General features: G+C 51.1%; 7 protein-coding genes across 7 annotated transcripts; 2 read left to right on the plus strand and 5 right to left on the minus strand.

The window, feature by feature from the left end:
• Positions 1-6,461: 6,461 nt before the first annotated feature.
• LOC100899958 (carboxypeptidase B) lies at positions 6,462-8,056 on the minus strand. The gene is made up of 2 exons (XM_003739812.1): positions 7,501-8,056; positions 6,462-7,357 (listed from the first exon to the last, which is right to left on the minus strand). The coding sequence occupies exons 1-2, from the start codon at positions 8,054-8,056 to the stop codon at positions 6,462-6,464; spliced, it is 1,452 nt and encodes a 483-aa protein (XP_003739860.1).
• Positions 8,057-8,555: 499 nt separating this feature from the next.
• LOC114827994 (uncharacterized) lies at positions 8,556-9,641 on the plus strand. The gene is made up of 2 exons (XM_029110478.1): positions 8,556-9,173; positions 9,346-9,641. The coding sequence occupies exons 1-2, from the start codon at positions 8,600-8,602 to the stop codon at positions 9,639-9,641; spliced, it is 870 nt and encodes a 289-aa protein (XP_028966311.1). The 5' UTR covers positions 8,556-8,599.
• A 3,205-nt stretch (positions 9,642-12,846) lies between these two features.
• Positions 12,847-13,980, minus strand: LOC114827995 (uncharacterized). Its single transcript, XM_029110479.1, has 3 exons — positions 13,941-13,980; positions 13,534-13,805; positions 12,847-13,443 (listed from the first exon to the last, which is right to left on the minus strand). The coding sequence occupies exons 1-3, from the start codon at positions 13,978-13,980 to the stop codon at positions 12,847-12,849; spliced, it is 909 nt and encodes a 302-aa protein (XP_028966312.1).
• A 2,292-nt stretch (positions 13,981-16,272) lies between these two features.
• On the plus strand, positions 16,273-28,446 carry LOC100900246 (ovostatin). Its single transcript, XM_029110480.1, is given in 25 exon segments — positions 16,273-16,335; positions 16,494-16,561; positions 17,940-18,174; positions 18,293-18,434; positions 18,525-18,731; positions 18,845-18,988; positions 18,991-19,148; positions 19,232-19,459; positions 19,581-19,784; positions 19,877-20,071; positions 20,250-20,450; positions 20,616-20,881; positions 21,064-21,187; positions 21,341-21,434; positions 24,452-24,575; positions 24,682-24,910; positions 25,039-25,297; positions 25,404-25,951; positions 26,043-26,280; positions 26,376-26,567; positions 26,740-26,945; positions 27,055-27,167; positions 27,264-27,426; positions 27,516-27,618; positions 28,268-28,446. Coding segments are annotated over 25 exon segments (4,566 nt in total). The 3' UTR covers positions 28,330-28,446.
• A 4,367-nt stretch (positions 28,447-32,813) lies between these two features.
• On the minus strand, positions 32,814-33,393 carry LOC100900388 (uncharacterized). Its single transcript, XM_003739815.1, has 2 exons — positions 33,073-33,393; positions 32,814-32,984 (listed from the first exon to the last, which is right to left on the minus strand). The coding sequence occupies exons 1-2, from the start codon at positions 33,334-33,336 to the stop codon at positions 32,814-32,816; spliced, it is 435 nt and encodes a 144-aa protein (XP_003739863.1). The 5' UTR covers positions 33,337-33,393.
• An 18,693-nt stretch (positions 33,394-52,086) lies between these two features.
• LOC100900530 (peroxidasin homolog) lies at positions 52,087-55,341 on the minus strand. The gene is made up of 10 exons (XM_029110481.1): positions 55,055-55,341; positions 54,751-54,980; positions 54,389-54,577; positions 53,983-54,231; positions 53,663-53,870; positions 53,119-53,570; positions 52,807-53,059; positions 52,502-52,662; positions 52,274-52,379; positions 52,087-52,186 (listed from the first exon to the last, which is right to left on the minus strand). The coding sequence occupies exons 1-10, from the start codon at positions 55,339-55,341 to the stop codon at positions 52,114-52,116; spliced, it is 2,208 nt and encodes a 735-aa protein (XP_028966314.1). The 3' UTR covers positions 52,087-52,113.
• Positions 55,342-56,120: 779 nt separating this feature from the next.
• On the minus strand, positions 56,121-57,943 carry LOC100900814 (photoreceptor-specific nuclear receptor-like). The gene is made up of 6 exons (XM_018638107.1): positions 57,858-57,943; positions 57,591-57,761; positions 57,407-57,488; positions 56,833-56,923; positions 56,443-56,730; positions 56,121-56,342 (listed from the first exon to the last, which is right to left on the minus strand). Exons 1-6 carry the CDS (start codon positions 57,904-57,906, stop codon positions 56,121-56,123), a joined length of 903 nt encoding a protein of 300 aa, XP_018493623.1. The 5' UTR covers positions 57,907-57,943.
• Positions 57,944-69,356: the final 11,413 nt, after the last annotated feature.

The raw sequence follows: 69,356 nt of genomic DNA on the forward strand, positions 1-69,356 counted from the left end.
GATGTTCCCTCGCATTAGAGCATTCCATCACCGGAGCTCTCTGAACGGATTGTCGGACGGAGACGAGCGCGCAAACTTTAATTCCCTTCCTCACGCAACAGACCAACTTGTGCGGGAGGGAGCATGACAACGGTCATCGAACTTTATAGATACTAGTTCACACTGCCGAGATCGCAACGATCTTCGATTCAGACAGCGTGATGCTCGGAGACTATTCTCGATGCTCTTTCGATCAAGCATTGGAAACGAGGGGACGGACTCTGTTCAGCGAGGAGATTGTCCGAGAATCTCGATGCGAACAAAACTGTCTTTTGATCCCTGGGCACGCCATGTGATTAGTCCTCGTGCTCGCTAAGTTACTCAGTGTTTCGTCGAGCACTCTTGACCAGCTCTTCCCTCGTTGTGACGCAAATAGATGGGTGCGTTTGCACGTCCGTACATCCAGAAGACTTTTTTGCTGTCGAGTCTTCTGAGCGAATGAGGGTTTTGCTTCCACACGATTATCAGAATCTCTTGAGTGTTCGAGAGATTTGCGCGACTAAGCTTATCGTTTTTTCCTTTCTTTTTCAATTTTAGTCGTCCGGGAAAACTTCCACAAAAGCCCGACGAAAAATTCCCGAACCCCGCCGATGAACAAAGGGAGTTTTCACTCGCCCTCGACTCTTGCTAGCGAGCGCTAGTTCGTGCTCTCGGCTTCCAGGTGCTTTGTCACAAGAGAAGAGAGAGCTCTTGGGATCTGCATGTTCTGCGCAGCCGAGCTGGGCCACGTACGTATCCTCGGCAAAACGACTCGCTACTTCGAAGTTTACATGGTCCGTAGGGTGCATGGCCCCTTCGAGAGCACTTCTGTTGTAACAAAGAATTTCCTGCTCTTTCGGTCGGGCAGGCCCTCTGAATATGAGAATCCTTTATCCCGTACATCGTATCCTTCCTCATCAGAACTCAGCTATCCATGCGCGCATGCCGAATCTGGTACATGGGCTGTAGCGGATCTCATGGGGAATACGCATCGCCTCTATCAGCCCTACGACTGGTGAGCTGCTTCTCATTCGAAATAGAACAAAAAGCAATCCGTAGTTCTTGGTATATCGAAAACCACCGGGATAGCCGCTCGAGTCGGATCGGAAAGCAGTCAGAAGGCCCCAAGAAATACGTCGATCGGGTCCACGTCCTTTTCGTTCCTCATGTGCACAAGTACCTGCCTTCATTTGCTGGTATGAGAGCTGCAACAAGTCGAGCGGAGCTAAATATAGATCCGAAGCCGAACATCAACCATCTTTCCCGTCGTTCTTTCCTTCGGACGAAGGATGAGGACAAGAGAGGAGGACCGTCAGGGCGGCGGCAACGCTACTAACGAGATATGGACTTAATCCCATATTTTCTTTAGGAGCAAAAGTATAACGACTGGCAGGAGAGGAGTGGTCGAGGACTCTTTTTTGGGAAGCGGACCGTCTCCCGGTGACAAACACAGTTTCTTTTTCAACGAGGGAGTGAGATTCCACACGTCCGACACGAGGGCATTCGATAATGATGTGGCGAGACGCATCGAATCTTCAAGAAATTCGGGCTCAAGATAAGGCAATCTGCGGCTGCTCCGGGAAGGATCTCTGAGGATGCACGAAATAGCTGCGGTCATTCGTCAGTTTCCTTGAACAGCTCCACCGAGCGACACTTTGATATTTGTTGCTCCAGCCGGAAATTCGGAATGATATCCTCGCTCGAGATATAGGGAGTACATACGTACTGACTCGAAGCCTGTATCCCCGATTTCTGCGGGTTAGAATGAGATCGTATCAAGTCTTGAGGAAAGGAACTCCGTCCCTCGTGAAAAGGACATATTTCAGAGGATCGATTCCGCAGTCTCATTGACAGCGTTTGGTCTCGACCAAGTCAATGGCTTTTGCCCCCCAAGGAAAAATTCTGAATCCGCAACCGAAATTATCCGTAGCAAACGCTCATGTGCTATTCCTAGATTTACGAAAACACTGCGATCAGGGGACATCAGCGTCGATTGACTTCACGCTTCTGAGGAAAATTCCTCGCCAGGGCCACGCCGGCTTCAACATGAGATCGTTCCGCATCGAAGGACTGCACGAAGGGTGTGTGCGCCGCGTCGAAGAATTTTCGATGAATCCCAAATGAAAGGGCACAGATTCGAACGTCGACACGAGCCTCCTTGTGATGGGTGTCCATAAGTGAACAACTATTGGAGCGCTCTCACTTTATCTGAACCATTTGATTCAGGGAAGCTTCATTCCCCCGGATGTCCGAGGCTGTGGAATGAAACTGCTTACTCTCCTAGAGCCCCGGATTCTGCGCTCCATTCTTCCATCACGCCCTTGCATTTCGACAAGGTGACGATGCATTTTGCCGCACGTGTCGTCCGTTCAGAGGAGCTGTCTATCAGTATTGGCGTTTAGTTTTTTCGTGAAGGGGGGCTAGATCGGGTCTTCGGATTGGGCCGGAATCCAATATGGCGATACTCACCTATACCACAACATTGCGAAGAGATCATTGGGGCATGAACAGCGGCCCTTTTAGCCCCTTCCCCTGCGTACGCCCCTGCCTGCCCCCCTCTCCAATATATTGTTGACTGCGTGGCGGATCACAAGAAGAAAGGTTTCTCCACATTCGAAATGGCGCTCGGAGGCCGAAATATTTTCTGTGTTTTCCTTCAGTTAGGAAATGAGCTCTTCGACGCGTGTTGACAAATTTCACTCGGCAACGGCGGAAGTTCGCGCCCAGCAGATTTTCTGGGCTAGCTCTTAAGCAATTATTGCCACATTTGATGCGGCTCCGCTTATCTGAGTGAATGGTGGCGCCGCCCGGATGGCACAAGAAAAAAACGGCTGGGCTTCCGCTTCAAGCAGGTACGGACCGGAACCTGACGGCCGATGGGACAGAGAGGACACAAATTGAGCTTCAGGTTGAATAATTGATTCGACGCCTCTTTTCCAAGAGCCTCAAGATCGATTGTCGAAAGGATGGTGAAGCGCGGGCTCGTTCGCACTGATTACGTCCGCTCCATAACGAAATTTTTCTGCGAGCTCCCCAGACAGCTGTTGCTTGCCTTGCTTGATCGGGATTTATTCCGCGCGATCGTTCCCTCGAGGTCATACACGTTTCTCAAGCTGCCCGGAAAATCGATGTCCCTTTTCGTTGCCAGTGCCACTTCGCGGGCGATCATCCGACTTATCGAATCGCTCGGGTTCGAGCAGCCATCGAGTTGTACTTACTTATCAGGGAAGCGAGAAAATTCCCCCAGAAATTCTTCCCGCAAGGAACGCGGTAGTGAACAACCCCCTTCCCAGAGGCGCACTGATCGAACATCTGCCGTATCCTGACATCTCCCTTGAAGGTTCAAGAGCCAGCTGCTTTTGTGCATGATGGAAAACCATAAAGTTATACTCCTGAACGGGGTTTAGCTATGACAAACAGCACTCGCAAAGATCGCAGATGTCCGTCATTTAGCATGGGGATGTTCGATTCTAGCGAGTTGACAGACGTGGAACAAGTGAGCGACAGCAAGCATTCACTGCCGCAGAACACGTATTCTCAGTCACGGTGCTGAGCCAGCAATGTTTGCACAGGATGGTTTGACGATCGGTGCTGACTGAGGTCTACTAGCTTTGAAAACATTCCAAGATCGACGTGATCTACAATCATATTGTACGCGGCACGCTGCTCTCTCAGTCAGTGTTTCCCGGAGAATTCATCGAGGCTCCCGAGAATCCTCGGATGATCGAAACTAGTTGCTCGATTCGTTTTCTTTTCTTTCTCATCGAGTGCCTCTCTCCGAGCGGACGAGTAGCCCCGGGGCATCTTCTGACGTCATCGATTCCAGAAAAGGTTGCGAAAACGTCTTGTTAGATCAGAAGTCGATCGGATCTCCGCATTATTCCCATGGATCGCGTTATCGACTCGTACTGGAATCTTGTTTTCTTCTCTATCTACCACCTCAGTCCTCTTCCGCGACAGGCACCGGAGAGATCATTGCTCGAGTCAATCAAGCGTGATGATCCATGGCTTTGATATTTGCCGTTGCTGCATAGCAAACATTATTTCGCCTCATTCTGATATGCGGAAATATCTCCGCGAGCCCCACCATCCCGAACGGGACATCGCTGTCAGATCTCGTGGGAATTCTTACAGGAGAGAGTGGTGGGTGAGAAACAGTGAGCTGTCTGAGTTTCCGCCTAGCTCGTTCGAGACCACTTGTTGCATCCCACCAGATATCAGAGACGAGGATTTCGATCGCTGATTTTTTTCTCCGATCCAATACTCAATTTATTGCAGAGATCGCAATCCTCCAAAAACCTGGGCTACCACAGTCCGCAGAGATCCGGAAGATCTTTTTTTTCTCGAAAGGAGGAAAACCGCATATCTCGAAAACTCGCTACTCGGATCGTTCAGGTTTACCACGGTCGGGAACGGGTTTCCTCCTCATGCGGGCGTCAATAATGCGCAACTTTCTGTCCGCGGAATCACTGTACCGAGTGTGCGCGTCTCAAGGGAACGTTTGTCCTTTCGTCGACTCACCTTGCTTGCCGCCTTTCATGATGGGGATCTAGACACCGTGCCAGACTGCGGCTTTGGAGCTCACAACGCGGAAGTTAAAGCTCCGTCTGAGTGACTGCTCGCTCCGCTCTCCAGGCTTGGAACTCGACGTAGAGTAGTTTAAGTGTCTTGTCACGTTTTGTTGCTTCAGCTCCAGCTCTCCCAGCTCACAGTAAATAAAGGACGGCGGTAATCTCGAACAGGCCGACCGCCAGCTCGTCAGACAGCCACCTTAGATAGTCGGTGTTTTGTAGACCGACCCGCGCGGAACGAATGCGACCCGCGCCGCTCAGAGAGGAATGCGCGCGCATGGAAAGGACACTAGCTGACTGGGGAAGAGTTCAGCGAACGTCGTCGTTGCCACCGTCGCGGTAGTTTTCGCGCGGCGGTCCAGCCGGAGCCGCGGTGTTGCTCGCGCTGGAAGTCGCAGATCGGCAGACCAAACGATCGACAAACAACAGGTGGCTCCTCTCTTCACCGCTGCACAGCGTCGCGGTCTCAATCGGTACAACGAGGAGACTCCAAGAGGATGGTCGCAGCACTGCATCGATGGAACGTGGACAAACATGCATGCCGATTGGGTCGGAAGACGGCGGATCGGGTCGACGTCTTACAGATTAACTAAGAAGCGATCAGGCGAACCGTCGTCCTTATTACGGAGATGAGGCGCTCTCTTCCACGCTGAGAACTTATCGGGGAACGACCTCGACACTGCTGCGACTCGAACCTCAGTTCGGTCTTCACCAAGCCTCAAATCGTCATGAACACGAATGTGTGCAATGATTGGAGGGTATAAGATTCGAATCGCCGCCGACCAATTCGATAAGGCGAGAAATCTGACCTTTGAGCTAAATCTGAGAATAGCAAAATATGCTGCCCGTCCAATTAAGACTGAAGCTTAGTTTCCCTCCGATGGATACCGCGGGCTCGATTTCACCGATGCGAGAACACTTCAAGTCCCGTCAGAGCTCATACCTAGAAACTCCTCGCGTCCTGAGAAGGCATTGGTCGCGGACAATGGCCGGATTCTTGAGAGCACTCGGGGGAAGCGTCCGTTGACCTATCTCCATGGTCATTACAATAAATCAGAATGTCGCCGACTATACGAAGCTCGGAGGAGCTGCGAGTAAACATCCACGGCGGCATGTGGGAGCGTCACTCCGAGGCTTAGCATACAATCAGCCAGGTCGGAACAAATCCCTATCAGTTCAGTCGAAACTTTCGGCTCCGAACATAATCAAGCTCCGAAGGCGAGGTCGCGACCGTTGCTCTGAGATTTTCTCTTCCGAGCATCCGTCAGCGCCTCCGCGAATAAACCTAGAGCCCGTGGCTGCTGTTCATTGGAAGAACACCCGAGTGTACCGAATAATGACGGCCTTGGTCACACGACCGCGAGCCGAACTTCTGTTGTGGTGCAGTCCCAACAGGAAGGGTCCTTAATAGGAAACGATTGCGATCCTCTTGTGTGGGATCGAGGCAACAAGTAGTAGCCTTCGGTTGTGACAACTGGTTCCTCTTGCTGGAAAACGGGAAACCCGGTTGCCTTCACAGCACCCAGCTCCTGCCATGTGTTCCCCGGAGCTACTCAGCGTCACCGACGACAGCTTCCAGCAGAGCGCTCTATTGAAATCTGAGTTCCCCGATAATGGCTCGAAGAACTCTTGGCAGACTTGTGATTGGTGCGGATCCTGCCCATCGATTGTAAGCGTTAGCCGTGAGAAATTCCCTTCCCTTCGCAATCGGACTCACATCGCGTCGCTCCTCTATTTGAGCGAGGATTTCTACGCAGGAAGCGGCGGTCGGAGGCATTAAATTATAATTTAATATCGTTTCTCTTTCCAAGAATAAATATTCCACCGTACATTTCCACGGAACAAAAGCCAGTTGTGCGCAGCAGCTCGATCTCAGCCCCAGATGGGCGGCCACTGGGGCACGGGAGGGGGCTGCGGAGTTTGCGAGCCCCCCGTACCTCCGCGAGGGAAACTATTTTCATTGAAGATGGTTCTGCCGGTTTCTTTCCTGGAGATCTCATTCACCATGGATGCCGTAGCTCGATACCACTCCTCACCGACCGCTTGAATCTGACTGGCTGGCAGGAGGAATCCAAAACGACCTTTGTCGCGGAGTTCGATGGCGAATGCGTATTTGATGTTCGCGCCTTCGTGAGCCCAATCGGCGGCCCCACCAGCTGCCGGCGAGAGCAGCTGGGTCACAGTGCCAACTTGGTAATGCAGGCCGCTGTAGGCGCTGATTGCACGCTGTCCCGCCTGGGCTACTTGCAGCTGGTCGTTGTAGTGTGCGCTCTGGATTCTCGGCCCCGCGCCGTAGGGCAACATGATCAACTGACTGTACGAGTGAATCGTTTGGAACATCTTTATGCGTCCTGTAAGAGATTGCACTCCACTTCTGACCGCCTGGGACTCCAGTTCGGAGAATGGCCCCGGTCCTCGGTAAATGTCCGAGCACACGTCTCCGCTAGTTCCAGGACCACCAAACGCGTATCCAAAGTTCCGATTCGGGTCCACACCCTGACAGCTGTAGCCCTGGAATCGGACCCGGTTCTTGCGCCACATCCGATCCCCAGACCAAGTCCGCTCGTAGCCGTCCGGGTTTATCAGGGGATAGACGTGGAAATCGTAAGCGTCGAGCAACGCTTTAACGGTGGCGTCGGTTTTCGCTCCAGTGACCAGCTTGTTTATGATGTACAGACTCGTGGCTGGAGCTATCCATTCCCTAGCGTGGATACCGGAGTCGAGCCAAATAACAGGTTTCTGGCCTCCACCGGACGCGATTTGTAGACCTGAACGGAAAAGTTTATTATAGACTGCGGAGAGGTGAAGTTCCCTCATCCCATCTCGAGAACTAATAAAAGAGACCATCGATTGGCAGACTCAAGCAGGTGGGAAGCTTCCCGACTTCCGTTCTCGGGGAATCACTTTTTACCTTTGATCTGTCTTCCTTCATAGGTTGAGCCGATGGTGTTCAGGGTAGCAATGTCGGAATAACGGCTGGCGATCGCGTCGAGATACGCGGAAATCTCGTCGTATGAGTGATACTGATTCAGTGCGAATCTCGCTGGATCACTTCCCACCAAGAACAAATTCTGCTGTCTGTTCTCCTCTTTTTCATGCTGAATCCAACTCTGGAGATTTTTCGTCGCCAGTGTATACGAGAGATGGAACTTCTTCAGCTGCTTCTCGACTTCATCGACAAGAGCCGGAGGCACTCGAATCGATACGTTCCTGGACACAAACACGGGATTCCAAAAGTCGAGTTCGTTACGCTCCTGCTCGAGCTCCTCCAGTCCTTTCCGCTGGTGTTCGTTTTCGACTGCGGCGACGAAGAGGTGGTGGTCACCATAATCGACGACATCCAAGTCGTCGGCCCCGTATTTCGCACGGGCCTCCTCGTACGGGAGCACTTTCGGTGTCGATTCTATCCTCGGCAGGGCGTAGATCGAGCCCACCACAGCCAGTAGGCAGAATATTCTCGTTTGCATTTCTTTTTCCGGTCAGTTTGCATTCGCAACGACGAAAGATCCGCTTCGTCTTATATAGCAAACTTCAGCGGTCGAATAAATCAGCGGCTCGTCTCCCCGGAAAGTTCCAGCGGTTCCACTTTCTCCCTCCGCGGGTCTGCCAACCCTTCACCCGATCGGCGACGCCGACGTTGTTGTTATCTTCTGCGGTGGAGAATATCCGGATCCAGATACGGACACCATGTCTTCCAGCTATTGTGACCGGGTGACGTTTCCAACGTGAACCGGGTCATCTGCGCGTGATGAAGGAGAAGCGTCCGTTTTCGGCGCATTTGCAGCTTCGGTCAGAGAGTTTGAGGCCGTGATGCAGTCCAGCGGCGCATCATTGGACTGTTGGCTAAGCACGAAAATATATCCATCATGACTGCTACTGAGGTATCTCTCTGACTGTGAGACGTTCACCAAAATGGAGAGAGCGGATTCGTCCTCTTGAGATATGAACAAGAGGACGCTCGCTCCCACGGTGCCGTTCGCGGAGCTAGTCTCGCTCGGTCTTCCCTCGGAATGGATTCGAGCGAGTATACAGAGACTTCGACTCGGTGCACAGAGAGACACGGGCGGAAAGTTCTTCAACAGTTACAGAAACAGCTCGGAGGAAAATTCTGCAGCGTTGTCCTCGTGTCGAGAGACGGTCAGAAGTTCAGTTGCCACAAGGGCGTTTTGGCGGCGAACTCGCACGTACTCGAAGAGAAACTGACCAAGAGCGGCAAGTCGGACAAATGTCAAATGCAGCTCGACATCAACGGTGATGTTCTCGCGGAGCTAGTCAATTACTTCTATTCGGGAGTCGCCCGATTCGACGAACTCAACTGCATCGAACTTCTGGAGGCATCCGCATCTCTCGCGATAACGTCACTCGAGGACGAGCTCAAAATGTACATAGGAAACATCGCTCGTAGCAATATGGAGGATTTCATCAAGAGTGATTTATTCTTCCGCTTGCCTCCCGATATCATGGATGAGACACTGAGTAACGCGCTGATCAGTGTGATCGCAGGACGCCGAGAGCAGGTTTTGGAAGTGGTTAAAGCCCTCGCAAAGTGGGCGAATGCAGATCATCTGACCAGGTTTGAAGTTTCCCTCCTATTCTCCCTGAGGTCGTTGACGCATTTATGCCTCGAGATACCATGGTTTCCAAGTTTTCCTGAAAGAAAACTCGCTTGCTGACGCATCCGGGGATGTTTCCGCCCATGTTGAAGTTCCCCGCCCAGAGCTTACTGGCAGATAATTTCCTTGCAGATCAGGGACGAACATCAAGCTGATAGAGCGCATTCAGAATTTCAAAACCCCCACGAGACAGCTGTCGTGTCCTGAGAAGCCTCGCCGGCCGGCGCCAGTGCCTCCGTCGCCGTCGCGGAGCAACTCGGTCAATCAAGTATTGCACTCGACTCCTTTGCCTTTGGTCCGGACCAAATTATCGTTGAACATTCCTGAAGAGAGCACTCTTTCCCACTATGAACGTGAAATGAGAGACGTCATTGACAGGCTCAAAATGAAAAATATCGGCCTCGATGACGATGACGAAGATTTTGTCGCAAAATTGTGATGTCGGTGCAATATATCCCGCGAGATTCCCGGGATCGGGAGACTTCCAACCCGAGGTCCCCATGAGGGACATGATGTTCCGAATCACTGACTCCCGTGAGGCGATTCGAGATCTCGTGTTCGAGTGACGGGTAAGGCCTGATGGTCCAAGACGAGGATGATCGAGTGAGGCTGAGGAGGAAGCAGCGCTTTGATAGAGGCCTCGCAGGAAGGTGTACTCCCTTTCGTCTGAAGGAGGGAGCTTTCCATCTAACCTATCGTCAATTGTCATCTGGGACAACTCTCCAAAATTGATTCTCGCCCTTGATTCGTCAACTCTCGGGAAACGCGCAAGAGAGAGACTTCCCTACCCTACTCGATTCAAGTCAGTCGCCATGAATACCGCATATCCTGACATCGCCATCGGAACGTGGAATTCCAGATAATAATTATTTGAGGCTGTCTAGTGTGCTAAGATTGCCGAAGATACCCTCGGGTTCCAGTACTTAAGGCATACATTCAAAAGTAACTGTGGATGCAGAATAAATGTTGAGAGGGGATGGAAGGTGATTTGTTCATCATGAGGAGCTATTTCTCCGAGGACGAGGAGCCGACACATATATAACATGCCGAAATGCTCGAGGAAATGTTCTGGCCACAGATGACGGCTCCTGATGGTTATTCATAATTTATCTAGAATATCGATGTTGTGAAAATGATACGGGAACTCTCTTCGCAACTCTCTTCTAGTCTCACGATGCGGTAGCACAGATCGTGACAGTAGGCTCTGAGTTACACATTCCCAACTTTTCTCCGCCCTGTGGAACCCCCCTCGATGACCCATGGCACCCGAACTTGTTGCGTGAGTGTGTCAGTGCTCGGTCCCTCGGAGTTTGCCGTGGGCTGAAGGTTACGATATCACGTTGAACGGGAAGAGTAATAGGTGAGCGACCATGTATGGGGTCCGTGCGAGTTCTCCGCTAGTGCTCCTTGGGTGCGTTAAATAGCCTGAAGTGAACATCTCCACACGGAGCTCAGGGGCCGAATTACGCGACTCTTCGCGCGTAGACAAAGGCAAGGAGGCGTATGGAAGGATATACGACTTTTTCCGACGGCGCGAGCCGATTCCTCACCTCAACAGAAACCCCGGCTGAGACCCACGAAGGAATTTTGGCGAAAACGTTGACTTTTTCGCGTGTGGCGCCTTCGCACAGCCTGAAGTCTCGATCCGGCTAATCGACGGTGACCCTTGTCGGATAGCTCTGCACGGCAAATCAACCTTTGGCAGAGATATTCTGAGAAAAGACCTAACGGTCGATCCCGTGAGCACGGAGTGCATCGAGTATTATTTATCTTCTCCTGGTTGATGATCCCCACCGTCATATTCCATGAATGGAGCTCCATCATCGTTCAGGAATGATTTCACTGATAAACAAGTGCGAGTACGGCTCGTTGCTCTCCGCAACGGCACGAGTTTCATAGGAATGACTCACTCGATCAGCTTCTTGAAATCGTACGCACGTCTATCGCTCTCAAAATCAGGTGTTTTCCCGATGTAGGTGCTCCACACTCTACTGTGCCGGACTATTGATTGGTTCACGATGAAGGCCCGCAGCAAAACGAGTCGGATCACTCGAAGCAAGAACCAACATTCTATAATGAGAACCGATGAATTAAGGATATCCACAAATGGTGTCTGCCCAGTCGGTGAAACATCCCCGTAGTAATTGATAATCGCTCTTAGTTGGAAGTGCGCGGATCCGTCGTTGCCGCTAATTCATTCGACAATCAAAGCTGAACACCGCGCGACAGCGGCGTGACAACAATGATATGCACCTTAGTCATGGGGGAATCCAGTGCGCACCGCGTAAGGCTTTCCGAGAGGGAAGACGCGCTGACAACTTTCAATATATGCGGTACGCACGACGGATTGTAGAAAGAGCCAAGCCACAGGAAGCCTCTCCACCGATACCCGCACACAGCCAGCGCAGTCGAAGCGAGTCTCTATCCGATCCTAGGAGAATCTCCACCGTACCACAATCGACGGAGGCCGTACGACCTCCAACAGTGATTTCGTGATTCTCGCCGTTGCTATTCTGTAGGAAGTTGTGACTGTGGGCTGTGAGTTCTAGGCCGCGTCCCTGAGTCTAGTGAGTTTCCCCTAATTCTCCCCACCGTGATCCGCGAGTATCTTAGACGTTAGTGGAGCGGCTAGGGTATCGATGCAGATCTTACGAAGCGACCATCACAGAAACGCCATGATCCCGTTGAGCTTGTAGAGTCGATGTAGCTTGATTCGTCTCGGATCCACCGTCTACTAGCGATCGGAAACTCACCTTTGACTCTCCACGTGGGCGCGATGGATCGCTTGTTCAATCCGTAACAATCTAAATGTAGTCTCTTTGATTTAGCGCACTTGCGATGCGCTCTCGTTTACCAATCTGCATCACTGAACGCTCAGATGGCTCTGACAATGTTCCCTTTGCATCATCGGAGCTGGTCAGCCGACTGGCTCGTTTTGAACCACATAAACACTGATAGACTGCTATTTCCGAATTCGGCCGTCGGTCCGGAAAACCAATGATCACATCCTCCGCTAGATCCTCCGAATAAGGACCGGTCCACGTCGAGCGTCGTCCCTCATTGTCCGGGATGCTCTGCAGACAGCTGCGGTCTTGCGGAGGAGTTCCGAGTACGAGTTCGATTTGCAATATAAGGCGTCATCGACAAGGCGAAGCGCTCATCGATTCAGCTTTGCAGGGGATGCTCGAGAAATTTAAAATGGAGCTTGAGCCTCCTCGCGGCTTGATACTGTCCGAAAAGTAGTTATTTTTGGACATCGAGAGAGAGAGGGAGGGATACTCCCGGTCCAGAAGGAGAATTCCCGAGTTCCGAACTTCCGACAGGTTGTTTGCGCGCGTGGCTTGCTTCCTCACCCCCTGGCTCCGTCGAGTCCGCGATCGCTGCGGCAGGATCTGCTCGGAGGAAATCTAAAATCGGCTCCGCAAATGAGGGTATGTAATTGCAAATGGATGAACGCGGCACCCACAGCGGCGCGGCAAGCGACCCCCTTAATATACCGATACGTGCCCGTGAGGAGCACCGCCGGTCTCTCACACTCGACCATCAGCGCGTCCACTTTGCTCTGTGATAATCGTTGACGTAGAGAATAGAACCACGTGACGTCTCATTCGTCTCAAGATATTTTACTCTATCGATATGGTATCCTAGTTCTCATGGGAACCCTTGGTATCGATCAGTTTCTGAATGATATTCCTCATCGGATGAGTCATGCCGCTCAAGATCTCTCCGACAAGCGCGACGTGCGCTTCCAAATGTTTTGTGCGTTTAACGATATCCAAAAGAATTTTCGCGAAAACGCGATTCTTGACGAGCATCCCCTCGTGGGTGTGGAACACCTTGCTCAGTCTTGAGAATATCTCTCCGTTGAAGTCCTCGCAGTTCACGACGAGCACCTCGGCCAAGCTCAGCACTCGATCCATTTTCTCAGATGGAATATTTTCGATTTCCTCGGCTAAGCTCTTCAAGAGGAGCGAAAGCGCTCCGAGAGATTCTCTGCCATCGATTGCTTTGAGTGACTTCTTCACAAACGTCTCGAGGGTTCCTCCGAGGTTTTTGAGGGAAGGCAGAAGAATATTCTCGACGAACAAGCGACTCCATCGGGAAGCGAGTTCAGCCCCGTACGATAGAATCGTCGCGCCCACCGTGGCATGTGGCTGACCGAGATGAGCGAACACGAGATGTCGGAAGAGGACAGCCAAGTCACATTGTAGCATTCGATTCGATTTCTCGGCCAAGAAGGACTGAAATTCCGGAAAGGTTCGTTCTCATTATTGAAGAGTCGAATCATAAGTGATCCCGATGATAACGCCACCCATGACAACGACACTCACTTTGAGTAGGAGACAAATTTGATTTGTGGGCAAAGTGGACAGATCGTTGGCCACGCAAGCCAGCACGTCCCCTTGAGTTTCCATCAAGAAGCGGACGTTCACGTGCGGTTCCGATTTGTGGAGGGCCCCCTTCAACTCGAGTACCTTCGTTTGTAGGTCCTCTCCAATGGCTTCGATCGACATCAGATCGTTTTCGGGATCGGATTCGCTCTGATCTGATGTCGCCACCGGACATTGTGTCCCGGCCATGTCTCGACCAACCAGAGGAACATCTGGAATGAGCATCTCTCAATTTTGAGATGAGATTCTGCGTTGAATACATGTGGGACAGGTCGACACCTCCCGGTGAACCCTCTAGATTAAGTTGGGTCAGCTCCATGATTGCGCTCGTAATTAGCGTGACTCGCCTTCGACAGCCCAATTCCCATCCGACGCACTGAGATCCATATCTAGCCACTCTGGCCCAGCGTCCTTCCCTCGATCTTCGATTATGGTGATTTCTAGGTCTTCAACAACTTGGCCGTGCACGATTTCGCGCAAGAGTTTCGCCCTATCCGCGATGGACTTTGCCGGTCGTTGCTGGATGATTCGGAGGAACTTCTCTAAAATCGAGTTCGATGCAGTGATCTCATCGAAAGCAGCGCTGCCCCGCTCGGGGAAGATCAATCCCTCGTAGCCGCCGTCCATGGTGATGCTCTGGAACAGAATTATTCTACTTCGAAGCCGGAGTCGTATGCGAGTCAGAAGCACGATTCCGCGATTTGCATTCCAGCTCTCAGACCGACTGAAGCACAATTTGAGTCGTACGACTTCCGGCGGTACCTTCTCACCTGTAATCGGGAATCGACTTTACGGAAGGCTCAGTGCCCGCGGGCTGCTGCTCGGCGAGAAGTCCTCGGGAGAGGCTACGCAGTCTTTGGGCACCTATCCTCACCGTTCATCCGGCGGATACCCTGTAGGACTAGGACACTCCCCAAAACACTAGAAGATGGATGGTGACAAAGAATTGAAAACAGAAAAGAATAGTGCTAGAGGGAAATGAGTCGAAGTCGACGAGACAGCTGATTGTGGCGCGCAAGTTTCCCTTCCCCCTACATCGAGTGGAGAGGGCGTTTCCTTGGTCTGTAGTCTCTCGCTGTCACTCCTCGCGGTGCTTTTGACATCGCTGAAGGTACTTCGAGATTACACCACGCGACATAAAAGAGTCCGAGTGCCGACGAGTGGGTTTAGACTACTTCATTGAACGCCGGTGCTGATTTTCGTTTGAACTCGCACCGAAATTCAGTTATTACATCATCAGAACGTAAGTGAACTTTTGGCCCGTGTACACTAAACCGGTTCTACGCGATGTCATTGGCGAAGCGACATCACTTCGGTGTTGGTCTGTTCGGCTGGTTCCTTGTGGACTTCCATCACGGAATCCTGCTTGAAAAGGCATCGCAATCTTCTCTTCATACATTGCTGTGTGTAGACCGAAGAAATATCGCCGCGATGGAGACGGGATGAACGCACGCGTAGCTTGAGGTTCATGACGTAGGGAAGTCATAAGTATTCAGGGCGCAAAGATCCTAAGGTGTTAGATTGGTGGCGGAAATACACCAAGAGGAAAAACCCTGGGGTACCGTGAAGCTTTGAAGAAACGTCGATCGTCAGGATCGATCGCGATGATGAATCTCTTTCTCGCCTGAGACAAGAGGTAATGATTCAAAGCCTTTGTTTTCATCCTGGTTTTTCTTGCTGGCCTTCATCGTGCAGACAGAAACTTTGGTCTACGAGTGTCCAGTTTCGCGTAATCTCAATGCCTGAGGCATTCGCTTCCAGCTCCCTGACAATCTTCAACTCCGTAGCGACGCGAACCGACGCTCATGATTTCATGGGATGCCGCAAAGAAGTTTGCCCACCGAACTCGGGGCGGTCTCGGAGCGAGGACGGACATGTTGCACAAGCATGCTAGCGAAAACTCCGTCAGTAAAAAATACTTTTTCGACGTCATGGCTTTTTCTCGGAGCAGTAATTCCGGCTGAATCTCCGGGAGGAATGAATCCTGGTGGACGAGGTACAAAAAGTCGAGATATTCACATTTCTCATCTAAACGAGCCATGGTGTCATGTCAGGTGTCTTTTCTTGGGAGCGAATTACGTATCTCGCTCAGGGCGTTCTGTGGCGGGAGAAGCGGGAAGTATCGCGGCGTGCTGCGAAGACGATCGAGCCTTAGAAACATTTCGTGACAAACTAGAACAAATGTCGAGCGGCCCGAGGAGGCGCGTAGCCAGTGAACACGTGAGAGTGAAGTTCCTGATCCGTGAACATTCCGTGTCTCTCTAAATAGAATCAAGTATCGGCGAGTAACTCGGAAAAAAATCGAATCCGTGAGAAGGACCGGGCTCCTGCAGGGACGACTCTCATTATCGGATATACTTCCTGAGATCTCAAACCGGCTCCCATAAATGAATCTTCCCCCGTCTTGCCACTCCCGGGATCTCGGGAGGCTTCGGTGTGACTCGAACAGGCAGCCGCAGTTCAGCGCTGAAACGACGGATTGTGGCACACACTCGGTGTCTCAGCCGGACTGGCAATAATTGAAAGACTTCGATAGCAGTTTTTCGGATCGTATCCCGAGGATTTCTGAGTCAATCGAGGATCGGCGTTCACTGGCCGATCGAGTCAGCCCTCGATCATGAGCGAGCTCAGCTAGCTCCTCTTTGCGCCCCGAAATTTTCTGTAAGGAATACACGGAAGATGGTCTTCAATATCAAAAAGGATATTGGTCGATGCGAGAGAGACGGAGGAGGTATACTCGAAGTATGAGAGCTCAGCAGCTTTCGGGACAGAGCTCTCAAGTCGGATCGGAGGCGGTCGTGATACTGTGGACAAGGTCTCTCACCGCATTCCCCCCCTCCGCCGAAGGCGCGATTCCCGAGAGTTGGACGCCCAGGAATAATGGAACCTCTTGCTTGCAGATCATGATGAAGTCGGCTTTGATAGCCGGAATCGTGGGACTCTTCGTGTGCCGTGCCTCAACTCAGAGGTGAGTTACTCGAGTCCACCTGACCGATAGGGTATCTGGCAACCCGTACGAACGACTGGTGCTCAAAGACGATTTCTCGCTCCATCGTCTCTGGCCGCAAAGATAGACAGCTTCTAATCTAAATGGAATCTGAGACTGGTTCACGAGGGATGAATCTATTTCGGAAATCTGAGAATCGCCATCGATCACCAGTCGCAATGCGAAGAGCTAAAGACGACGAAAATCGGGATTGAACGCCTTGTAGAGCCCTTCTTTTGGAGCAATCCGACTCGAATGGCGATTTTTCTTTTTTCCTTCGCGGGAAAACGAATGGCGCTCGCTCATTGCTCGATTAGGACTGGCAGTTTCCGAATCCCTGATCGAGCTCACGAGGGAAACCGCTTGTCACCGAGTCCGCTTTGCACGGATCCAGAAAATGAGTCATTGTTTCACTTTTGTGGAATATTCCGAGTCGTCACCGCCCCGAAAGACTTGCTGTCGGTGATTGCGATACAAAACGATATTCCGATCGGCATAGTAGGGGAGTTCTTCCCCAGAAGTTTTCCAAACAGTGAGTTGCTGGGAACAACGAAAGGAACTTTTGAGCGCAGTTTCCTCCGTTGTTGCCCATCATTAGGTCCGAGGAGACCGCTCTATCGATGACAGTCGACATCGATCGCCTCAGAAACTGTGATCACATACCTACATATGCCTTGAATTTATCCGGAGTTCCCCGATTTCACCATTATTCCGTTCGGCCATCGATTCTACGACTCGAAGCTGTGCGATGTATCAAAGTCCGTGATTTCCCAACCCGCGGAATTTTCTCTTGGAATCACTTTGCTACGCGACACGGTTCGCGTGAGCAGTTGCCTGGATAGTGACACTTTCGGTCGTAATGGCCTTAACACGGAAGTTTTCTGTTGTCGCAGAAAAATCTGTTAGGTATTGTCTGAGCGGTCTCTTCTTATGTGACGTCATGCACAGCCTTGGAGCGAATAACACGCTCGGAGATGAGCGCTCGAGTCGAGTACGGACATAAAATGACCCATCAAAACTTCCTCGCTCGCCATAAAAGCCGACTGTCAGAAGCCCAGCTTTTATCAGAAGTGATCGGAGTTACCAGACCTAAGCGGCTAAGGATCTCCTAGGATCCGAGTGCCCAGGCTAGAGTGAATAATGTTGACTGCCTTGCTTGTGACTCATGTTTGGTACGCATTCATTCTCTCAGTCCATCGCCTGCTCGATACAGAACGTCGTCTCGGAATCGAGAGACTCGGAGAAATGTTCCTTGTCACGTTCCCTGTCCGATTTCCAATGAATGAAAGCCAGATTCCGATTAAGCGTCGGACGGACACACTCTTTGAGCTCATTGTCTTTTTCATTCCTTTCCGGTCAGCTCGGCGAATTTCAGCGCGTTCTTGCTCATGCCCAAAACAATCTACCAAGGAGACCGTAATTTCTTCGTCCTCGAGCTGCAGAATCAGAAAGTGGACGGCTCGGCGAGGATCAGCATCGTCGACCAGAACAACAGCACTATTCAGTACTATCAGAGAACATTTTCCATTCCGAAAAATGAAGGACCTACCTTCAACCTCGATATCTCGGATCTCGTACTCAGCGGAGTCGACCAGGTAGGTTCCTCCAGATTCTGTGTGAGCGAGACGTGGGTGAAGTATCCCGAACAGCTTCCTCATCCTCCCCTCAGAAGAGCGGGATTATTCGCTGACAGAACAGCTCTTCCAGCCACAGGGAAGCATCTACAGCACTGTGATCCTCGAAGGCACCTTCGGCTCTACCGTCATCAAAGAGAACAACACCATCAAAATTCAGACGGATGATCCCCTCTTGTTAATTCAAACGGATAAGAAAATCTATAAGCCCGGCCAGAAAGGTAATCTGAAATCCAGATCTCCCGGCAGCTCCTACGGACATGGTCAATGCTAGACAGATGAATTTTCAACGTTCAGACCAATATTTCCAGTCTTCCTCCGAGTCATGCCTCTGAGCGCAGACTTGAGGCCGAGGAACGGCGGGATGATCAGCGTCTCGGTGAACGATCCGCTAAATAACGTCGTCGCAAACTGGGCCGATGTCAATTTTACCGATATGGTGATGCAGTTCGACTTCCAACTAATTTCCGAGCCAGCTCTCGGCGCCTGGTTCATCAATGTCCGTTACGAGGAAACCAGTCTCCCATCGGTAAGTCTCGGCTCTCGCATTGCGCGTCGTCCTAAAGATGAGGCCAGAGTCTCTCGAGGAATGCGTCGCATAGACACGGGTTGTATGTCGACGAATTTCCAGGAACTCGGGATTTCGAGAACTCAATTCTAAATTCTCCCCTCGGTAAACAGAGCTTGAATAAAACCAGCCCGGTCCTTCAAACCGCCACCTTCTCGGTGTCCGAGTACACTTTGCCGAAGTTCGAGGTCACAATCACTCCACCCCCTACCTTCTCATGGATGCAGAGACGGCAACGTGGAAAGTTTGTGCCAAGTACACCTTCGGCAAACCAGTCAACGGGGACGTGAAGATAAACACTACTCTGATTCGTTATCCCTGGGAGCAGCTGCGAGGAATTCCCGAGAACTACGTCGAGGGTAGACTGGTGAGCAATCTCTGCCCTGCGGAGAAATATCAATTCTGACATTTGGCGTCGAGACCGAGACTCAGAGAAGAATTCCCCTCTAGACCGATGGCTGCTACAACTTGACCTTGGAGACCTCGGCTCTCAACCTGACGAACCCTTCCTTCGAGTACCGACAAGTACGAGTCATCGCCAATGTTTTCGAGGATGGAACGAAGTTGCAGATGAACGCCACGAACCAATTGTCGAGGACGTCGATGCCCTTGCGACTTGCTTTCCAGCCTGACTCATCCGATAAATATTTCCGGCCCTACATGAACACCTATGGAACTGTAAGCTCTCGGACCCTCTTCGACTTTCGGATGGACATTCATTTCTTGTTCCTCTCGTCTTGCTTGCTTGCGATATGGGACGTGTGCTCAGCCGAATTCCAACTGACACTGTTGATTTCAGCTGAGAGTCTCGAGACCTGATGATACGCCCGCCGTCGGGGAGCAGATCGAATTGTGTCTCAACGCAAAATCAGAGCTTTATCAGTACCACTACCAACGTACAGATGTACGACTCATGTGCAAGAACTACACGAGCGATTCCCAAGGAATCGTCAGGTATACGCTGCCCCCACACAAGCCGTCCGTTGTATCTTTCAGCGTCGAGGTTTGTACATTTATCCGAGCATGTACGACGCACGTAAAATTGAGGCTTAGCTCATCGTCAGCCCAATGATGGTGTCCCTTCTTTCGCGCCAGGCTTCGTCCACCCGTTACCCTACGAAATACTACCCGGAGAGTCAGCACAGTGTCATGATCCGACAACCGAGGAGCTCGACGTTCTACAGATCGTTTTTCTCCCCTTCACAACAATATGTGCAATTCGAACCCTTATCCAACGAGAAATTGCCTTGCGATAAACCTGTTCAGTTGACTGCCTATTACACCTTCCGGGTAAGTGACTCCTCAGTCAGTTCTCTGGAGTCGCTCGTGCTTCAAGGAGCGGTGTTTGTTCCTCGCCGACGATGACGAGCGCACGGCTTGGGACACGATTCTGGAACCGTCTTCGAGAATCAGAACGGCGGGAAAAGGCGATCCACCACCGACCCACGACCCACACGATGCTTTGCAGGAACAAGACAAGAACCTTCTGTTCCGATACGTTGTCATGGGCCGATCGAGGAATCTCCTGACTAAAGAAGTGAAGGTCACCGCGCCTCAGGAAGTGGCCGCCCAATCCGATCAATCAGAGATGCTGATTGAGTCACTCCCAAATACGTTCAGCGATATGGCTGCTTCGAGCGACAAGAAAATTGGTCGTCTCCACATCGAGGTGAGAATGATCGTGAGAGAACTCGTGCCATCCGCCGTCCATCTGTTGTGAGAAAGACAATCGAACGATTTCCACGTTTTGAGACGGGTTCATTCGATAATTCGTGGGATAAACTTCCTCCCGGAACGATTCGACTTCAATTATTGGAGCTGATTTCGTCCCCAGATCGATCCAGTCTCTACGCAGTTGCCTCACTTGACTGTGGCTCTCTTCTACATCAATGGAACCGAAGTCGTGGCTGATAGTATTCGTGTTCCAAGGAAGGTGTGCTCTCCCAACAAGGTGGATCTCGAGTTCTCTGAGAACGTCATCCAACCGGGAGCTAATGTCACGATGAATCTGGAAGCCTCGCCGAACTCACAATGTGGTATCCAGATCGTAGATCGCAGCGTACGACTTCTGAGCGGCTCCGACAACAATCCGTTCTTGAGGTGAGACCACCCTGGCGGAATCGATTGGGAGGGCTCAGCGGGCCTTAAGATGAGGAACTCGACTCCGAGCCGATTAGGGGATTCTTCCTCTCAGCATTCGTCAGCATGATTCGTCGGGTGCTACCGATTTTTCTGCAAAATACACCCCGTGAGATGTATCATACTTTTCGCTTCCGACTCAGGTATCGAGACGACCTACCCAATCGCGAAATTGGCCAATGGGAGCATCCGCAACCAGACACTTACGGCTATTGTCAGAGCAGTGGAGGGCAAAGTGACTTCGTTGATAGCGAGAGCATCTTCTTGGTGAGCGTACCGCGAGACTCCAGCGAAAGAGAGGCGCTCCGAAAGCTTCAATCAACATTCCGATTACTTGTCAGGGAGAACCCTTCTCTGCAAGTTCCACGTTCGTAAACGGAAAGTTTGTTCCCCCATTAAAATCTGAAATCCCTCGCTCAGCCTGCTGGATGGACGGCGATCTTGTACAATATCAACTTGAAGACTCGACCGTGCCGCTCGACCCGCGACGGAGGACCGGACGTCGCGCCAGAACGTATGTTACCAAAACCCTTATAGCGAGAGATAATCATTCAATATCTGATTTCTGATAACGTTAATAGGATCATGGAGTATGGTCCGCAGTCGGTCTGGGAGAATTCCGGCAGGAGAGCGCGCGATGACATGAGTGTCGGGGTGTAAGAAACTGTCGGGTGTTGGACTTTGTTGATCTAACAGGTCGGTGTTGACAAGCCCCGTCGACAATATCGACTCACTGGGTGGAACGAAGGGATTCGTTGTTCGACTATAGGTTCTAACAGCAGAGTTTCGTCCGGCAAAGCTGCGCTACGCACGTTGAGTCGCGGAGCTGCCGGTGCGCCGCCGGCGGCGGCAGCCTATGGAGTCGCTGCTCGCGGCTTCCGTGAGTACACTGATGTGTGGTGATGTGCGGTGGAGGCCTTCCGAGCTACGGACCCATGCTCGGAGCTTGAGTTGCACCGTAATAAGGTGCTCCGCGCGCGAACTATACAGAGAAACCCGATCGCTTGATTAGGATTGATTCCCGTCTCGATCTTACACATTCTTTCAACTGTTCTACCTCAGTCGTCCCGCGAAACTTCCGTCCGGCGGCTGCTTCCGTCTACTCGGCGCCTCGTCCCGCATCTTTACAGCGACGGCCGTCAGCGAGAATGCCCCCGGGTTCTGGTACAGCCTCCGGCTATATCTCTATCTGTATCCGCCAGCCTCTGTCTCCCTCCAAAACCGACACTCATAATTTCACAAACCTGATTAATATTTCCGTCTTCGTCTATCATGCACCCCCTGAGCCTACTCCAGACCGTCTCTATCCACCGTGGGAGCGAATCGTTCCGGGAAGTCGGAGCTCGGAAACAGATGGAGCGCCGGAGAATGAGCGATTCCTCTCGCGGGGTCCCATCCAATCCCCTTGTGGCTTGCGACTCAGGCGCGGCACGTGATCGAGACCCGAGACTCCTCGGTCGCTCCAAGAGGGTATTTACCAAGTCGATGACCTACGGAAGAATCTGTGGACTTTTTAGAGTCGATGGAATCTGTAATCACCGCCCACGCGTCGGCGGCATTCGCACCGGCCGCGACGACCAGTAATTATAATTTTTCTCCTCGAATTTCGCTCTGCCGGTTAGGTGATTAACAATCGTGCAGCGGCAGGTGCCGTCTGTCGGATTGCGCCGGGGAAGAAATCGATGTCTTTCGTCGACGTGAGGGAATGCGGGGCGTCTCGACCCGATAGGGGGCATCGAGTGCTTGGGTACGGTGCAGGTTTCGAGGTTCCGTCGCGTCGCCTGGCATAGCAGGACATGGGCTTCAGTAGGGAAGGCAGCAAGGGTTACGATCAATCTAGCCGGAGAAATTCCTACGATGGAGACACGCAGTCTGGTGCGAGCAGCCACTTCGTCCCGAAAAAAATCTCCCCAAGAAAGAGAGCCGTCGTAAAACTCCAAGGAGACTATTAGAAGAATTGACGACGCGTATTTCCAGCACGAGCAGAGAGTCTCCACGGGGGAGGAATCCAGAAGAAAACGCAACACAGACTTTACGCACCCCGAGTGGACCCAACGAGTCCTCAAAGTTAGTCACCTCGGTCCTTCATTGGGTCGGAATCGAGCTCCTCCACTGCTGAGAAACTAGAGATAGCGCTTGCTCTCCCCCCTCGAAGCTTCCGGTGCTTTACACACAAGTTTTTCAAGGTCGCTCGCGATCCGCCTCTATCGTGCTTCATTTTCTTCGGAACCCAATTGTCAGAAAATCTGACACATCTTGGGAGTCCCTTGGATTCTAGCTACGGAATCGACAGCTCGCTCCGATTTAGCGAAGCTTGCCGTCACAGTCGTGCCTCAGGGAGGAACTATCCTTGCAAAACATCACTTTTACATGCCGCATCAGGTGATGAGGATGCATCCAGCTCGATCACCTCGATACCACGCCTTGAATATCAGATTCGCCCCGAGGAGCTATGGAGACGACAGATCTTCCTGAGCTCTTAGTGAGTTCTTTAGAGTGCCACGATTGAGTGCTCGCTGAAGCTGAAGATTATCATCTTGGCGTCGACGATAAAATACCGAGGCGCTCTAGCCAGATCTCCTAGCGCCTTGATTCTCCGCCTCCCGAGACTAGTGCACCGGTGTCCCCAAGCCGTCAGGGGCGTTTGCATCTAGGGATGGCCCCAACTCGGATAAATAAGATCATTCGTGGAAATCACACAGATTTTTCTCGTCCCTTACCAACGTATGTACATTGCCTCTGCAGCCGTCGCACTCAAAGTAGGCCAGGCTCCCGAGGCTTTCGAAGGGGCGGCATTTGGTGAGTGGAGTGCATGTACCGATTGGAATTCATTCCAAATTAGCGTAGATCTCGAGCCGCAGAAGAACGAGGCGCTCACAATGGCCAGAAGCTCGGGTTATGCACAAGAATCCAAACCCCCCTCTATGACACGCGGTTTCGGAGTCAACCCTGGACTTTTTGCCTTGAGCAAAAACCCGCACGGTACTGACCAACACCGTAATGAGTTTGTGTGTTCAGGTCGGCGCAGAATGAACATACGGTCCTCAGAAGCTCCCAGAAGGGCCTTCAAAAATCGCGTACACAACTAAAGCAACAGCATGGCTTTCGATTGCATGGGCGCTCTGCGCGTGAACGGCTTTTCTGTGCCTCCGTCTTCTTCCGTGTCAGCACAACCGCATGTTATTCTTGAATCGAGGCGAGTGAGCAGTCGAAGCAGATCATCGTCCGCGAGGAATAATTGATCATATTCGATTACTGCCATTGTTGCATCCGTTCTATTGTCTGCGACGAGCTTCCTTGATTTTCTGCAAAGAACGACTCGGGTGGCAGCCTTGGCTCGAAATTCCCTCCGGATGCCTCTCATCGGAGCCCTAGCCGGATCGATTGATATTTCGGATGATTTTGCGGAAACAAGAATCCTCTTCTGCTGTCTCCAATGATGCCCCGAGCACTGCATGGCTTGTTCCCCCTGCACAAATTTCACCAATAGACTCTCTTCGAACGGAAATCCGATTGATTCTCATCCTGCAGTGGCTCCGAGTGCGTCACGTATCGGCAACGATTTCGGCGGAGTGACGGCCACCGCGACGCAGAGCGTGGTTGACGTTCGCGACTACTTCCCTGAACTTTGGCTCTTCGATATCTCCGCGACCGAGTAAGTTATGGTGCCTGCGGAAGAGACCTCAGTTCGCTCAGACCCTTGGGACGAGAAAGAGGAAGCCCCATCAGCGGAGGAAGCTACATGGTGATTTCGTTTCCAGTGGAACCGGAAAGCTCTCCCGTGCGCTCACCGCTCCGCACCAGGTCACGACCTGGAACGCGGACGCCGCTTGTATTCACAAAACCGATGGTCTCGGGGTATCCCAGAGCAAGGAAATCAAGACGTTCCAGGCATTCTTCGCCGACGTAACGCTCCCGTACTCCGTGAAGCGATTGGAAGTTCTGCCAATCATAGTCAGCGCCTATAATTACCTGCCTCAGTGCATGCCGGTCAGTGTCCCTCGCCAGGGTCGAGTCTTTGGGACGCTCCCGTCGAGACATTCCATGCTGCATTCCTCCCCACGTTCCGGGATCAGAGCTGCTGGAGTTGACATTCGGAATTTTGCAAATCGTCTCAGGTTTCGATCACGATAGACCCGATCCCCGGCTTGGAGCCCAGGACTCCTCTGAAAACCGAGGCTTGCGTTTGTTCTGATTCATCGCCGTTCCAATACGAGCTTCGAGTTGCTGTCACAAACGAAACGACCATCGGGGACATCGACGTTACCGTTACAGTCATGAACTCGGATAACATGGCCATCTGCAAAGACAAACCGGATGCTAAATCCGTTCCATCGAGAGACAAACTCACGAAACCCTTGAAAGTTGTACCTGAAGGTAATTATATCGTTGGTTTCGACTTGAACAGCGGGATGTCGTCAGTGACCTTCTCTTTCAGAAGCCCTCAGGGGAAGCCTTCTGAGGAGAAATTTATTCCCGACAGGTTTCATGGTCGAGAAGATTGACAGTTTCCTGCTGTGCCCGCAGACGGGAATCGGCAAAGCCAATTTCGATCTCGTCGCTCCCGAAAACGTTGTTCGAGGCTCGGCGAGGGCTCTGTTCTCAGTCAGTGGGGACATCATGGGACAATCCACATCGAATTTGGACGACCTGATCGTGTTACCGACGGGCTGCGGTGAACAGACCATGGCGAAGTTTTCATCGAACCTAGCTATTCTGAACTACTTGAATGCGACCGGTAAACTCGACTCGAGCACCGAGAAACGCTTCCGTACCAATCTCAATCGAGGGTATCAGAGCGAATTGACTTTCCGTGCACAAGACGGATCTTACTCTGTTTGGGGAGGATCGTGGGGTCAGCCATCCTCCTTCCTCACGGCGATGGTGTACCAGGGCTTCAAACGTGCCCACAACTTCATTTTCATCGACGACGATGGCTTATCGACCACGTATAATTATCTCCTGGGCACCCAAGATCGGGTCAGCGGCTGTTTCAACAAGATCGGGAGTATCTACAGCTGGGCACTACGAGTGAGTTCGATGTCTGGGATTATTCTGTACCTGATTGGCTTCGCTGAAACATCATCGAGCAATCTCATCCCCGAAACTTTTCCTCCCGCAGTCTTCTGAAAGTGCATCTGACACTCGCGGCTCGTACACAGCTTACGTTCTCGCGGCGCTCCACGGTTCTCTTACGAACAAGACTCGAATCGAGAAAGCTCTTCTCTGCGTCAAGGCGCAGAAGAATCTGAACCAACACGCTCTCGCCCTGAGCGCCTACACGGCGGCGCTATACAAGGATAACGACCTGGCGAACAAGTATCTAAGCGATCTGAAAACTTTCGAGAACAACAAATTGCGTGAGTATGCTCGTTAAATCTGACTCCTGGCAGAGGACCCTTCGAGGACCGTAGAGTCGCTCTTCATCTCCCAAGTTCAAATCTCTTTCCGACAGCGAACCAGAGGTTCTACCACCCGAGCGATAGCTATGCGCCGCAATCGATAGAAACGAGCGCGTACGCCATTCTGGCTCAGCTAACTCTTAGCGGAGCCGATGCTATTCAAGAAGTTCAACCGATCGTGAGATGGTTGGTGAAGAAACAGAACAGAAATGGAGGCTTCTCTTCGTCGCAAGATACTGCCATCGGTGAGTGAAACGTCAGAGGAAGCCTCGAATTCCAGAGATGCTCACTGGAGGCTCCTGTGTACCTCGTCTCGATCCGAGGATCAGGATGCTCCGACCGTCAATGGATCAGAGTCGGCAGACTCTTGAGCATTATTCGAAAATAATTCTCTAAAACGCTCATGTCTCCTCGAAGGTCTGCAAGCGTTGTCCAAGTTCGCCGAGCTTACTTCCAAGGATCAAAAAAGCATGGACAACAAGATTCACGCGAAGGGTCAGAACTTTGAACAGAATTACGCCATCAACGACAAGAACGCCATATTCTGGGATACTCGAATCCTGAATACTATCCCGAACAATTTGATTGTGACAAGCGAAGGGAGCGGATGCGTGGTAGCCACGGTAAGCAGCGTCACCCTTTGACTTCCGAGGTTATTCTCATATTTCCATTCAAACAAGGGCGCTCCTGAAAATTTCCGGAAAAATAAATCCGAATGCCCGAATATTTCAGTCTCAACTCCGTTACAACGTTCCGTCGGTTCCGGGAGAGACCGGCTTCCTCTTCAATGTCACTGTTACCAAGGCTTCAACCAAGAGGAATGTAGTTCTGGAGCTTTGTGCCTCGTGAGTAGGCTCCAGTGCATTGAGATACTTTTCTGGAGGTGGGGAAAGGAGTCGAGCTCGAGGGGATATCCAGTGACCCCGTCTCCGGGTTCGCAGGTACGATAAAACCGGTGGACAACCGTCGAGCATGGCAATCATCGAATTGACTCCATTCAGTGGTTACGATGTCGTGAAGCCCTCTCTTGAAGCGATCTTGTTCCGGAACGAGATCAAGAGATACGACGCTGACGGTCATCCCATAATCTTGTACTTCGATGAGGTTTGAAAGCTTTGAACTTTATCAGATGACATTTGAACAGATTTCCGACAGTATTCTGAGCACCTACATTTACTTTCCCCTCGTACCAGTTCACGGCGAGCCCGAGATGCGTGACGCTGGAGCTTGAACAAGCTTTCGCAGTAGAGAACCTGCAGCCCGCGATCGCTACTGTCTATGATTACTACGACAAGAGTGAGTTTCTCTGATTCTGCCGTCGCGTGTTCACTTTAGCTTCTTCCGCGGAGAATTCTGCCTCCCCCCGAGAGAGCACTCGGAACATGACCGTTCCGCTGAACTCGACACAAGCTTGGGAATTCATTCCGAGTCGCGAGTCTTGAGCAATTCCCGCCAGAGAGGTGTGCCTAGAAGCTGCCCGCCGATTTCTGGGGCACTTGAGTCGCGCCTTAATTAAATAATTTCCCTTCGCGGCCGGAGTTGAACAATGGGGGAAGTGCTGCGCAACAGATTAGTCCCAACAAAATGCATCTGATAAGACTCAGTCCGTGTTGAAACAGGGCCCAGCAAGTATGATTGAGGCGGAAAAATGATCAGAAAGTTGCCCAAAACTCGGGATGAGGGTCAGATCAATCCGGATAATAACCATTATCGCGCGTCTAATCAAATAAGGAGCCGCTCCGATATGCGAAAAAAGTCTACACCTCCAATCCAGAAAAATCTGCGAGCCGAATGCTTCGGAAACTGAACGAGCGAATTTTTGCGGAATCAAGAGTCTTATTCTCGGGAGACTCCCCAGTCCTCCGTTTTTCCATGAGTTCGAGCTCTGATCGCCAGGGATGAATGTCGGCAGAAACAAGTGAACTAATCGGGTGATATTTTCCAGGCAATAAGAAATCGGTGGAGTACAAGAGAGGAGACCTACCGACCGAGAAAGACAACGAATAGTTCCGCCAACAACGGAAGCAGCAGAACGAGTGCTCCACCTGCCACGATCGCGGCCTTTTACGCCAAGAACAAACACACCGGTTGATTGCATAAAACAGGATAATTTCGTTTCGAGGATAGCATCGGTGTCTTTCACGTTTTATGGTCGCTCTTCCGAAGCTCTTCGGCACCCAAGAAGAGCAAGGAATGGCGGAGCTCTTCGCTTCCGCTCCCGCACTAGAAGCTGGAAGCGTTTGATCGGGATCGCGGACAGATTCTCATGCAAGGTTGCGGGTCGACCTCCGCTGGGATCCCTCTCGGAGTGCCCGAATAAGATATACGTTCACCTCAATTTAGATCAGGGGTCCCCGGATGGGGGTCCTAGCACCGCTGAGGGGTCCCAGAGGTCGGTTAGAATACTTCATGTCATGTTCCTTGGGGAAATATATTCGACAAAGCTTACATGAATATCGACTCGTGAAAACACGTCAGAATCTCTCATCATACTGAGGGAATCAGTTCAATGAAAGAGTGGAAAATATTATCGTCTGGCGAAGCCGCCAAATACTACTCTCGGAATGACTTCGCGAGAGATCCGGACACAGACTTCAGAGGGGTCCCGCGCGAGAAAGAAATCGGGGAGCGCTGATCTAGATCAGCGATGGAGCAATCAAAATGGAGCATTAACCCCCGGTGGCCACCTGAGGGATCGAATCGAAACAATCCTTAGGCCGACTGAGTCTGTGTACTCAGCCCAAAGCCCCCATGGATCGGATGGCATTCCTTTTCCAGGGAGACCCTTACTGGCAGAAGCTGTTTGGCCACTTCTTCTGACTGTTTGTGGAGTGCGATCAATCATCTGTAATTACGTTCAATTCTGTAACAAAGCCGGAAACCTGAAAAGTCTTGACCGGGCACCCGAGATAACGATTCATAATATTCATTCGAGGGGAGGTTCATTACTCTGCGGTGATGATTTGAAAATTGGTTTTGATCTGCAGTCACGCAAAAGCCCAATGCAAATGGTCAAGGTCTTGATGGTGGGATGCGGAAGCTTCTGCTGGAATCCGTTCTCGCATCTAGTACCCATATTCTTTTGCTGTTGTTTCGTACCTGTTCCGAGGCCCAAGTTTACGACTTTCTCCACGGGAAATCGGCGCAGTAACTACCCGGAATGACATAGGCCTCTCTTCGGCGATTCACGATACAGCTACCTCGCGGAGTTAAGTCGACAGGATTCCGAGCAGTCATAATCGTAAGGCAAGAGATGTTTTCTGCCGGCGGACTGCCCTTTATAACGATTGGTATCGAGAAGGGAGGAGACGCAGAGACGAGCAGCGTATCAGACCATTCGATGATTAGCTTTGGAAGGCGCCGCGGCTTATTCTCGCAAGAGCCGAATCTCCTTGGAGTGTGATTCCAAAGTAAATGGTGTTCATGCCCTCCTGAGAAAGAGGGGACGCTTCTGCCATGATCATCTGCTGCAGGAGGTCAAAGAAGCTTGTGAAAATTGCTCACTGAAAAACGCCTCTGTTTTTCGTGTCGGTCAGAATTCTTGGAGAATCGATTTTTTTCACCGGAGGGTCATCCGTACATGCATGACTCTTCTTCGTTGAGAGTCGAAGGCTTAAACTGCAAATCATGATCCGTTATCAACCGTCGGCTCTTCGTTTTCACGCTTGCGCTCGCGTTGCTCGTCACAAGTGACGGCTCAGGCCGCGACTCGTCCCGCTGTGAAACTTCTCACATCGCCATAAAATTTTTCCATCCGTGAACCTTGGTAGTCATTCCTCCCCAAATTCATAAAACAGAGAATCAATCAAGGTCGGTTTCGATCAAAAAAGAATCGTTGTTTCCTGTTATCCCTTGTTGACACAGGATTTGTTGACGGCATTAGATGAGCTTCGGGCCGAGCATTGGCGGACCAACGCTACGATTTAGACTCACGTATCCTGGAAGGCTACGAAAAGATCGAAGAAGACATCGAATGGTCCAGCCGCAGCTGTCGATGGCCGTGCCGCTCCTCCGAGCTTTTCATTGTCTCCGTGATTGAATCGGAATTCTGCTTGTCTCACAACGCCTTACCCATCCCTTGTTTACAAGCTTTTCAACCGAAGTTGCTCCGCACATTTGTAACGTGGCTAGTTTTCAACCTTGGAAAGTTTAAGGTCGTAATATTTCACTATCGACGAATACGAGGAACGATGTTCCTTTTCAAAAAAATTTTCGCCATTCATCGCTACTCTCGAGAATTATTCGAAATGATTGTCGCTCAATCGTTGAGCCCATGTACCGGTGGATTGTCCGAGCCCGTTTCAGAAGAGGATTGGGTGAAGCATACCAGTCAACAACAGATTATTTCCTACTCACCCCACCCTGATTTAATGTCCCTGATCCACAAAGTGAAGCTTGCTGAATTGCTCAATGAGATGCCCGAATGCTTCATTATCTGTGGGCGACAGCTACGAATGGCCACTCCTCCCTCGGAGATATCGCCGTCTGAGGACTATTTGAAAATCTTTGCACAGTCCCGGTGTCAACTCGTGTCCGTCGCTGTCGTCGACGTTCATGTCGTAGCCGGACAGTTACTGAATATATTTTAAGCGTCTGAACATCTGTGGAAGCCGAGGTCAAAAGCGGACTTCGTATTGTGTGCCGAAGCCCACCGCTGGGTTGTTCGTCATCTACTTGAAATTGTCATCCCACCCGTCAAAGATTGAAGCTTCGCTGATCGAACGAGCGGACGGGTGCCTGGTCTGAGCAGCGCGTGTGGTTTCATCTTCCGTGCCGAAAATACAGAACCAGTGATGACAGTCACGTTTCTCGCGAGATCTTGTTATTTCAGAAACACTGCGTTTCGGATACTGTTCGGGAAAGTCATCCAAGAGGGAGATTCCGATAACTTCCACTCTCCCCGAGTGGGAATTCACAATCTGTAGTCAGACGCTCCCCCGGAATCAGCTTCGAGAAGGATTCGACGGGATAGCTGTGAATAATAATACATTGACTATTGACTTCAATTAATCCCACGCTTGTTTCGCTGATCCTAGAGAGTGGGAAAATTCACAGATAGCTCGATCTATGACCATCATGGCGTTAGACTATCGATACCATCGATCCTCGTGTTCACGCAGCGAAGGCATCAGGCTTTGAACCGGTGGCGCCGTTAATATATCATTTGGAAGTCTTCGGATTTGAAAATCCCCTCCTCTCGATCAAGGGGCTCCATGAGATATCAGACGTACAGTCTGATGAGCTTTGCAGGGCTCGAGTGTTTGAGAAAATGGTTGAGTCAAATGATTCGCCACTGACAATAGGAATGTCTCTTCCTCCATTGTCGCCGAGAAACTTCACCGTGACGTCAAGTTCACTTTCTGTGACCGATGCCTCTGTCCACAATGTTCGCAAGTTTTCAGACACTGCAGTTGTCCAATGTTTGTTTCAATGTCCCCGCGGTTTTCAGGATTCTCGGTGACGCTTCGTAAAGCCTAAGCCGGAATCAATGGGAGTGTCTTCATGGTGTCAACGGTCGCCTTGTGGCATTGGAGGCTTTTCTCAAGCGCCAGAAGCGAGGTCGACACCGAAGCTTCTTCCATGTTCTACGTTTCACTCCCATAAGAAGTCGCATAAAAAAGAAAGTCTGATGCTTGTGGTTCGAGAAGTCCCCTCAGTTTGCAAGCGGCCGAATGTCCCCCACCCTGGCCTCACGTACCGGAAAATACATTCATAGTTCCCAAGCGAGTGAAACGGCATCTCTGATCAGAAGTCATAGATTTCGACTCAGACGAATGTAACAAACCACTGCGATATTCCACGCAGCAATCATGGGAGAAGTTCAATCGGAGGCATCATCGATATTCTAGTACCTATAACCGAGTGTCATCGTTGGGCAAGATTTCCATTGACACTGACTTTTACGATTTCTCCACGAACAAGGGGCGCGCACCATGGGGTCGATGATAACGAGCCTGTTATCCTCTCGTTGGCATTGATTCATGGCCATGGTAGCAGTAGAGAACCTGAGCAGAATCCGATGTTTGGCGAGAAGTTTCCCACGTTCCCGAAAGGCGAGCTTAGAATCACCGAAACCTCCCAGCATCGAATCACCACCTCGTGACGAGACGCGGATGTTATTGCTATCCGAATTTTCCAAGATGCAGAGATCCAAAGGTCGTTTCAGCGAATCCTTAAGATTGATGGATCACAATCGGCGTCGAGCTGGCTCCGAGCTCTTCTTGATTGTGTGCGAATTGGTTGCCCCGAACAATAATGTTGACGAGTCTTCTTAGCTGATGTTGGGCCTTGATTCTGGAAACATGACTCGAACTTTGTGGGAAGCGACGCCGCGAGCTCGCTTTGAATTCCTCATGTTTATTCCGCCCGCTAGAGATATCATACAATACATACAGGAGACTCGATATTTACAAAGAACCTACATACACACTCCGTCGACATTTCCAATCGTTTTCTTGTCTAGTCCGCATCTTCCTGACAGGTATCGTCGATCACCAGTCCGCAGGGAACATGAAATCCTCGAAGCCGGTCGAAACGGGGTTCTGATTGTAAGAGTTGGACGCCAAACTGTTCCCTCCGTGATCGAGGGTTCGAACTTGATGGAAACTTCGTACTGTACCGTAAAATTTCTTCGTTGGACCCTGGTAGTCACTGATGATCAACTGCAAGAAATATCGACTCCTTGCATCAAATGATCTCACCGGATAAGGACTTCGAATATAGAGAGAATCTCTCTCGGTCTGAACTCACTTTCTGTGGTGAACCGTATACGTGGCTCGCTACCGCTGGGATTCTATCCACGGAGCTCATGGTGAAACTCGATAAGATGTTCTGGAGTTCGTTCGGACTCAAAGCCATTCCCAGACCGGGGATCGAGGGCAAAAGTGGTCCACTATCGAATCCCGAAAAGTCCTGATCGCTGTACGGCGAATGTGCGGAGGAACCCCCTCCGTAGTAACCACTCAAACAAAGCTGCGCGAAACCGGATAAACACAAAAGTATAGCACACCACATCCTGGGATGAGAACTAGAAACCAGTCGCACGCGGGTGGTCGGATGCGTGTATGAGCGGGATGCAATACCACTTCTATTTGGCGCGCCGGCATAACGCTAAGAAAGGGAACGGAGCAGCGCAACCTTGCGCTAAGCTCATGACGGATGATATATTCGACCGACGACGCCGCCGCCTGCGTTAGCTATATTAACTGCGGTGTTATTCTGCGACCTGACGTCTGGGCTACAGAAACGGGTGGAAACCGAAAATTCTAATCAGTCACGCATCATTCGGGAACCTTACGAGGCGACCGGAACGCCTTGCACAACTCACTCGGACTTTCGGAGCAGGGAGATAAATTCACGATCCCCCCTTCGTGGGAGTTGTGTTATTGTAGTCCGTTATTGCTCGATACACAATTGTGACGCTCTCTATCAGCGGCGTGGTCACAAGGAGCCGTGATCCTTGCATTTCAATGGGCGATTTTCCACCAGAGCATCCTCGTATGATACAAGGGATAAAATCATTCGAAACTCCCATAAAACAACCCGCGTTGTTGTTTCTCAACGTGGCCACCTTCGGGGAGAGCACTGATGATAGCCCACACACACGTGGGGCGTCGTTTTCTGCGGATCATCGCATCTTCACCGTGAGAGCTCAAAGCATCTCCTGTCGGGGAAGCTACGACGCTGGATCGTCTTGGTATCGTAATATCGATGATATCGATTGCTGCTTCGACATTGTCAATTGAGGGCTGGCTCTCCCCCCTGAAGCTCACCAGCGTTGAGTTAAGCCGGAGCGGATATCACTCCCACCTGCCTGATTGTCTTTTCGACACCTCGGTCAAAGCACTGGTCATCGCTGAATTCAATTTGAACTGCAGTCAGAAAAAAAATCACTGCAGAGACGAATTGAGTTTTCGGAAGATTGACGATGGGTTATCGGCACGCGCCCTGTCAGCCATCCTCATCGATGGATATCGCTGATGCGACGAGTCTCGAATCATCGAATATGATGGATTTGTTCATTTCCCAAGGGTCCCCGAATTTCCAGCGACAGAAAAAAACTGCCCGGCCCAGTGCGATTTTGGCCGAGGAAAAAACGACGAGCCTAAGTCAACAAACTCGGGAAAGACCAATTCAGGGCCGTGATCTGATCGGCCCATATTTGAGCTGCGCCCGCTCAGCGAGGACCAGAACTATTAACACAACAACCACGCAGCGGTAAGTACTTCGCAGCTGATTGATTGTTGCGGCAGGGCGGCTCTCGCCTCCCCCACAATCAGAGAGCCGGTCATAGTCGAGAGCTGGGACCCTCGCGAAGTAAGCTGTTGCCGTGGCTGAGTGGAAAGCTTCAGAAGAGCCAGCTCCAGCTTATTTACCCCGACATATACTGACTGGTGCTTCAATTTTGACATATTCGGGATCGCTAGTCCCTTCCAAAGAATGGTAAACCTCGTAGACAGATTTATAAGACTGACAATGTAATGAAGCGATAAGTGTTAACCTTCATCGATGTAATGGGCTTTTCTTAATCGGGCTCATTCACCGCCTTCGAATTTCCCCGATCGAACCGGGGGGTCCGAATATCAAAAGCTCCGACTGATTGGAACTCGAGATCTTCAGGTGAGCGTTAGATTTGATTATCCGCAGCGCCGATGTGATTATCTCTCGGGAATCACGTTGAATTCACTTGGACAGACGAAAAGACGGAAGCGCGGTACGATCGCCAAGCAGACTTCGCTTTGTAGCTCTCTCAACCTTTTCACTTGTGAATTATGGGAATACATCGATGGCACCAAAGAGGACTCATACCAGAACAAACGAGCGAGAGGAGCAATCATTTCGGGAATTAAAAGTAACCTCTTCTCCTCGATCCGAGATGCGACCTCTGGTAAAGAGATCTGGGAATCGTTAGAAAAAATGTTCCAACCCAGAGGGATCTACAGAAAGGTGGCGTTACTCGTAGAACTGACCAGCCTCAAGTATTCCGATTGTCCTGACATGCAAACCTACTTGAATCAGAAAGTTGCAATCGCTCAAAATCTCAAGGCAATCAACAACGAAATCGAGGATCGACTCCTAGCGGGATTGATCCTGATGAAGCTCCCGGAAGAATACACGCCTCTAATCCAAAGCTTAAGTCAGGGAGAGATATCAAATGAGCTCGTCAGGGAAAGACTACTTTGTGAGGCAGACCGACAGAAAGCACAAAGGCGCGAGACCGCGCTCATAGGTTCACGACCCGATTACAGCTATCGCACCCCGCAATCACGAGGCCGGGGCGGCCCTATGAGAGCAACAACTAGAGGCCGAGGGTTTGTTAGAGGATCAAATCTCAGCTCAAGAGGAAGGCCCGTTGGGGAACCTCATTTCCGAAGAACCTGTTACACTTGTGGGAGATCAGGTCATTTCCAAAAAGACTGTTACTCGAATTCGGTGTACGGGAGAGAAAGAGATCGTTATCCTTATGAAGAACATGGCAAAGTTGCGCATGAACGAGATGATGGAAGGTCGAACAAAGGAGAGCAGGAGAACAACGAACTCGTGAATTTCGAGCAAGTTCTAGTGTCGTCGACTAGAACGGCCCGATCGGACGCCGATTCGGAATGGTTCATCGACTCCGGAGCGTCCAGACATATGACGGTATCGAAACACTCGTTCGTCCACCTAAACGAGAAGGCTCGATCTAGGTTGGTGATGACAGCAAACAACCAGATCCTGAGGTCTGCCGGGATAGGGGACATCTCTCTCAGTTGTTATGTGAATGGGGAATGTCGATGCACGAAAATGCGCGACGTACTATACGTGCCAGGACTTCGAGTGAACCTGATATCAGTAAAGCAACTGGCCGAGAAGGGATTCAAAGTGAGCTTCAACGAAAAGAAGTGCGAGATCAGGAACAGTAACGGCAATTTGTGCGCTGAGGCCAGTTGCTCTGGAACCGACTTGTATCGATTGGATGTATGCTCCATTCAAGCAGCTATCATGGTCCAAGATGGCAAACTACACGACTCGTACGACCTATGGCATCGAAGGCTCGGTCATCTGCATCCGGAAGCAATAAGGAGGTTAGCCGGGGGACTCGTGAATGGAGTCAATTGTCAAATTCCATCTGAAAACGCGTCCGTGGAGCCTGTGTGGGTGGAAAACAGCGAGGACTGGAATTCCCGAAATCACGATCGGTCTCAGGGGGTCGACTGGAATTAGTCCATAGTGACGTATGTGGCCCAATGGCTAATAAAAGCATTGGTGGTCATCGGTACTTCATTGTCTTTGTCGACGACTACACGAGGATGACCTCGGTGGCCTTCATGAAGGAGAAATCGGAGACCTTCGAGAAACTAGTCGAGTACATACGGTACTCTGAGAGAAGTACCGGGAAAAAGCTGAGGAGATTGCGAACTGATAACGGTACGGAATACGTGAATCGAAGAGTGTCAACTTTTCTCAAGGAGCACGGCATCCGACATGAGACCACGGTACCATATTGTCCTGAGCAGAATGGTCTTGCCGAACGAGCACTGAGGACATCAGTGGAGAAGGCTCGGTCAATGATAACGGACGCAGGTCTCGACCAAATTTTTTGGGCCGAAGCGATACTCACAGCCTGTCAGTTGAAGAATTTGAGTCCGACAGCTGCTTTGAGGGATATGTGTCCAGAGGAGGCTTGGTCAGGAAGAAACCCGATCTAAGGTTTTTGAGGGTGTTCGGATGTCTGGCATACTCCCATGTACCCAAGGAGAAAAGAAAAAAATGGGATGAAAAGACGAAGAAATGTATCTTCGTTGGGTATTGTCAAGAAACGAAAGGTTATCGATTGATCCCTCTCGAAAATATCTCTGTGATCGAGAAAGCCCGGAATGTACACTTCGATGAAACGGTGTGGGCATCGTCCCTGATGCAGATGGATGAAAGGTTTACCACAAAGATCAAACTCAGATCGAAGGTGGTGGTTCCAAAGCCGAAGTTGAGTGAGTTGAAGCCAAATGGGCCGATTAAGTTGATTGAGTCCGAGCGAAGTAAGCCGATGCTGAGTGAATCAGAATCAGAGGAAATCGTCACGGGCGAAGTTGACTCGGAAGAGAATGACGACGCGGTGGATGTCCAAGAAACTGACGAACGGACTGAAGTCCCCAAGATCGGTATGAAACGATCCCTGATGGACGCCGACTCGGAAAAGCATGGGGGAAGGGCCGGGGGCCCCCCGAGTAAACGCAAGAGCGTGAGGCCGAGTTGGATGGATGATATTGTGTGCGTCTGTGGACCCAGTTCGACAACAAATTACGATTCTCCGTCGACGGCTGAAGAGGCAATGTCGAGAGATGATGCGGAAAGGTGGAGGTCGGCAATGGACGTGGAAATGAAGGCTCACGACAAGAATGGCACGTGGGTGCTCGTGGATCGCCCCGCGCATAGGAGGGTCATTACTTCGAAATGGGTCTTCCAATTGAAGAAGGATAGTGAGGAACGAATCGTGAAGTATAAGGCAAGACTGGTCGGACGTGGATGTGGACAGACCAGGGGCGTAGATTTTGATGAGACATATTCACCCGTTGTCAAGATCACTACCCTTCGATTCTTGTTCGCACGGGCAGCACAGGAGAATTGGCGAATCCGGCAGTTGGACGTAGAGACCGCGTACTTGCACGGTAAGTTGGAGGAGGAAATTTTCATGGAACAACCTCCTATGTTCCAGGTTGATGATAAAGTGTGTCTCTTGAAAAAATCACTCTACGGTCTGCGTCAAGCTGGGAGAGTCTGGTTCGAAACGTTGAACAAGTCCTTGATAGGTCTAGGTCTCAAGGAATTCGGAGCGGATCGGTGCTGCTACTTCATGACGAAAGGGGAAGGGCTGCTCATAGTCACCATATATGTTGACGATTTCTTGCTTTTCACCAACGACTCGAGTCTGCAGAAAACATTTGGGGGAGGTGTTTCCGCTGAAAGACCTCGGGCTTGCGCAGTACTGTCTCGGGATCAGAATTCACCAAGAACCAGAAAGAAAAGTCATTTTGCTCGATCAAGCTGAGAACATCCGTAGAGTCCTGGAAGGTTCGGAATGACCGATTGCAAGCCTGTCGCGACTCCTAGTGAAGCAGGTACGAAGCTTCTCAAGAGAGCGGAAGACGAGAAGGTTCCGGAGGCGCCGTATCGTGAAGCAGTGGGATGTTTGATTCACATTTCCCAGACCACTCGCCCAGATATTTGTTACTCCGTTGGTGTTGTAAGTCAGTTCTGTTCTGACCCTTCGGAGAGGCACTGGGTGGCCGTGAAGAGAATCCTAAGGTATCTGAAGGGTACCGTTGATTTACGATTGAAGTTCGACGGTAATGTCAAAGACGCCCTCGAGGGCTACTGCGATGCGGACTGGGGAGGCTGCCAGGAAACGCGCAAGTCTACGACGGGCTACGTTTCCATGTTGGCTGGTGCGAGCGTGTCGTGGACGAGTAAAAAGCGGCCAACGTCGCCTTATCTTCAAGTGAGGCCGAATACATGTCGTGTAGTGCAGCGTGCCAAGAAGTTAAATGGTTGCTGAATTGTTCGGAGCTGCCCGATATTACCGTAGGAAGGCCCGTCAAGTTGTGGTGCGATAACCAAGGGGCCATCCTTCTGAGTGCCAATGGGATACAACATCAGAGAACAAAACACATAGATCTGAGGCATCATTTCATACGGAATATGGTCAAGGAAGGCCTCGTGAAAGTCGATTTCGAGCCCACTGGAGATATGATCGCGGACATTTCAACGAAAAGTCTTACTGTGGAAAGGTTCAAGATATGTCGAAAGAAACTCGGCCTGCATTAGGTGATCTTGCGCACCGGGGGGTGATAGAAGGATCTGCGCATGATCACCAGCCTCGCGCCTCGTTATCCGGAGGGCTATATAAAGAGTCGCGGGGGGAATAAAGATCATCGATGTATGGCAGATACAACGAAGTGTCATACCTATAAACTTATAGTCACGCTAGCCGTGCCCTTCGCGTTTGTTGTTCTCCGATCATCGCGCATTTCCGATCTTCCCTTTCTTCCATTCTCCCCATTTTCCACCTCCATCCGCCCTGTTTCATCTGTATCCTCATTTTCGACTATTTTCTCAATTATTTTCCGTTTCTCTCTATATCCCCATTTCTGACGGTCGATCCGCTCCTCGTGATCACCCCGTGCTCTTACGGCTTCTAAACCTCTAAATTTCGTTTCCCGTCGCTCCCCACATCTTCCACTGGTCCCCCTATCTTTCCTCCTGTTCTCTCGACGTCCCCTCGTTTCCCTTCTCCGTGGCCCCTATTCTATCCGCTTCCCCAGTTCGTTCCATTTTTCCCCCTCTCCCAGGGCTTCATTATCTTCCTCCATCCGTTCTGCGGAACGCTTCTGTCTGTACTCTATTCTTCAGCAGCGGAGGATGGGGAACGGTTATTACTGAATCCGGATGTGTGCTTCCTCCACATTTCTGAAAACTCCCCCGCTCTCATCGTATGGCCTAGCCCCCTATCCCTCATCCTCCTCCTATGCTGATGCCCTCTCCGATGGGTCCGAAACGGATTAGTTACTCCCGTTCGTGCTCATCCGTCTGAGGATTCGCCACGGTCGGAACGGGCTTTTATTCACCCCCTCCTAGTAATTCAGCCGTCTCCCTGTTCTACCCGTTTCCAGAAAGAATCGATTGAATCTCGTATTCAACGACGGAGCACGAACTTGGATGCAATAATTTTCTTTCACGGCGGAACGGTGAACCGCTGGCAGAGAAGGACCCCCCAAGAACATTCGGGAAATCCGGGTGGACCATCATACCAGAATTAACGCCGATCCGCTGAACAATTTGGGAGTCAGTAGGTGAACCACAGACAGACATACGTTCGGCCTTATATGTACAGAGATTTGTTGGTGAGCTGAGTTTACGGCACGATGCTCCACGACACCACTTCCGGAGAAGTGTAAATCAATGTCATCTAGGAGAGCGAGGAGTCACTGTTTGAATGCCTGCAGGTCACCCTTCAAAGTTCTCTTACCTTCCCCAATCCATATCCACATATCACCACTTGCAAGCTCCGGACGACCAGCGCAGCCGTCCTGGTGTCGCTCGTGTTCCCGCCCGCGACTGTGGCTGACCCGGCCGCGATCGATGCTTGAGCCATGGAGACCGCTACCGTCGGCACCAGAGACTTTCATGAGCTCTGATGAGGATGGGACCTTCCCCTTACTCAGGTGTCGAACGCCTCGATGTGTGCATCGATCCTGGATGACTGCTTGAAGATAAATTCAGCCAATTCGGGTTCGTTCTTCGAGAACACCGTAGATATTCCAATAGACGGGCAGTCTCCAGCAGGCGGGCATGTCCCGGAGGATTGGTGGAATAGACGGACAGTCTCCAACAGACGGCCTGTATCCAATGAAGGGGCTCTTCGAGGGAGAGAACTGAGGTACCCAAGTCGCGACGATCGCAAATCTCCTCTCGCGGTCGCTTCGTTTGAGTTTTCGGTAAGTTCACGGTGAGTATTTCATCGATTCATTGGATTCTATCTTAATGACAACTCGGCCTCAAGTCACTCGTTCGAGGACAGAACATGTAGGCGGGCAATCTCCAATGGACAGGCAAGCTTCGGAAAGTTCGAAAAATAGACGGGCATGCTCTTCAATTGGAATATGAACGGTATCTGCTCAGATTTTCTGTTCAACCGATAGAAGTTGTCACTATCAAGCGATTGTACATACTTGGCGAGAGGTCTGGAGCGGGTCTCTCGAATCGGGATGTCGATTGGGAGGCTGCATACAGTGTGTTATATCGGGCAAGCCCCCATCACGGATGTTCGATCATGAGCTAGTCACAGTCGGCTTATTCATCAGGGAATTCACTTCGAATCCCGCCGTGGTCTCTCCGTCAACGCCACTCGATATCTCATCCGTATCCGAGCCTCTCGCACCCCCGTCTAGAACCGATGTTTGATACGGAGCGGAGTGACACTCCATTACCCAGGAAGTACTGCACTGAAAGTTACGTTCCCTCGAATCGGCGAACGCTGCTTTGAAATCAAGAGAATAATCCCGAAGGAATCATCATCGCCCGATCAGATTATTTACGTCGCTCCGCTTCCGTTATTATCGTCAAATTCAGCAAGCACTACAGCGGTGTACAACTTCCACTCTCGAATGAACCTCTTGTTGGAATCGAAAAATAATCCTGCGAGAATACATCTCGGTCTCTTCGGGACATAAACTCGCCGATTTCCGGATCTGCATCCGCGTATCGACTGTCGGTGCCGACAATCGAGTTACCCTCCCATCACGGTCGTCGGTCTTATTCCCGAGACGCTCGGGAAATCATCGGGGATACTCTGCTCTCTTGGTGCGGTGCCTCGATCCCTTCGACGAGGTGCCGAAACCCGCCACACAGCACTCCAACGAAACGGGTATTTCGCATACTCGGCCGCTAAACGGACTTCTCCGGCCTCGTCGCGAAGAGATACATACGCTCCTCTTTGATCATACTCCATTTCGCAGCTCCCGGTACCGAAATCCGAGATACGGTCAAGGCTCCCCTTGACTGATCTCAAGGGTCGGGCTGGCAGATCAGTGCAGTCTTCGGCTCCAACTTCCCGAATCGCAAGAATAGCTCCGGTGTGATCAGCATTGTGGAAGGTTAAACCAGGACTAGGGAATCAGGCTGTCTCATCCGGAAGACTTTTTATCGGGTTCCCTCACGCCGAATAGCATGACATCTGAAGCACCTTCGATTTGGCTGGGACCGAGCAATCAGTCCGTAGAACCGCTAGAACGCTATGACGATGAAATCTATAATAATTTATACCAATTGAGTTGTAGAACTCTCATCGGCATGTCCCCAAACCTTCTGGGCCGCCCTTGATTTCTGTGTCCGACTTGACAAGGCTGTTATCGGTCGGTTGAATGTCGCAGCAGGTTTTCGTAGATCCCCATGAAGACTATCATCCTAAGCTCAAGGAAGAAAACTCGAATAGAGATCGGAGCCGGCTGAAAAGAACGATGAGATTCAAGGTCTGATTCCTAACTTCGGAAGGAGCCGTGACCTGGCTCCCATGGAAATGCGCGCAAAGGGTCTAAATCGGTCCACCGAGATTTTTGGTCCACGGTACTCCCGATGCTGGAGCGAAGCCCCTTTTCATTTACAGTTATCGACAGCCCGAGTAAGGACTGGGGAGCTCGAGCCTTATATGGTGAGATAAGGAAAGGTGAGGGTTTTCTATCTTACTGAATCCTCTCATTGTTGCTTCCCAAGAGGCATGGGTCCGAATCGGCCCGTGAGTTTGAGCCCGACACATCTGCTCCGAGTTGACCTCTGAGTAGACATGGATAAGTCAGGCGACCGCGCCTAGTTTCTGAAGCTTCCGGTACTGGCATTGATTACTGTAAGGTTGCCGCCCTGACCCTCAGGCGTGTATCTTTGTACGTGTCGCTCTTAGCTCGTCCGTATTACGCGCTGAGGTTATCATGAGTTATATGCGCTACAATTTCGTCTCAGCAGGTATTTCTGTCTGAAACACGCATCGATAGCATTCAAGGATAGAAAGCGATAAGCTGGCCGATTTCATTGAGTCGAAGTCTCCAAATATGCTCGCTGTGATCCGGATCGGTAAATCATTATTACGATTGAGGCAGGCGCTTCGGATCATCCCAGCCGTTCCCTCCCCAGGGAGCTCACTAACATCCAGAACGCACCAAGCCCGTTTTCTGAAGATGGTGATCTAGCCTTCAGATTCTGAGCCAATTCTTGCGAAGAATCGAGGAATGACGTGGGCAGGCAAAACTTATTCCAGCCACTCGAAGATCCAGATGTCGAACACAGCCCGAAGCTCCCTGGAGCAAAGTCGAGGGGGAAACGGCGATCTCATCAAGTTTCCTTTTGCTCTGCCAGAGACGAGGAGCAGAATCCGACGGCTGCTTTCGAACCGCGACATACTTTGGACACTCATAGCTCGGGCCAGGAAAGGCCTCGAGGCCCAGACGGGCAAGCCTCTGAGTACTGTGATCGCGTATCTCTTCACGTGGCTCTGATGGCGGAAGACACGGCTCGGACATCATTGAGGATGTGATATACGGGATGCAGCGGCAACTATTGCAGGACAGTATCGGATTCGGTCTCCGACACCGTACTGTAGGAGGGGAGGGGCGGACCGATACTCCCGAGCAACTGATGCTCGTCGCGCACCGGTCATCGAAGCTCGACCGAGACCCACTACAGTATAATCCAGATAATTCGAACCCTCGATAATTCGTGAAATCAAAAATTCGCTGCAAGCGGAGATTCTCCAGCTGAAAGCCTCAGAAACGTCTCTATCCTTGATGAAGATCCTATTCGATTCGATTCGCCTATGAGCACCACGAGTAAGTACCCATGATTCGCGAAATACCGATGATTCGCAATTCGCCGCGGAAATTCGTACCTAATTCGCGGCCGCGTCAAGAAAAATATGCTCGTTTTTCGGTACATTTGCAGCTCTTGCTTGCTTCGGTCACTATCGGAACGAAACAAACATGTACAATATTCAGTCTCGGCGAAAACAGATAAACATTGTTCGGTGCTTCGATTCGCCCTTTAGATAGCGCTCACCCTGAGAGAGTCTCGCGGTGTCGTACTCCCATCACCCTCTGAGCATAGCACATGTCAGAAAAGTGATAGTCGAATTTCGAAATGGTTTGACTTAAAAATGCCTAGTTGACGCAAATTTAATATGAAGTTATTGCGGTACAATCGAATTTCGGAAGTTCCGCACCCCACAAAAATCCATCCCGATAATTCGCAATTCGCGCCTTCCCCTGAATGTTGCCTCCCGAAAAACGCGAATTACCGGGACTACTGAACCGTACGAGGATCGCGGGAACAGCACTTCCATCGATCGCTCTCCAACGATATAGAGCGCTCGACGGAACGACCGTAGCATTGAGCCTCGGTCGAAATGTTATTTTGAAATATTCTCCTCGAACGTCATTTCCAGTAATCCGGACTCCGAGACGGGACATGAAACACGAACGTTTACCAGACACTCATCCGATTCGGGCCGCTGGGGCTCATCTCTTGCTCAATGCTCGTGCTCGAATGAAAGAAGGTAATTTTCAGGAATACTTAGCTACATATATCTTCCGCCCGGCTTTGAAATCTGGAGCCAAGATCGGCCGAGGTATCTGGAGCTTACGACCAGATTGGCTGAGGGATCCGAAGCTGTTCCCTGCGCGCTAATCGCCGCGGCCACCGATCCGGCGATTGCGGTTGATCCATTGTAGGGGAATAATAATTGTTCTCCCGTCATATTTGTCTCAACACCGCCGATCGGGTGGAATTGCTGCAATATTCAAAAGAAGTGCTGTGACTTTTCCATTGACAACCCTAAGTTCGTGGATTTTCGCTTTACGACCGCTGGACCGAACCTCCTTCCACCCATGAGGAATACCCTTGCCCCGCTCGAACGACAACGCTGCGCCGCGTTTGCGAGTTCTTCGGTAGCGACAATGGTGCATTCAACAGCACTGTTGAGTTTTGCTGTTGTTTGCTCGGCGGTTTATGCCGGTAAACAGAAACAATTGGTGACACATGGAAGGAGCTTTCCGAATGGTGTGCCGAGGGGATATGCCAGTCAGAGGACTCACAGAAGAGAGCACGACCCGCTCTTCGGCGCCAGTGAAATGTTCCACTCGTTTTCGGATTTGGACAGCTCCAATCATATCGACACCTCCGGACCGCCGAAATTCGTGACTCTCGGCGGGATAAATCCCCATCATTTGAGCAGCATACTCTCGCACTTGGGAATGAATAGTTTGGATCACCTGCATCGAATGCCAGCAGTTGCAGAACACCTCTACGGGGCACCTGCGAAGGTGAGTGGGAGAATGAATGACGCTCCTGGTGGGTGGCATGGTCTGCCCCGCCCAACCTGATCGCGAATACGGAAAGTCCTGGATGGTGTTGCAGTCATGATACTAAAAACGGCTCCTGGGGGGTCTCCGACGTAGAACTTATTTTCGGGAATCTCGGAAGTTAGACGCGTGACAGTCTCGGAATCTGTGGTCTGGTGTGGACCTTGAGAGATCTGAAGCTCTTAACCCACAAACGTTCCGCAGGTCATTATCAGAGATCACTCAGGCCCGCCGAGAAAGATCCACGGATACATCCAAACCTTCCACACCGTGAAAACTATCGACCACGGAGGGCGAGCATTGGGAGGAACTAAAAGGGGATACTCGAACAATTTGCCTGAGGGCGATTTCAGCGATTATACAGGTTATGAAGATTTTGAGTTCCCTCCCGATTGGTAGATCCCTTCATCCCAAGATCCCACCTTGAGCAAAGCTGCGGAACCCCCTCGATTTCGGCTGCTCAAAAAGTCTTTTCGAAGTATGTATACATCAGGGAAGTGCTTTGTGGTGCTGATTGTTTGCTCAGGAGGATTGCGTAAGGATAGTTGTTATGCCGATTATTTTCTGTTACGGAACAAGAATCGAGTTCTTGCGAATAGTGCCGTATCCGAGAAGGAGGTCAGTGCTGTCAGGGAAATTTTCTAAATTCTGAGCCCTCATCACGTCATCATTCAATCAGAATTCTAATCTCGATCATGTAGGAGCCTTGTTTATTTATACTGTAAGATAGTTCGCTTCGGCTAATACCGTCAATCCCGGGCTCTGGTGCGTGACTTAGTAATAATTTCAATAAAAAAAGTTTAGCGAAGCACCCTATACTTTTCTCTTCTATTCGCGCGACGCTCTGTTTACAATGATCGCACGCGGGGCTTGCAAGATGCGTGAATTTCAAAATTCTAAGCGTTTACATTTTCCACTCTTCGAGTCGGCACGGGAAAAAATTTCAGAGAAGTCGCGAACACCGTCACCGTTTGTCGAAAAGCTCATATTGTTGATGACGCGCCGATACACTATGTCGGTAGTTTCAGACTTCGTCCAAGCGGCCTCCGCATGAGATTTCGCCTTGGGAGTTCGTGCTAGGTTTCCTAATTACTTGATCCGAATGCTCGGTGCGTTTGTGAGCCCTCCCATCGACCCCCGGGATCCATAGCTGCCAGAAGAGTTCTTATCGTCAAGGCTCGGGTGCGCTTCGACGAAGCGTTGTCGCCGAGCGGAATTCACTATCGATCAGCGTCGTCGCATACTTATGTCTCCGGATGCATTGGACGAGGGCTCGAACATTTCTGAGCGGACCCGAAACGCGGTGTCATTGTGGAAAAAATCGGCAAAAGCTTGCTGCCATCGCCGCCGCATCGTCAAAACCCTTTCGTGGCTTACCAGATGGGGATGAAAATCAAGCGACTGTACTATCAACTCTCTACCAAAGCTATGCATGCGAACGAACGGCTTTTGTGGTAAGCTCCGCAGCGAGGAATTTAATTCTATTCCAAGCGTGATCCGATCCGCGACCTGGCCGCGGACTGCACCGGGGAAGCCGGCATCGAAACATCGAAGTGGAGTGAATTCAAACTTTGTCAAAAGCCCAGGACTCATTATGATTTGAAAGCATCTTTTCTTCTGTTGCGCAATCCAGAGCTGTTTCTGCAGCCCCGATTCACAAAAAAAACCTCAAATCACTCGTAATCTTTCTGAGCCGCTGTTCTGCTGCTGTATAATGCTACAAAACGCTCTGGCTTACAGTGGCGCTCGTTCGACGTTTTGTCCGCGGAGCAAGTCTGATGGCAATTTTGCTAAATGTCGAAATGCTTAGCGAAATTCCGGAGCAGATATTGAGAAGCAGCGCCGGCGATGACGGGCGGTGGCGGTCCGGATGCCTCCAATAACGACAATGAGAAGCGAATGCAGCTAGTGATTCATGGAAGCCGCGAAAAACCGACGATTTTCCGGAGCTATTTTGAGCGTGCTGTTCCTCCTCTGAAGTCGTGTTTCTCTCTTCATTTATTTTTCTATGCCCTGACAAACAATTGGCCGATGTTTGGTAATCGAATTCCTCATTCGAACGCTGCTTCGCCTCTAGACATTCCGATTTATCAAGAAGGACGTCACTTGGTGCGTCAAATAGCGGCGACAATCACTCCTAACGCTACGGCTGCTGGCCGATCAAGGGCCGTCGTGGCGGTTGTCGTCAACCGTAGAACTGAAGTATCCGAGGGACTTGATTGGGATATATAATTTCATCACCTTCTGCAAGCAGAACATTTCCCTGAGCGGATCATGATAGTGAGCGGGAAGTCTCGATCTGCGTGATCACCTCCAATCCGCTCGAAATTTTCTACCACCCAAAACATGGAACCTTCGCATTGCGCTCGTATCCACGAGAAACAATGAAGTTCCAGCTGGACAAAAAATTCGCACATGGAACGGTATATAGAGACGGTCCTTAAATCCGGTACGGTTTTCGAGAATTCGTAAAATATCCAAGGAAAAAAGGGGGAAACGAAGAAAAGTGGTATTGTCGTTTCGTTCGCTGATTTGTCCATGCTGAACCGTTTCCCTTCCATTTCCGAAGAGCGTGGTGCACTTCGGGTCGCACAACGCGAGTAACACTTTTAAACGCGAAAATCGACAGCAACAGCATCGGCTCGGACAGCAGCCATCGACCTTAAGCCGTTCAGAACTCGGAGCGGAATGCGATCACGTGTGCCGGAAAACGATTGTAAGCGAACACGTTTACCACCCTGTAAATTGATCTACAATAGCTTCTGGAAGGTCATCCGAGGAATTTCGCCTCGATATGCAAAAACTGTGAGAAATAAGAGACAAAACGTGAATCAGGACCTCGTTGACTATCGTGATACCGTGTAATTTCGTTGAAGGGAATCGAATCAATTGGAGCCCTCGGGCGAGTAATCATTCAAAGAATCCATATTCCGGGATTTAGCTCTTCAAGAGCCCCCGCCCTCTCGTCCGCTCCGCTTCTTATGCCCTGCCATTTTCGAAGCCTGTCCATCGAAACCCCTCGAGGATGAGGAGAACCTGGAGATTTTCATCGAGTACCGAATTCCAATGGAACCGCAGTCACAGAGACCGATTCTAATGCAACCGCTTTGACGATCGCTCGATTCGAACTCCGACGTCGTGAGACAGTGACCCTCGAAACATCGGTGATTCCGCAGTGTCGAGTTAGGCAATCGTGGTAAAAACTTCCTGGCGTCCCCAAACCAACTACGATTGTATTTGTCCGATTAAGAGAATCCATCAAATAAATGCGCTTCTCGTGGTTGTTGCCGTTGACCGGGAAATCGTCTTTCCGCGCGTCCATGCGTTTCTTTGTTTTCGCCCGATGTTGGGATGGATCGATCCCCGCTGTCGAAACGGGCTCGACGGAAGCTGGAAGCTAAGTACCGGAACGATAGCAAAGTGCCTCGGAACAATCGAGTTCACCTTTTCATCTACATTAATTACTGGGCTCATTCTCAGCTGATCGCAATGCGCCCCGGAGAAAGGCTCCTTTGCGGTGCCGATGAAGCCGCAGCCGAGTCGAAGACCGTTGGGACGCGATCCCGCGGTCGCTTTTGTCACAACGACGTTTCGAAAGGAGCCTCGAATAACTCCGCTATTCGAATCCCGGAACAGCGTGTCAAATGACGTTTCTCCGGCAAATACCGACGACGCAAGCTTATGCTCGCGACCGGAGCACCGATACTTTTGAACATAGTTTTCGATTGTCTCACACCTAAAACAATATGTGCATACGTAATTTGTTGGATTGCGCTCCTTGAATTCCCCCCGCTTATAACTCGCATTCGCCGTTCGAACGGGAATCTAACTCATCTTCAGCTCCGATGCATATATGATCTACATACAGCAGTCTCACACGATCCACGCGCATTGTTGTGAAATCTAACTGCACGTTTTTGATCGGAGAGGTATTCAAATTTCATGACTTGATCGTATTGAATTTCGGAAAGAACCCGCCCGGGCACCGCTCGAGTGCTCGGTTCTCCGGTAATTGTGAGCGTGAGATTTTCCCCAACCAATCCGATCGGATTGGAAACCGAACGCGCGATGGTTCGCGGCTCGGTTGGCGATGCCTGGCCCTGATTCTTCGTAAATAGTGTGTCGCAACAATATCATCGCTGCGTCTGCGTGTCGGTGGATCTGATGGCTGCACTACAATACTTCTCTGAGACGAAACTGAGATCACTCTGCTCTTTCCGGTATTACCGGATATGTCCAGATTCAATCGCTGTCTACTAAAAGCGGGCATTGCATGGACTCGCCCCAGCATGCGCCCGGCTTGAGGAGGATATGGATTTTTCGCCCGCTCTGCCGCCGGAGTCTATTCTTTCAAACGATTGCTTGAGAGCTTGCGGGAAGGAGATTTGCGGGGACCAACCTCAATCTTCCCTAGATTTTCGTGAATCTCGCACTCCGAGGGGAGCGACTCCCATCGCCGACCGGCGGTCATCAGGGTTGCGAAAAATGCAACCAATTTGCCCAGAATCTCCACCCGTTGATAGAGTGATCCCGCCGAGTAACACAGATTTTGTCATACGAATCGATTGCCGTTCCCGTCATCCTTGTGCCAACACATACATACCATACAATCGAGTCCACCGCTCTGGCCGAAAATACATGCCGGAATCGCAACCCGAACCTCAGGTAGGTGATTGATTGACTGAATGCGTAGGAGATATGAGCACGCTGCGACGTCGTCCTCGCCATTCACGCACATATTGGCGACCTTGGAAGCCGATATCGCACTGACATTGTTTTTCTTGAAGGACCTGTCAGAATTGAGTTGCGAGTTGCGAGATGCGATTTTCGCGGGATACCTCTTGTCCGCCCTCCTACTGGCCGGAAGTGCCATCGAAACTCTGAGGATGTCCTGGGCGGACAGCGGCGACGATGCTCTCTGCTGCATGTGCAAGGGAAACAGCTCGCCCCTCGAGTGAGACCTCTTCCCATGTGGTACACCGATATCTCCACCAACTGACATGGCATTGATTATATGATCAGCAAGACTCCTGAATGGATGAAATCTTCCTGTAGGCGAGGCTATCAACTCTATCATGCTCGGACCCGCGAATAGGAAGCGGGCATTTGGAAACTCGCATGTCAACTCTGAGGTGCAATGAACGCGCAACAGACTTCCGAGGATTCCATGGAGCCAAGTCGATGCACTCCTGGCATGTTGCGCGGCCTAAGCGAGATTTGAGCAACGGGCGACTCGACGTAATACAAATGCCTCGAAGACTGCGTCCGGGTCAGTTGTGGCCCTCTGCTGGGGAGTATTTCCTTGCGAGAAAAGCTGAGCCTTCGTTGTGGCTGCGACGAAAGCAGTAAGTAGGCACGATTCTTTGAGGCGATTCCTTACAGACAGTTTCTAGTGTCCGGAAATGCTAGGGACCCTCCGCAAAGAGTGTTCTATATTCTATATTCTAACAAGGGAGGTACCCGACATGATGAGCGAGTTGAAAGTTCAAACTTGGCTGGAATCTTAGTCTATTCAAGCCCAGGAAAACCCCAGATTATTACGTCCTCATGAGCGTATCTGAGCTTTCGGTCATTCCGCCATAGAGCCCATTCAACGTCCTGGTGCACTCCATTGCAAGTTATCGATGATCCGAGATTTAGGAAGCTTTAAATTCACCCCACGTCGGCGGGGAAAGGGAAATCGAAACCACCCTGGATAGCGAGTGCTGCGGCGAGACATTCGAAAGGACACATCCTCGGAGCGACGCGAGCGTTTAGATCACATATTCATATCGTCAAATGGCAGTAGGAAGCGTTCTACGGGACTCCGATGGGCTCTATGGGGAGATGACCAAAATTCCAGTATTCGCTCAGATGTGCTCATTAGGACGAAATAATTTAGGGTTTTTCGAGTCTCGAATCGACCAAGAAATCAGCCAAGTTTCGGCTCCCAACTCGCTCATCATTTCAGGTACATCCCTTGTAAGTGAGCAATGCTAAGCTATAGATTCCCCCGTTTCCTTACAATCTTCCGAGTTAAACTTCGGTGGTCTCTCTTCCATTGGTATGCGAAGGTTCCTCTTGACAATCGTTCAGCCACCCTTCCCACATTGTGTTTTGCCTTCGATCGCGAGCTGACTAGCGTTCTCTACCTTCCGAAACCTACTCTACGCACACAGGATGGGATACAGTCAGTGGAGGTCCTTTCAGACAGAAATTATGGTCCCTCGAATAATATATCTCTTCAACGTGGGAAAGGCGGATCAGTACTCGGATATTCTGTGGAGCTTCTCCGTCAATTTTTCCGCTTCAAATTGTAAGCCGTGTGGATCCGAGACTTCCACGAGTCGATCATCGTCGAAGACATCATATCTATCCAAAGCTCGGAAATGCTGGGGAAGCATTCAACAAAACTCAAGTGTCTGAATTCGGTCGAAGAGTCTGATATCTACTTCTGGTTTCGGGAAGCAGCGGGCGAGTTTCTCGTGGTCATGAGTCATGAGTCACGAGGCTCTCGCGTAGATCTCTAGAATATCTGAGTAGCGCCATGAGACTGCTTCACGTTAGGTCCGATGGTTCGACTTGACCGCAGCCCGTTCTTACGCGGGTGTGAGCCCACCAAGCGACCGCGCCGGTCTGAATTGCGATGATCGTGCGGCAAGGCCTCCTCTATCCGGATGCGGACCGCTCTCTTGCCAATGTGAAAGGGAACTTGAGTATCTATCTACTACTGCTATTTGCGCCCCCTCTGAGGCATGTTCACTCTCCCCCATTGGGCATTCCTGGATCTGCCGCTCAAAGTCACGCTCGATCATGAGCAATTACCCCTATTCTGAGGCTTTCGGAATTCCTAGAAGTACAGTGCAACACGCTCCAAGTCGTCATGCTCACTCCTTTTACTTATTCCAGTCTCCTCTATCTGAGACTGTTACGCTCAGACGTAGCTTGCTACATCCGTGAAGAGAGAGACATCAATTTCTCTGAGATCGCTGCAGTACTCGAAATCCCTGGAAGGAGACGTATCGTGTGAGACATTTTTTTCATCGGCAGAAACGTGAATTCGGTGGGAGGGAGGAATACATGAAAATCCTCACCAGAGATCGTGGCGGAAAGCGTTTCTGTAAACGGCCGGCTGATTCACCGCCGATGCGCACACGACCCAGTAGAGCCAGCCGGTGCGCAGGAGTTCTGCATATTGTGCTAAGGAGGGGAGTCGAGTGACATTCTCGTGGTTATCACGATAATAATATTTTTCGAATCTGCGACGGAGGCCGCATCACAGGAAAATGATTCAATGCTTCTGCGTTCCATAAGAGACTCACTGGGCGTGAAAACGTTCCTGTGGCTTACGAAAAGTCGATCCGCATAGCGAAGTTGTTGGAATTGCATCGCGATTATGGTGCCCATTGTCGGCCCCACGGACCCGGATATCGGTGAGACTTCACACAATCCACCGACGTACAGATCTACGTCTTGAATATCTCTGTCGGATCGATGATCGTCTTCAGGATTCGTATCTCATTGTGCGCTCGAGCTCTCAAAAAGACCCTGAACGATGGGAGCTCGCCTGGAACTCGATATACATATATGCACACCCTGCTTATCCCTCGGAGGCGGCATCGCTCACCTGTAAACCTTCGGCAGCTCGTCGTAGCATTCGCTGCGCCAAAAAGGTCGGATATCACTGAATTTCTGGATTCTGATATTTCTGCCATGCGCCCTACTGAGATATAGCTCGGCGTATTTGTAGTAGGGCTGCAAACCGTGATCTCGACCGCGGTGGATGTTCAGAGCTGCAAGATCCATACCGTACGACTCGGTAGCATTGCGATACACGTCGTTCGCCACACCCGGTGCGAACGAGAACGAGATTTGCTTTGCTGAAAAGTAACCTGAGTTCTACGGAATCCGTCGCTCAGTGGCGACTAACGGTACCTACGCTGCGACGCATCGAAAAATGACGTCACAGTTTCGTCACCTCCTTGGCGTTGCATGCCGGCTATGAAATTCTCGAATTTGAACTCGGAGTTGAAGTCGTAGTAGTTCGGAATCGTGCTGAAAGCGTCTCGCGTAGGCACGTCGAACTCCGGCTGATCGACATCCGTTTGGTAATTCCGGTTCTTGAACACATTCTGGATCAAGGAGTGTCCGAAGCGGAAAGCACCGCCCGCAAACTCGCTCCACAGAGAGGGATCGCCATCGGAGTCGTAGTCGGTCTGGGTTCGCTGGATGCCTAACTTGTAAACGGACAGAATATTCGAGCCGACGACGGTTGGTAACCATTCACGGTAAACCTGGATCTGCATGTGCCCTTGAGCAATCCTCCTGGCCGTCTGGAAAATCCGCTCATCGGACCATCGTTCCCCCCTGGACCGAGCGTGTCTGTTGATCCTGTAAGAGCGGTCGAATCATTTATTCCTTCCGCGAGTCAGATTGATTGTTTCTCCGCCATTTGATCTCTCTCAATGATCTAGGGCTCCGACCTGTCAGCGAGATAATTGTGGTATCTGAACCAAAGCGTGGACCATGCGGATATTCCAATCTGCTGGTTTACGCGTAGAGGATCTCCGCCCGTGAAGCAGGGACGGCCAGGCTGACTGCAGCCATCGCCCAATGTCTGCGTCGTCGGCGGCATGAACAGAGGTAGGTACGGTCTGGCCGTATCGTAAGGAGCTTGACCCCGGAGCAACCCTGTTGGAGAACATTCAAAATTGCACGGAAATGTTCGGAATTGTACGTCCAGGGATATTGTAGATCCGACCAGGAATTCTCAGAGTCTATTGGAAGAGGAAGGGGACATAACCTCCGGATCCGGTTCTCAAGTTGAAATTTCCCTGGCTGGTGAGACCGTATATTAGGGAGAGATCAACGAATGATGTGACTGAGTTCATCTGCTCGCGCGGTCCCAGCTGGCACGTCGGGCATGGCTCGGATCGAACGAAGTTCATACAGCCGCGATTCCCGTAGACTCGATCCGGAGAGGGGATAGTTACGGGAAAGCATTGCTCGACCCGCGTCGACGGGCTACAACAATCAGGCAGGGCATTCGAAGCTGTAACGGAGCCATATCTGAAAATCTCATCCATATTCTCAGATTCGATGATCATCCGAGACTATCGCTCTCCAGGAAAATCCCGACACCCGAGTCGTCCAGGATTCTCGCGAGGAATCAGATCAGTGATCTTCATGTACTCCAATAGCTTACGAACTTCCAATAGTGGTCGTATGTGTCAAAGTGATGTCATGAGCTATGAATTGTCCGAAGGACATCCTGTTGTGGTTGTACTGAGGATCATCACGAACTCGGGGTAAGATGTAGTCGAGCGCCCTCAGCGAAATCACTCGCTCGTTGGGCAGAACGCCGCCTGAGAAACTCCTTCGCCTCGGCTCCTCAACCCCTGGGGATGGCGTCAAATCGAATGTTTTGAGATACACATACAACATGTGGGTCGGAAATGACTCCCGCCTGGAAAAATCGAGATTCTCGCACATATCTGACTCATCCTTCCTCTAAACAATTTTTCGGCGATTTGTACTCCTCATTTGTCACGGGCTAGTCTTCAATGGTTACCGTCTTCGTAAGATGGGGGCAAGAGGCGTTTGTGACAAGTATTCGTCCGTCCCAGTATCGGGTTCCCGAGGTTGTTGCACGAGCCATCGAAAGTGTAGCGATTTACGTTTCGGCACGAGGAGTTCTCGCGAACTGCATTGATACAGGCATCCTGGGCGGCTTTTGCCCGAGTGTTGCTTTCGAGAGTCAAATTTCGGAGACCGCTCGTAGCATCTCTCGACACCGATTTCCTGAATTCGAGGATCAATGTCGACAGCTCTAGTTTGGAGAAGTGTCGTAAGATCGTGATCTGGTCCCCACTCACTTGTTGACGAGATCTAGAGTGGCGGCACAGAACAACCTCGCATGATCACCGAAACTAGACGGTGCTCGCCCCGCTGTAGTGTGCTGATGCTGCGCAGGGGCACTCGGTCCTTTGAGGTAATACCCTGATCTGAAGGCAGCGTCGTTTTTCGCCCGATATTCTTCCACGGATTCCTGTCCAGCGCTGAATGCCGAATCGATTCGCGTCGGGGAAATTTGAGTGAATACTTCTCGCGCGAGGACGACCAACAAACAAAGCGCTCCACTCGAATCCTGGAACCCCCTCATGCCTATAGGGAAACGCATATTCATGAGCGACGAAGTAGCAAATTGCCGGAGGTGTTGATTTTCAGACAGTTGGGAGCTGACCTCGACACTCTCGAGTTGCTCTCGAGCTGCTCTCGATTTGACTCGTCCAGGTGCCAGTGCACCTTTATTTAGGTTGTTCGATGTTGTCATTTATGATCACAATTCTTGAAAGACTTGATGCGGGCCAAGTGGCATGGCGAGAAAGTAGCGAGCTCAACGAGCTATTGTCAGACCACATGCTCTCTCGAATCCGACGAAGTACAGAGTCTGCTTCGGGAGCGACTTTGAGTTTTTGTTGGCGTTACGTGTCTCGACTTATCGAATAGGACGGCTGGCGCTCTCGAATCGCCCGTCTTACCGTAAACGCCGCCTGACACAAAGAATGCAGAAGACCGATCGAGCGGTTCGGTAGCAATGTTTTTATTCTGTATATATAAGAGCTGACACAATGATGTAATACATATGAATGTAATATTGCCTCGGTGATGTCATCCCGCGTATTGAACTAGTTAGAATTGACTTACTGAGAGACGTCGATGGGAAGTCGACTCGCTCGAGAAAAACTTGATTTTGAATGGACTTCGCCGCTAACTCCTGAGATACACATACAGTATTCGTGGGTAATTACCTTAACTCCGGTTCGCAAAATCTCATGCTCCTACTGAACTTGCTAAACTACAAGATGAAACTCGGTGTCGACGACTGCGAAGATCCGCTTACGAGCAGGAAGTAAACCGTAATTCCGGCAACCTTGATTTCTAGCACTTGAACATATCACACAAAAGTTTCTCCATGGGAGTGGATCCGATGATTTTCTGGAAGAAAAGAGATTCTATCTTGTCCGAAGACACTGTTCGCAGAGAGGGTAACATCAGAAGGAGTCGTCCGAATCGAACTGGGTGAGTCGGATGTTGAGAGCGCACATGTTGCTGCAGCATCAACTGGGCCTGGTCCTGAAGAGCCTCTACGTGATGACAGTCCTGGAATCGGGAGTGTCTCATGAAACGAGCTTCCGTCGAGAGTTGTTAATCTACGGTTGTTCCGCTGCGGTGAGCTGCGCCCCGGAAAATCGTCCTTTACCTTGAGTCCCCTAGCGTCGGCGCGGAACAGGATAATAGCTTTCAGGCAAGCGAACTCCGCAGGATCCACGCATACAGATCGGAACTTGCTCAGGATCTCCTGGAGCTGCTTGATTGAATTCAATAAACCGAGATTCCCTTTCAGAGTAGCCGAAGTGGACATGTGTTCGTTAATATCGAAAAGTGGATGGATCGAGGGATGAGTAGAAGTAGAGCTGTCTAGCGGCAGACACCATTGAATGGCACAAAGAACAAAGAGTTCCGACCACGTTTCTTCCAGTAAAATCACCTGTTGGAGGTAAGGTTCCTCACTAGTCACGAGTCACGAACGGCTCGCGAGCTGCCGATCATGCGTCGAGGTTATCGGCGGAGGTTTCCAACGCGCACTTACCTGGTCTCGGAAGGGAAGGTTCGCGAACGACGGAAGATTCCTAGCCCATTTTATCGCCATGAAGAGCAAACGAGCCGATGTTTCGTAAATGCTCTCCTGCGTTGAGTACATGAATGGATTAGGCAACGTGGCCGATGGACTCATACCGAACAAAAGCGGGAGATTCGTAAGAGGGGGAACTAAGCCCGATGATGAAGAGGTTGGTCTGGTGGGCGATGGAGATGGCAGCGGCATTGGAGAAGCGCAATCTTTTGACGAAGAGCCCGAGCCGGAGCCTTGGTCTTGTTCTGAGGGAGGACGACGAATACGAGTGAGTAAACAAGGATTACGTCAACATGCCGACCATTGTGGGACTTCCCCCGATTCACAAGCCGAGGCAGCCGGTATGTCCCGAGCTGGAACGATCCGATAAAGATTGCGCTCTGATTTACCTTTGTGACTGTTTTGACTTAGGTTATCATCAGCTACGTTGATGTCTCTCTGACTACTGGACGGCGGACTCTGTCCAAATTTGAATTGGGCGAGGTCTGGACAAATGCCGACTGCTGTGTTCAGGTTGACGATCTGATCCGACGAGGACACCGAGACAGCCGAGTTCAGAACATCCTGAGGGCGGATCGTCGCTGTGTTTCGGGGTTGACGCTCGTTCTGTACAGCTATAGGAATGAATGACGTTTCTTTCCCCATCTGCATTCAGAGACATCCCGTATTTTCGTCGACAGGAACGTATACCTCTACTGGCGAGAGAATGAGCTTACCATCTTTGTTCATTCCCATTTGCAGGCATTTCTTGAGTCGACAAGCCTGGCACTGGTTTCTGTGCGCCTTGTCTATCACACAGCGTCCCGTGCCGGCCTGGCATCTGTATATGAGTTTGCGTCGCACGGAGCGTTTGAAGAATCCCGAACAACCGTTGCAGGCGAGGATCCCTGAAGAAATTCTCACTGCTAGTTTTTCGCGTTCCTCTCATTCTCTGATGGACTGGAACGTTTCGCTCCTCGCCATTCGATTTCGAGGAGACTCACCATAGTGTTTTCCAGAAGAAGTGTCGCCGCACACTACACAGGTCAGCATGCCGTTGAGTCGCTCTTTGCCCCTTCCGCGGCTCTCATATTTGAGATCTGCAAGTTTCTGATCGTATAGCTCGGCACAATAACTTTGCACAGAGATGTATTGCTGGGCCGCGGCGAACGGATCACCCAGAGGAGGGGATTCTCTCGTCTCATCGCGACACATTGATAAATCCAGGTCACCTGAGTTCTCTGGAATTTGAAGAAGCACATCCTACTTTAGGGGAAACGAGGACCAGATAGTCGTATCGGAAGGAGAACCACCGGTCCCTCCGGTGTCTTCCCTCCCGGGTTTCAGTGTTGAACGTTCGCTTTTTGCGTGTGGAGAGAATGAGAGGGTTTGGAATAATTGCTGCGTTGTTTCTCTTCCAGGCTTGTGGAGAATCACACAGAGTAGAGCAGCATAGTCCTCCCGGTGATCGGACCTCGCCTCGCGTACTATGAGTTCAGATTCTCAGTTCGGCGAGAGAAGGGATTGCCTCAGAGAAGGCAAACATATATTTTGTGAGCGGACCTCATCAGCTTTGAACTACTCGGAATGTGGAATCTCTGGTCAAATGTTCTAGTTCCGCAATCCTGTGGCTGTGTCTTTGATCAGAAAATGAAACTACCGATGAAGAGTTCGAATCGGTCGGGCTCGACTCTATACGTTCGCTGCAAACGTTCCCTCGGAGACACGATCAGGGAGTCGGTCCCTGCACATTCTCCAGGGAGGTCAGAAATCGGACTTGATCATAATGAAATCTCCTCAACTCCTCGATGCGAGATCAGAAGACATTGAGGGACTTCAAGAGCGGAGTGGAACTCGCTCCGCGGTCCGTTCTTGAGCTTCCGGGGCCTAGGGACATGGACGCCTGATTTCAGCTCTGAACGTCGTATGATGATTCGACTTCCTTTTCGGACAATTTGACTTTCTGACTCTCGAATAAGGACAGATTCGATTGCGGTAGTCTTATTCTAGCGTTTCCCTCATCGTCCGGCGACAGGGAAAAATCACCAAAGGCGATATTCTGGTCGATGTTGTCGTCGGTCTCCGCTCTTGCGGATTCTATTTATTATTATTTATTCGATTCATTAGTTCAGCAGATCGCGGGGATCGATGCGACTATAGATACCGAGAATTTCATGACAAAGTGGACCCCCTCCGAGGCTCGTACGCTCAAACACGAGCTCCCGAAACCATTTATAAAACGAGTTCTGGAGCGAAAACACGCGCGGAGCCCGAATAACGGGAGTACCTCTGTTGGAGTTTTCCAAGAGAAATCGTTCAGGGAAGCCAAAAGCTCCCAGGAATCGAGATTTCCTCTTCGTGAGGGCTTGTTCTCTCCTTGGTTGCTTGGTTTGCTTCGCTCACTTTTCCTCTTGCTCCTCTCCCATCGACAATGGGGCAAAATTCAGCTTTTTCCTCCGGCAAGTCTGTCATCGATTAGGTGGGCGGGAACTACAGCTCCCGCCCACAAAGAGCCCGCTCCTGAGTCCCGGTCGCGGCGGCGGTGGTGGCGTTGCGACAAAAGTAACGATTGAAGAGGAGAACGACTCCCCGACTTCCAGCGGGTTTGTTCAAACGTTTCTTCTTAATATAAACAAGAACTCGTTTCAAACATTCATATTCCGTTGTCTACCCTCGTTGGATGAGAATCCGATGGACGATGGCCCTCTCATGAGCGAATATTCGGCAGCGAATGAACATAAGAGGCTCCAATTATCGGCCTGGATCGAACCGAAAGTACGCGCCGCCGCCGGGTAAGCTCTGATATCCCTCGGCTCGATTTTCCATGGATACGATGTTCGCATGTGGAGAAGCGGTCGAGCGGTATCTCGGCTGGGATTCGTTCGTTGCGAGCGAGGGAAGCCGGCGCAAACAGAAATCGGGATTACCTGCAGACTTTCCGTCATTGCGAAGGAAGAGCCAGACTTCGGGACATTCGGCACGACAAAGAGCTGACTGAGATGATTTAGACACTCTGATTAGACACTCCATTTCCGGAAAAACTGCAAACTAGATGACCAGGAAGCCTGAACTAAAGCCAGAAATCAGGTGGAATACAAATATCTCGACGAGACTCGCTACCCTACAGAGTGTAATCTGAAGCCATAGTGCCTCGCGATTAATTTGGTCACTGAGGAATCGGAGAATGACCCCACTCGAGCCGGGGACGGCGCCATTTCTGGTAAGCTCCCCATTCGATGCTGCCTCTCGGTATTTCCGGTAGAGAAAAAATTCGTCTCGGGTCCCGCAAATTCGCTGACAGGATCCATATCCGGAATACCCCTACAGGAATGCCGAGAACGCTAGACGACCGGCGTCGGTGTGATGCTCGATGTAGGAGCAGAGCCCACCGACGATAGGATCCGGCTCGGCCAGGAGCCGCGAACCATCTCAAGTTTACCTGGATGACTCGATCGTCGCAACTTCAAGGAGCGGAACAATATCAGGCGTCCCGGAAGAGAAACATGTTCGGATCTCATGAACAATATCTCTCCTCTTCCACTATGGGGGTAAAATCTCCTAGAATTCCTCCTCATTGACAATTTGCAGTGAGCTTCAAACACGATTTGGTGGGAAATCATGTTATACTCGCCTATGTTCAACCTAGCAGTACGAGTGCTCGACTGGAGTAGCGATCAGATTTCTATTGGCACCACCTGTCATAGGCTCAAGCACCCTGCCGCGGGATTATCCGCGTTGCTGAACTTCATCTCAAGACAATGAGACCATGTTCCTCGCTAGCTCTCTCCTCAAAGAAGCGTATCAAGGCATCGTTTAGGATTGTTTCTCTCGATCTCGAGACCATCCTCGATTTATCCCTCTCTAGATATGATAAGCTGCTGCAAGATGAGCTCTGACCGACCGAGTGTTTAGGCCGATAGCTTCTGTATGGGCAGGCTCCTCAGTCGTCGGAGCATTTTTGGTGGTCTGACCTGAGGTCGGCAGGAATTGAAAACTGAGCGAAGCAGAAATTTCGCATCAATTCATAGCTCATGCAATGCTTCAATCAATCCGCTCTCAGCACTGATCGGACCAGCTAAACCGCCAATACCGAGCAATACGAAGACGAGGGGGCTCTCACCGAGCAAAATGTGTTTCATTCCTAACCACGGGATTCTCTTCCGATTCGAGAGCGACGTGAACTCGAGAGATACTCGAATCTGTGGTCCCATAGATTTCGTTCGCTGCTATTGCTGCCAGTGATGGTGTGCTGGTACATGTCGATTGTCTCGTCCTCGGTGAAGCTCATTTTGGTAACGAAGTGTGACCCTTTAACCTGATTTGTCACCTGGCTCCGCTATACGAACGTGGACACTCTCGAGTCGCGAACGCTGCTGCTTGAGCGGTCCGCCAGTGTTCCAGCAGGCAAAGGGGCATGGACATTGTTATTCTAATATATATTTGGGGCCACTTAGTGTCTGACAAAGGCCGACTGCCTTAGTGCTTGTTGGCTGCCTGCCCGGCCGCCCGCCCGCGTCGGAGCCCCGGAGTCTTTTCTCTGCGTTGCATTGTGCCGGGTCGTTCCAAATCACATTTCGTCGATTCTTGTCATGGAAATCTGTATTAGTCACGAGTGGCGGCCGCTCAGAACATACTCCAGCCATTGCAGCGAAACGGAATAAGTCGCTCGAGGATGAATCTCGCCGGGGATCATCCTGCCACGTCATTCGAAACGGGACCGAGGTCATCTTCAGTGGTAATGAATTCCCCGCCTTTGTTTTCGAAGTAGAACTAAAGCGACTGTCTCGGGAAACTTCCATACTGCTGGCTCAGGAGGAATTAAAGATCCCCTCGTGACAGCGGGACAGCGACAAGCAATTGATGTCGGAATAAATCTCGGCTAGCGCTTCTTGAACACCGTAGCACCAACACCAACCAAAGGACCAACACCTGCCGGGTCAGGTGTCGGTCTTACGCTTGATCATGCTCGTTTTGCATAGTAGGCTCATCCTACTATCCATGGTTCAGCGAAGAATCCCGGGTGAATCCCATAGCATTAAAGTATCGTTACGATAATCCTGACTTCTCTCGTCATCTTCCTTCCTCTTCTCGAGCCCCGTGCAGTGCATGTTGGGACTCCGACCCTCCGATTCTTCAGTGATCGACAGAGCGAGCGGAGGAGTGACTGGCGCAGGCAGAGGACCCAGCGAGCGAGGCGAAAGAGCTACACCGCTGTTCCTCGTCGTCGTCGTCGTCGTCGTCTTCGTTTGGGGGAGTGTGCCTTCAGCCTCAACCACCAGCACCACAAGCGGCGGCACAAGCCCGCTTGCTGCCACTCTGACTGATTGAATTTTTATTTGGCTTGGCTCCCCACTCGCAGCTTTGCTCGCTCGCTCGGGATTTGCCTGTTAGTCGACTTGGATTGCCTGCAAGAGCTCGGTTCCGACTTTACTTGCACGCTGTGGTGTTGATGGTGGGCAGACTTGCTAGACCCCAAACAGGGTGTTATATAGACGAGGTTAAATGTCTGATGCACTCATAGCTTCTCGGTTCATATCGGAAGAAGCAAGCAATCATGGTAAACGAATAAACATGAGCGCCGACGATAGATTCGCAACGGCTTTAAAATGACCGTCACAACTCATACAACTGCATTCACGCGGCTGTTCGACCGCGCAGGATTCGGTTTTGCATCTTCAGCCGAGACGTCACAATCAGTCTGTCGGGGAGAAGTCCTCCCGAGCAAATATCTGACAGGAATACTGAAAGTCTGAGCCGAAGGATCGATTTGCGTGCCGGAGACGTTCTCCGTCCAAAACAATCCGATGTATCAGGTGTCACAACTCTGCCGGAAGAAGCTTTCGCGGCTCAGTCAGTCACTCAGCCAACCAGCCTCGAAGCTCGAGCGGCTCGCATCGTCGGAGACACTCCCGATAGGAGGACATTCGACGGTGATGGCGGCGGCAGCGACCGCGGTGGAGGAGGCGCAGATGTGAGATCTTAGTCTGCGAGGATTTCTAAATCTCCAGTGACACTCTCGACTCGTGTGTATCCGACCCCTGAGATGGAATTGAACCTAGGAGACACGTCATCCCGACTCGGAGCTCAGCCGTTTATGTAAGAGTCGGCGCTCCCACGCGATCCGCCCACGGTTGCGTAAGTGCAGCTTTTGCAATCGGTGTTGTTCATGCAGCAAGCCAACCGCAATTCGCTGCTCTGAATGGTGTGAGCAGCGTCTTTCCAAACAACGTCCGTCGTCGTAAGCTCACTCGTGATTCACCGACGGGAGGATGTTGGGTCCCCTCACTTTTCCATATCGTCGTAGTTCTCTGCCGGCCAGCTCCTTCGATTGTCGCCTATTACCGAAGAATTTAAATGCGCGCCACGATCCTCGTTCAATTCCAGACGTTCTCAACGGGAGCTCGAGAAGACTCATCCAGATGCTGGGTAGCTGAAGCTTGACAGCCATGATTGCGAACCGGTCCCGGCATGGTAAGCGGGGGAACGGCGCCCATGGTCAGGTGTCACGTGCTGTTGCCGCCGCACTCGACAGCACCGAGCAAACTGTTTGGAGATATTTTACTTTAATTGCGAGCGGCTCCCACACCTTCTGCCGCGACACGCTCTGCGAAAACTGTCGGCTTGACGACAGAGTGAGTGAGTGACTGACTGCTCCGCAGCGGTCGACACGTGACCGTCACACGCTGGAGCAGATGATGATACACTTTCAATCGGAATCAATTTGCTGAGTCTGAGATTCTTCTGCTCCTTCTTCTCCTCAGAGCGTACGATAATTTGACAGAATTAAGAGCCAAACTTCGGAAATAATTCTCGACGATTCCGATACAAGAGCCGAACGCCTGCACCATGAATAGTTCAAACTCCGATATCGACGCTTCCGGAGTCCGGACCCGAACAGCTGTTTGCGATGATTCGCTGCAATTTTCGCCGGACGATGCCAGCTCCTCCAGTCGAGATTCGAGAAGCCTACGGGGAGTCGCGAATCACGTGAAGCTCGAAAAGGAAGTTCTCTGCCAGCGCGTGGCTCACCTCCGACATCCTGGTCCGTACGGCATACCCACTGCTGGAGATTTTGATTCAGTCGCTGGAGAGGTTTTTCCCTTCCTGCGTCTCGGATCCTGATTTTCTCCCTTCCGAGAGCGACGGCCCACCGACTGACTCTCGTCTCTCAAACGACCCTCTCCGGGAAGATCTGCATACTGCTACGCTGAAGCTGCTTGAGAGTGAAACCTCAGGCAGTGACGCAGCTGGGCAGAGACTCTCCCGATCGGCTCGCACCTGAACACCGAAAGCTTCTCCCCTTCCTTCGCGAATGGATCTCGAAATCCGAGGAGCTCATCCTGCTCCCCGTTCAAGCTGGAATCGCGTGGAGTTCGTCAGATGCCGCTCTGCGTATCGAGGGGATGCGGGCCCTGCCAAAGTGCAATTATCTAGAATCAAGGCGCAGTATAGCGGAATATGGTTTGCAGAGCAACACGCTCGAATTATGATCGTGTGACTCCCCTGTATTCGTGGGGCGAAGAATAGCCCACCTCGAGATCCATCATGGGCGGCAGGGGGTCCGAGAAGTTCCTGTGATCTCTGAGTGGAATTAATTCTTTCGAGGCATACGCAAAATGGTACTCGCGTCGACGCAAGTCACCTTTCGCGTCCCGCGTTCGGGCGTCTGAGCAGGAGATTCGAGGCCAGCATAGGGCGTCAACTTCATTCCAATCGATGGGCATAGCGAGTTCCGATGAGCGAAACGAAATCTCGTGTCCCTCGAGTTCAGAGCCACTGTTCAATTGGTCTCGGAACCTTTCGCCGGACTCAGAGACGTAACGCTTCCTTCGCGAGACTTCAATCCATGGGGAGGGGCCCATAAGCGATGCTTGGTCTCCCCGTACAGGTGCAACCCGACCCCGGCTGTTGGCGGATTCGTCCGCGGGAGCAGAACTCTCCTGTCGCACACCTCTGGAGGTGATTCCGTGTAGCCGTCATCGCAACTCTCCTCTCACCGCTCCGATGTTCTTCATGCGCAGCTCCTGCGGAATTTTCCCGCATCCCCGAATCCGTACTTTCCAAACTAGTCGACACTTCGAGATTAACTTGTTTTGAGCTGGTCGAACTTGACTCGAAAAGCTTTCACACGACGCTGCTGCCTCTCGCCGGCGGCTCGTTACGAAGCTCACGAGGGCGCGCAAACGAATCGCACCGAGGTTTCCATCTGAATGGAATCCTTCGTCTGCCGTGACGTGAAAATGCGGCTCAAGCTCAACAGTTCTCTGCTCGTTTCCCGATCCCTCCGTCAGACCTCCCAGTATACGAGGGAGGGGATCAATTCTCGAATCCGATGCGAAGGATTTCTTTCCTATCGGAAATGGTGGGAACCTTTGTGACGCACACCGATTGGACCACTTCCGTGTACTCGGGCTGCTGCGCCGTGCCCTGCGACTCGGGTGGTTAAGAATGGATACTGCCTATGAACGGCGATGATTCAGTGAGGAGGTCTTCGATCCACAGAGGAGGGTTCGGAGTGTTGGCCCCATAGAACTCATTTCCGAGGAGTTACCCAAAAACTCCGTAGGAAGTCCCGCATCGCCCTCTTCACGATGGAATCAACGATCGCTTTCTTGGCTTCCATGGCCGGTATACCCGGCCCCATCCAGGTGGATCCTTTTCCAGTGATACCACTCCCGCAACATATGCCGACGGCGCCACTGGAGCACCGAAATTCACTCTCCTCCCGACAGCAACGGGGATCGAGATACTGCATACACTCGGAACATAGCCGCAGGAATGTCCGCGTGAAAGTAACGGTTCCTGAAGTTTGGGAATCTCGAGGCGGGCGCTCCACGCTCAGCGAGCTCTCCTCGTCGACGATATCTACCGTATTTGTACGTATGTATCTGGCATCCTTGATGTACGTTTCACCGATTACCCCGAGAAGGGCGCAGCTTACTTTTTTTCAGACACCTCGCGCGCAAAAGACACTCGATTAATCCCAGTGAGAGATCAAATCCGTATTCCATGCAGTCCGAAAAAAATTTCGAGCTCAACGAGCATCTAATACGGCGAGAACAGTCTAGCGAGCTCCTGAGGTTGTGACTGCAAATAATCGATTTGACTGGGTCGACCGTATTCGATCCGCTCGGTGGAACATGTTGCCTCTCGACGTTTTTGGTGGAAATGCGCGCACGGGATTTCCGGGACAGATGGACGGCATCAACTGTTAGTCATCCATCGGTAGGGGCGGACTGGATGTGTACACGACGGGGACTTTCGATTTTTCGCCCGGGGCTCATCCGCGATTTCCGTGGGTACACTGGGACAGAGCTGATGTTCAGACTGATTCGTCTTGTCTCATAAAGATCTGCGGGATTCTGTGCGCCGTTCACTACCTTCAAGGATCCACAAATATGCCCGATGCTCCCACGGAACTTTCCAACGCTCGAGGAAATGGGGTTTATGAGTATCATTCATCAGTATCTATGACGAGTTCCATTGATTTTCCTATCTATGGGGAAGCCTACGTCGCGTCGGTAAGTCAGAGAAGTCGGAGAACTCCCCAGTTCAGCCCCGGATTGCTTAATGGGGATCTACCCTAGTCGGAGTGGTACTCACTTGATCCTGGAGATCTCGCCATCCTGTCCGGGGAGGCATCGGGTGAACTCATGGTGCGGAACTGAAGGACCTCGATCGTTTCAGGGCTCCGAAAAACGGCGACGTTAATTCTGGTAACGATTGTCCGCTGTTGCCAGAGGCTGATGATCGGAGATCGCTCAGACGACCTCTGTGTCACCTCAGAGACGTAGTGAGCTCTGTTCCTTCACGGCAGGGTGGGAGGTCGCGGTGGGCGGCACCATCCCATCTTCGACTTTCGACGCGCCAGAGGTGGAACCTCCACCTCGCCAGAGCGTCGAAAGAGTCGAGGGCGGCGCCCGCATAACCAGCTCGAGCTCAGTCAACAGAGCAGAGAGGACGGCAGCAGCAGGAAGGAAGGAAGGCAGACAGCCAGCCAGCAAGCAGGACAGAGGGTAGGCAGGAGAGCGCAATGCATAATAAGGGGAGAAAGGGCGCCAATCTCTCAAATCCTGCAGTGGGGTGTACCCGGACGGAATGAACAAAGCTCGCAAAGTCTTCGCATGGAACCATCCAAGAGTTATCGAGCAAAAACTCCAAATCAGCTTTACTTGGTGGATTTCTGCCCCTTCTGTTCAGCGATTTCGAGCCTGCTAGAGGGAACGGGCGATGTTTTTCCAATTGGGGCCACCAACTCCTCCCTAATACCGGCTTGTGACCCTCCGCTTCTGAATCATCAGGAACAATAACAAGCCGAATTGACTCGACTTCGCGAGGTTAGTTTGACCCTTGAGATCTGGATGAGCCGGTGCGAATCGCCGACAATGAGAGGATTTTCTCCACAAGATGATTTCCTGTACACGGTCAACACATGAAAACGGAGGTTTTGGATGTGATTTCGTGATCGATCAGACTTCACATGTCTCATGCTAGGTACTCGGCGCCGCAGATCACAGCGGAGTTTCCCTCCGATTTGTTTTCTAGAGAATAATCCTGACAGAGCGCGACCCGGATGACGTATTTCTAATCCTGGCTCCACCCGAGGGAAAATAGCGCCATGAAGGGAAGCGTAGTATTCAAGGTTCGCCTCGTACATGATCCCCACTGGTTCCTCGAGATACAGGGCACATGGAAGAAGCAGAACATCTAGTTCTAGTTGATTAGGAATGGTGCCGAATGATGCATAACCCCGGAGGAGCGCCGCGCACCAAGGAAGACAAGCTCCGATACAGAAGTGCGAGTGAAGCGAAATTGAAGACTGCGATTCTTCTTTAGCTCTCCAGCTGCTGCTATTTCAGTGAGCGGACCCTCGATCCACTGTGAACTCCTCGATTTGTTCATATGACGAGTGTCTCTTTCATTCTGATCTCCCCCGAGAAGCTCGATGCACTCCACATGCTCACTGCGACATGCCCTTGAGGATACCATCGGGAAGCAGGGAAAAGTGTTCCAGGGCGGAACGGATTCGCTCCTCACGGATGCTCCGCTTCCAGACTGTCACACATCCCCGCCGCCTCTAGAGGGATGAAGATAGTTTCTGCCGGCATCATCACAGTCGGATGGACAGCCCAGAACAAAAGTCGTGCGGTGTTGCTTGTATCGCATGCCCGAATGAATCAAGTGGAGATCGCAAAAAAGGAATATGCGGGTGATCAGGCGGAAAGGTGCACATTCACACGCTCCGCTTGTGAGATCGACATTGTTCCAGCCGCTGAAGGGCCGCAGAGGGAGCACATCCCTCCCGCATGGAGAGATTCGAGGTCGGTTTCCTGGAAGTCGGAGGTCTCCCGTTTATAATGATTAGGTTCTCCAGAGCTTGACAGGGACATCAGTTGCGCTCGATAGGCTTCTCTACCTCCTTCATCGCCGCCGCATAGACTCTCATCTGTAACTGAAGCTTTTTCAGGTGGATCGTTCATACGGCGAATCAACCGGGTTTTTCAGATTGTCGGAATGTCTTGCGAGAGGTGAATGGAATCAATCTAATGTCCCCGAAAAACTCATTCTGCTATAGATTTGAGCTCCAGACACCCGACAAGTGAAGGGCGAAGTAATAATGAATGGAATTCATGGAGTGTGGGCGGTGTGAGAATATCAAGGGATTTGTATCTGTGTTTCTGTGGCTCAAGTTCCTTCAGAGCAGATCAGTCGAAATGAATTCTCGAAGCCTTCCGGTCGGTACTCGCGGAACTTCCGCTGGCGCGCAGGGTCAGTTTGCTTTTTGGGCTGCCACAAATCATCCTTTCCATGTCACCGGCTTCGTATCCTTCCACCGCGGATCTTTCCAACCCCAGGAAAAGAATCGAAATCCTAAAGGTCTCTATGCTCCCTCAGCAAGAGACGCGGAAACCTTCATTAATCCCGAAATGGAGGCTCCTAATGGAGGTCTGCTATACTTGAGATCTCTTCAGGGAATATTGACCGATTATCAGATCAGGGAGGAAATGCTTCATGGTCACCTGGCGCCTCCGGAATCCGGCTGCGTTTTCAACTGACACGTAACTCGAACGCTTAGTTGCTCCTTTAGAGGAAGCTGCGCAGACCCGCTCGGAAGGGCTTTCTGTTCTCTCGGCTTGTCCTTCACCTCGGAATTTCCCAATGAATTCTTATTTGTTCTCCCCGGAAGAACCCGTCCTGAGATAGGGACCGACTGTCAAAGGAGCATGCCTCAGAGATCACATTCGATGCTCGAATGCTCCAGGTGAGCTGTGATGAGATTTCCGATTCGGCCGATGGCATGAGAGCTCGGAAAGCTCGCCCGCAGCCAAGGACTCGTGACGAATAATCGGAAGCTCTTCTCAATCGGTGGGTGTTCTTCGGGTCGCACTTTCTCTTGTATCCCCTGCGATCCGTCTTCAACTGGCGCCATTCCAGGAGGTCTCAAGCGTCGTGCCGCCATGCCCGTTTTCCGTTATGACGTCGATAAGTAACGGCCTTCTGCG

The sequence above is a fragment of the Galendromus occidentalis genome, unplaced genomic scaffold (genome assembly GCF_000255335.2).
Source record: "Galendromus occidentalis unplaced genomic scaffold, Mocc_1.1 scf7180000076583, whole genome shotgun sequence".
NCBI lineage: Eukaryota > Metazoa > Arthropoda > Arachnida > Mesostigmata > Phytoseiidae > Galendromus > Galendromus occidentalis.

Coding starts and splice junctions, on each gene's coding strand:
- LOC100900388 (XM_003739815.1), bottom strand. CDS start 33,336: ATGTGGTGTGCTATACTTTTGTGTTTATCCGGTTTCGCGCAGCTTTGT. Junction 32,985..33,072: donor TATACGGTTCACCACAGAAA/GTGAGTTCAGAC, acceptor TATTTCTTGCAG/TTGATCATCAGTGACTACCA.
- LOC114827994 (XM_029110478.1), top strand. CDS start 8,600: ATGGATTCGAGCGAGTATACAGAGACTTCGACTCGGTGCACAGAGAGA. Junction 9,174..9,345: donor TCTGACCAGGTTTGAAGTTT/CCCTCCTATTCT, acceptor GATCAGGGACGA/ACATCAAGCTGATAGAGCGC.
- LOC100900530 (XM_029110481.1), bottom strand. CDS start 55,341: ATGAGGGGGTTCCAGGATTCGAGTGGAGCGCTTTGTTTGTTGGTCGTC. Junction 53,571..53,662: donor CACAATTATCTCGCTGACAG/GTCGGAGCCCTA, acceptor CCGCTCTTACAG/GATCAACAGACACGCTCGGT. Junction 53,060..53,118: donor ATTTTTCGATGCGTCGCAGC/GTAGGTACCGTT, acceptor GTTACTTTTCAG/CAAAGCAAATCTCGTTCTCG.
- LOC100900814 (XM_018638107.1), bottom strand. CDS start 57,906: ATGCTGACCTGTGTAGTGTGCGGCGACACTTCTTCTGGAAAACACTAT. Junction 57,489..57,590: donor AATGGGAATGAACAAAGATG/GTAAGCTCATTC, acceptor TCATTCCTATAG/CTGTACAGAACGAGCGTCAA. Junction 56,731..56,832: donor ACCTTCCCTTCCGAGACCAG/GTAAGTGCGCGT, acceptor TACCTCCAACAG/GTGATTTTACTGGAAGAAAC.
- LOC100899958 (XM_003739812.1), bottom strand. CDS start 8,056: ATGCAAACGAGAATATTCTGCCTACTGGCTGTGGTGGGCTCGATCTAC. Junction 7,358..7,500: donor TGAAGGAAGACAGATCAAAG/GTAAAAAGTGAT, acceptor TTTTCCGTTCAG/GTCTACAAATCGCGTCCGGT.
- LOC114827995 (XM_029110479.1), bottom strand. CDS start 13,980: ATGGATCTCAGTGCGTCGGATGGGAATTGGGCTGTCGAAG. Junction 13,806..13,940: donor TGGGAATTGGGCTGTCGAAG/GCGAGTCACGCT, acceptor TGCTCATTCCAG/ATGTTCCTCTGGTTGGTCGA. Junction 13,444..13,533: donor AAATTTGTCTCCTACTCAAA/GTGAGTGTCGTT, acceptor CCGGAATTTCAG/TCCTTCTTGGCCGAGAAATC.